Source organism: Trematomus bernacchii, unplaced genomic scaffold (assembly GCF_902827165.1).
Source record: "Trematomus bernacchii unplaced genomic scaffold, fTreBer1.1, whole genome shotgun sequence".
Lineage (NCBI taxonomy): Eukaryota > Metazoa > Chordata > Actinopteri > Perciformes > Nototheniidae > Trematomus > Trematomus bernacchii.
Genome location: NW_022987839.1, coordinates 6,613,690 through 6,667,378, shown reverse-complemented (window position 1 = coordinate 6,667,378; position 53,689 = coordinate 6,613,690). Strand labels below are relative to the sequence as shown.

The 53,689-nt window shown below is 40.2% G+C and overlaps 10 protein-coding genes across 10 annotated transcripts; 5 read left to right on the top strand and 5 right to left on the bottom strand.

Moving 5' to 3' along the window:
- Nucleotides 1–15,606: 15,606 nt before the first annotated feature.
- LOC117500381 (histone H1-like) lies at nucleotides 15,607–16,615 on the top strand. Its single transcript, XM_034153303.1, has one exon. The coding sequence runs from the start codon at nucleotides 15,888–15,890 to the stop codon at nucleotides 16,566–16,568; it is 681 nt and encodes a 226-aa protein (XP_034009194.1). The 5' UTR covers nucleotides 15,607–15,887; the 3' UTR covers nucleotides 16,569–16,615.
- A 3,073-nt stretch (nucleotides 16,616–19,688) lies between these two features.
- On the bottom strand, nucleotides 19,689–20,059 carry LOC117500402 (histone H4). The gene has a single exon (XM_034153327.1). The coding sequence runs from the start codon at nucleotides 20,042–20,044 to the stop codon at nucleotides 19,733–19,735; it is 312 nt and encodes a 103-aa protein (XP_034009218.1). The 5' UTR covers nucleotides 20,045–20,059; the 3' UTR covers nucleotides 19,689–19,732.
- A 645-nt stretch (nucleotides 20,060–20,704) lies between these two features.
- On the bottom strand, nucleotides 20,705–21,696 carry LOC117500399 (histone H2B 1.2-like). The gene has a single exon (XM_034153323.1). It carries the CDS (start codon nucleotides 21,679–21,681, stop codon nucleotides 21,301–21,303), a length of 381 nt encoding a protein of 126 aa, XP_034009214.1. The 5' UTR covers nucleotides 21,682–21,696; the 3' UTR covers nucleotides 20,705–21,300.
- A 1,331-nt stretch (nucleotides 21,697–23,027) lies between these two features.
- LOC117500392 (histone H2A-like) lies at nucleotides 23,028–23,463 on the bottom strand. Its single transcript, XM_034153315.1, has one exon. The coding sequence runs from the start codon at nucleotides 23,447–23,449 to the stop codon at nucleotides 23,066–23,068; it is 384 nt and encodes a 127-aa protein (XP_034009206.1). The 5' UTR covers nucleotides 23,450–23,463; the 3' UTR covers nucleotides 23,028–23,065.
- A 1,905-nt stretch (nucleotides 23,464–25,368) lies between these two features.
- LOC117500396 (histone H2B 1.2-like) lies at nucleotides 25,369–26,027 on the top strand. The gene has a single exon (XM_034153320.1). It carries the CDS (start codon nucleotides 25,389–25,391, stop codon nucleotides 25,767–25,769), a length of 381 nt encoding a protein of 126 aa, XP_034009211.1. The 5' UTR covers nucleotides 25,369–25,388; the 3' UTR covers nucleotides 25,770–26,027.
- Nucleotides 26,028–26,948: 921 nt separating this feature from the next.
- LOC117500386 (histone H3) lies at nucleotides 26,949–27,389 on the top strand. Its single transcript, XM_034153307.1, has one exon. It carries the CDS (start codon nucleotides 26,962–26,964, stop codon nucleotides 27,370–27,372), a length of 411 nt encoding a protein of 136 aa, XP_034009198.1. The 5' UTR covers nucleotides 26,949–26,961; the 3' UTR covers nucleotides 27,373–27,389.
- Nucleotides 27,390–29,737: 2,348 nt separating this feature from the next.
- On the bottom strand, nucleotides 29,738–48,441 carry LOC117500407. Its single transcript, XM_034153332.1, has 3 exons — nucleotides 48,117–48,441; nucleotides 40,857–41,224; nucleotides 29,738–30,116 (listed from the first exon to the last, which is right to left on the bottom strand). Exons 1-3 carry the CDS (start codon nucleotides 48,439–48,441, stop codon nucleotides 29,784–29,786), a joined length of 1,026 nt encoding a protein of 341 aa, XP_034009223.1. The 3' UTR covers nucleotides 29,738–29,783.
- Nucleotides 37,577–38,034, top strand: LOC117500400 (histone H2B 1.2-like). The gene has a single exon (XM_034153324.1). The coding sequence runs from the start codon at nucleotides 37,577–37,579 to the stop codon at nucleotides 37,952–37,954; it is 378 nt and encodes a 125-aa protein (XP_034009215.1). The 3' UTR covers nucleotides 37,955–38,034.
- LOC117500394 (late histone H2A.L3-like) lies at nucleotides 38,964–39,386 on the top strand. The gene has a single exon (XM_034153318.1). It carries the CDS (start codon nucleotides 38,975–38,977, stop codon nucleotides 39,356–39,358), a length of 384 nt encoding a protein of 127 aa, XP_034009209.1. The 5' UTR covers nucleotides 38,964–38,974; the 3' UTR covers nucleotides 39,359–39,386.
- Nucleotides 42,191–42,862, bottom strand: LOC117500382 (histone H1-like). Its single transcript, XM_034153304.1, has one exon. It carries the CDS (start codon nucleotides 42,842–42,844, stop codon nucleotides 42,212–42,214), a length of 633 nt encoding a protein of 210 aa, XP_034009195.1. The 5' UTR covers nucleotides 42,845–42,862; the 3' UTR covers nucleotides 42,191–42,211.
- Nucleotides 48,442–53,689: the final 5,248 nt, after the last annotated feature.

The following is a 53,689-nucleotide window of genomic DNA, read 5'->3' as shown; positions in this document are numbered from 1 at the left end:
GTTGAAATCTTCCGGACAAAATTAGAAAAGTGCCGGTCAAAGGTCTTCTTTGTTATTTATTGAGCTTTAAAACAAATGAATAACGACTCTATATAATAATATAAGAATAAAACACGGAGGACGGAGATCTCTTTTTCTCCCCCTCTTCTGACTTGATCAGAGCACGCTCCCCTCTCCTGCAGGGGGGCGTGGTCAGCTGCAGCTCACAGAATCAGCCCCCTGCAAAAACAGGGCTGGAGAACAGCAAATAGAGTGAAATGAGGCATGGCTAAAATGCATGATCTGTTTGGTATTTTGAAAACAGAAACGTATAAATACACCTTATATAGGTATGGCCCTACAATATATCATTTAAATATAGCATGATAGGTGTCCTTTAAATAAGTACTTTAATTGACGTCAGTGCACCCCACTGCCTGATTGTGCCTGTGCTGTATGTCATTCATTCTCAACATAGATAAAAGTACAATAAGCATTCTTCAGGTGTAGGTAGATTCTCTATTCGTACATTATAGCCTATATGTGCAACTGTCAGTCCGATGTTGTAAAAAAAAAAAAAAAAATCTCAAAATATTTTTTTATTCTCAAAATGACGGGCCAAATATTATTGCTGGCAGGCCAACAATGGCCCGCGGGCCGCCTGTTGCCGACCCATGCTCTATAGTATACTTTATCATATCACTTTTATGATTTTTATTTATACATTTTGCGTCTTTTAATTTCGTATGTTTAACTTTAAAAGACACAGCAGAAACGCATTTACAAAAAACACACAAACAGTTGGAACATTTAAATCGGGGGCTGTTTTTGAGAAACTTGATTACTTGTTATTTGTTACACTCATTAAAGACTATTACAATACAATCACAAAATCTGCTCCAAGAAACACCTTTAATAAACTTTAGAGACTTTAAATAGGCTTCTTAGGTGTTTTGGCTCCACACATGTCTGACTAGGATTTTAACTTAATTTATTATTTAACACAGGTTAAAGGTGCTTGTTTCTTTCTCTCATGTATTGGTATTCTGCATACTCTTAAAATAAAGCATAATCTTCTGACTGTTTATCACATATCCCTGCTGAAAAAACCAGCTAAGACCAACAAGGCTGGTCAATATTAGGCTGGATTAGTTTGCTGGTTAAGAGGGGTTTTGGACACTAGCTGGTCAGGATAGCTGGTTTGGTCACAGTGGTCTAGCTGGTCACCATTAGCTGGTCGGGATAGCTGGTTTAGCTGGTAAAAGCTGGTGGTCACAGTGGTCTAGCTGGTCAGGATAGCTGGTTTGGTCACAGTGGTCTAGCTGGTCACCATTAGCTGGTCGGGATAGCTGGTTTAGCTGGTAAAAGCTGGTGGTCACAGTGGTCTAGCTCAGTGGTTCCCAAACTTTTTGGGCCCAAGGCACACCAAAGGACAAAAAAAAATCTCAAGGCACACCTATTTTGCAAAATAGCCCGTATAACACGTGTTATCACTCATATCATGTAAAATATCTGTAAATGTGCATAATTATTTACTAATGCCAAATAAAATGTGACAAAGACAACTATATTACTCATGAAATATTTATTAACGAAATATTTCAATTAATTTGAAACTTTATGAAATTAGGCTTCATCAAAGCAGCAACACACTCATTTAAACCAGACAGGTCACACAATAAAAAATGAGGCAAAGACTCAGCAGAAATTCAGCACACAGAACTGTCAATGCAAGGAAGCTGCACTGTCCATGGTCCTGAACTACAAATTATAAATATAACATTTCAGCAATCAGCATAGAAACATGTGCTATTGTAAATATTTTTGCCGACTTACAAATTATTGAGATACATGTGCCTGTCGGGGCGCGCAGATTTTTTTAATCCTTGGTGGCACTGAGGAGAGGGCCACTCGCAAGTCCTGTTCAACAGAGAGCCGTGACCTCCTGTTGTTCTTCATGTAAACCAGAGTAGAGAACGCCAACTCACACAGGTAGGTCGTGGGAAAAAGAAGAAGTTGCTCAATCGCGTGGTGGGAGATGCTTGGGTACTCCGATGCAGAAGCCAACCAAAACTGATCCAGTGGGAGCTCACTAAATTTGAGTTTCAGTGTGCGGTCCACACGGAGCTCTGCGCACTCCTCTCTCTCTTTCATAGTGAGCTTTTCTGATGAGAGTTCCGGGTGGAATGGGTCTTGGATCCAGTCATAGTCCTCGATGTCAGCCACATGTGGAAAATAGCGGTCAAACCTCTCTTTTAAGGTCTGAAGGTGTTCGGCATATACAGCGCGCTCCCTTGCTGCCTGCGGCGCAGCTGATGCCAGCGGGAACATGTCCATGGAGCCCTGTTCCAAAGCCTCGCGCCACAGGATAAGTTTGCCCATAAACCCCCGAATCTTGTCTGTGGATGTTAAAATGTTTTCATTCCTGCCCTGAAGCTTGGCGTTTAACTCGTTGAGATGCCCAAATATGTCAGTGAGGTAAGCCAGCCTGGCGCACCACCTCTCATCCGCGAGCTTGTCTTTATGTGGGACAGCGTGTTCACGTGAAAAATCCAAAAGCTCTTCCCGAAGCTCATAAAGACGGGATAGGACTTTCCCCCGTGACAGCCAACGTACCTCTGTGTGGAGGATCAGGTTTTGGTGGTCGGCTCCCATCTCGGCGCATAGCTGGGAGAAGAGGCAAGATTTCAGGGGCCTTGATTTTATGTAATTCACCACCTGCACAGCCTGATTCAGCACCTCAGTCAACTCCAGGGGCATGGTTTTGGCAACTAATGCCTCTCTATGCAAAATGCAGTGGTTTGTGACGATATGTGGGTTTTGTGCTCTCACCTTAGCAATAAATCCTTTCACTCTCCCCGTCATGCTTGCTGCACCATCTGTGCAAATACTGACGCACATATTCCAGGTCAGACTGTTCTCTTTTAAATAGTTATGAGTTACCCTGAATATTTCTTCTCCCGTAGTATGGCTTTCCATTTCTTTGCAGAAGAAAAACATCTCTTTGATAGAGTCAGCATCAACATATCTGACGTTTGCCAGAAGTTGGGCAGCCCCACTTATGTCTGTCGATTCGTCTATTTGTAGGGAAAATCTGCCGCTCGCCTGCAGTTTCTCTGTCAATTGTTGCTCAATGTCCTCTGACATGTCGTCGATTCTTCTTTTGATGGTATTATCAGACGACGGCACTTTGGATAGCTCATTTGCGGCATCTGGACCCAGCATGATACCTACAATTTTTTTGCAAGCGGGGAGGATGAGTGTCTCCGCTATTGTGTGAGGTTTCTTCTGCTTTGCAATGAGCTCCGCTAGCATGTAACTAGCCTCCATTGCCTTTTCAGACACTTTCACACAATCCAACAAACGGTCTTGCTGCCTCTGGTTCAGATCCCGCGCTCTTATGAAGTAGGCCAAGTTTCTCTGAACATGGAAGGGATGTTTGGTTTCCAAGTGCCTCTTCAGCTTGCTTGGAACCATGTTCGCATTAGCTAACTTCTCCCGACAGACGACGCACTCGGGTTGAGGATTGTTGCCATCCCCGGTCCAACTGAAGCCATAAGACAAGTAACTGTCATGATACTGTCTGCTGACAGTTTTTTTCCTCTTTTCTTTCGGTGGTGGGTTTTCGGCAATCTCTGCACTGGTGGTTGGTGGTTTGCTCCGCACAAGAAAGCGCTCCATTTTCCCTCTTGCGTGTTTCTTTGTTTTAATGTTGTCCTTCAGCCTTCGGTGTGTCACGGTCGTATAATTCCCACCTGCAACTGCGTTACCTGCGAAATATGGGGTTCCGTGAGGATTTTTATTAAAATAATTGTTTTTAGGTATAGAGTTTGCCTCTGTATTATGAAATGAGTGCATACAAAGTACTGATATAGTAAATTAAAAAATAATTATTTTTGTGTAGTCGTATATTGCAATAATAACGTATGGTTGTCACAAAATCCCACGGCACACCCGGACTTGCCTCACGGCACACCAGTGTGCCGCGGCACACAGTTTGGGAACCACTGGTCTAGCTGGTCACCAGTAGCTGGTCGGGATAGCTGGCTTAGCTGGTAAAAGCTGGTGGTCACAGTGGTCTAGTAGCTGGTCACCATTAGCTGGTCAGGATAGCTGGTAAAAGCTGGTGGTCACAGTGTTCTAGCTGGTCACCATTAGCTGGTCAGACTTGTATGATCTTGAGTAGAACTTTAGCTGGGATTACTTGATGGTTAAGCTGATCATATATGATGATGAAACTCTCTCCCAATTGCAGTAGCTCAATCTATCATTTCAGATCAGAGCACCTACCTTACCAGAAAGGTACCAGAATGTATAGAATGTATTGTCTGTAAATAAATACTCATACATCAAATGATTAGAAGCAGGAAAATAATTTATAACACACAATGAACATTAACACAAATTTGAAAACATTTTCAAAACACCCATTACTTCATATTTTTAAGCAGTTTCCTTCAACTGTTTCTTTCCGCTTTTCACAAGGTCCTGTAGTTTTTGTGAAATGTAGTAACCGGCCAACTTTTCCCTCTCGGTCTTCTCCACGTTTTGTGAATTCAGCCATCCTCTGAAGCACTCTTGAAAAGAGAAAGGAAAAACAGATTAACTTTTAGCTTTGTGTTATGATTACTTAAAGGGGACCTATCATGCAAAATGCACTTTTGTACGTCTTTTATACATGAATATGTGTCCCCGGTGTTCCAGGGAACTCACCAAGTGTCAGAAACACAACCCTCTCTATTTTCCTCCATACCCAAATCTCTAAAAAAGGGGCTGCAACGGATCTGATTAAAACTGATCCAGATTTGAACACTTTACTGACGTTAGGAAAGTGGCGCTACAGCTATTGGGCTATCAGGGGAATGTGGGGTTGGGCCACGGCCGGCCATTGCCGCTCGAAAGCACTGGAGACGCTGTAGTACATATAACAGGCCTGTAAGTGGCGCTGTAGTCTGCCACAAAAGCAGCGAAGAAGACTTGGTTACCATGGTTACCCTTCTGTTTATTCTCCGCTGTGGCTTTCTTTCTCCCTCCCCGAGGCAAGCGTTTGCTCCTTCTGCTGCTTTAATTCAATGCAATCCCTCCCCGTCGAGGCAAGCACTGTAATTATCTTCGGTTAGTCCACCAGCAGATGACAAACACCCACCTCTCCGCCTCTTCCAGGAACGAGGGGACCGTGCGGCAGAGTTTCAGTTTCAGTTTCTTTCGCCGGTCAAGATGTCCATTAACGTTTAAATCTTCCGGACAAAATTATAAAAGTGCCAGTCAAAGGTCTTCTTTGTTATTTATTGAGCTTTAAAACAAATTAATAACGGCTCTATATAGACGTGGTCAGCTGCAGCTCACAAAATCAGATCCGTAGACAGCAAACAACATAGAGCGAAATGAGGCATGGCTAAAATGCATGATCTGTTTGGTATTTCGAAAACAGAAACGTATAAATATACCTTATATAGGTATGGCCCTACAATATATCATTTAAATATAGCATGATAGGTTTCCTTTAAGTGGATGTGACAAATCTGCTCCCGAGTCCCTCCCCCTCCGCTTCTCCTTTGTGGCTGCAGCCTGGCGTGGCTGCGTAGATTGTTTGGCGTGGCAGCTCGCGCATGCGCATCACACTCTCTACCAGACAGGTAAAGCATCTTGCATTCTGTCATTTATTCATGGGCATTGGGCACAAGCAACACCCGGCTTGACACTAGTATACTCTGTCTTAGCGCAGCTGACGCCCGGTGCTTTTGAGGAGGATTTGCTCCGCCGGAGGCTCCCTGGTCTTGCAGTGTTGCAACTATTGGTGAGTTGCCATTGTCTGCCGTTTTCTCACCTTCAGCTTGGTTCCTCTGGTGTATTGACTGTCATTCATGTCACAGTGGGATTTGGCCGTGGAATTGTTGAGTCTCTCTCTCTCCCTTCCTTGTGGGCTCTGTGGCTGCGACTGGCCGCACTGGCTGGTATGTATGAGTTTCCCCATAGATAACTTTTCATTCAATAAACTTAAGTATTCACAAGTCATTTTAAACCTCTTTCCAGGGGTGCAGTAAACATTCTCCCTTCCTGGTGGGCTCTGTGCCCCCCCCCCGGTGGCGTTGTCAGCAAACCGAGCATTTTAGGCCCAGGCCCCACGGGAACGAAAACGGGTTGTATCCGCATATTTCTCTTGCGTATAGCCCTTTTTGCCACACGACGCCGTAACGGAACGATAGAAACGGACCCTGCAAACGACAACGGGTCCAAAGGTGGATAGATCTGGGAACGGAGTGCTCTGGGGGGTCATACGGCTCCGTGTGGTAGCCTATACGGTCATCATTTTCTGATAATGACGACGCAATAGCCCCGCCTCTCCCCACCTCTGCTGCTCACCCCCGCAAAAGTACACTGCACACTGAATTCAGATTATTTATCTTTATCTCGATATGGACATGGATATAAAAGTAGAAGTACTCAGATCTTGTACTTGAGTAAAAGTAGAAGTACCAGAGTGTAGGAATACTCTGTTACAGTAAAAGTACTGCATTCAAAATGTTCCTCAAGTAAAAGTATAAAAGTATTATCATCAAAATATAGTTAAAGTAGCGACAGTAAAGTAGTCATTGTGCAGATTGGTCCATTTCAGAATAATATATATGATATGTTTTATAATGATTGATCATTGAAGTGTTATCAAAGCTGGTAAAGGTGCAGCTAGTTTGAATGACTTTGTATACTGCAGGGTAGCTTGTGAATTTACTCCAGGTGGAACTAAAGTCTGATTTAACACTTGATTAGATTTCACATCATTCATCCACATCTGTAAAGTTACTAAAGGTATTAATACATGTAGTGGAGTAAAAGTACACCTTTTACCTCTGAACTGTAGAGGAGTAGAAGAACAAAGTAGCAAAACATTGAAATACTTAAGTAAAGTACAAGTATCTCAAAATTGTACCCAAGTATAGTACTTGAGTTTATGAACTTAGTTACTTTACACCACTGGCTATACAGATAGAAAGACTAATGCTGCGTTCACACCGGACGCGATGCGATGTTTGGGGGCGGCGCGATTACATGTAAAGTCAATGCAGAGACGCGGACAGACGCAAATTCGCTCCGACGGCGCGCATGAAGCGGTGGACGCGGCGCGAATCACGCGAATCACGCGATTGAACGGTGCCGCATTAAACGCGAGAGTTCAATTTTTTCAACTCGAGCGTCAAATTCACGTGACGCGTTCTCGCGGAAGCCAATCAGCGGTGAGGATCTCAGCCTGCCGTCACTGACGTTCAACCATACAACATCAGCCGTTAGCTGTTAGCAGTTAGCACACAGAGCTCACAGCTCCTCATATCTGTTCAGAAACTGGACAAAAGTTAAACAAGTACAAACCACAGACTGTCTGTGCCATGGCGAATACAGTCGCTAGTTTATTTATGTCTGTAGGCCATTGTTATGAGTGTGGAATGAGCATATACAACGTTAGCTTAGCCTGGTAGACCCGATCTTCATTCAGAAAACAAGCATTTTAAAAGATTTTTCGCCTGCCGTCTTGTCAAGCATTAATTCATGGTTTTTACTAACCGGTATAGTATGTTGTTACTTCGGCATCATTTAGAAACGTGTATTACAATTTAATCACTGTAAAATATGTTCATTTTGTTGTAGTTGTAGCTCCCGAGCCAGCGCGTCTTGTTTGAATGATGCGAGTTGTTAGAGCATGTATTGGTGGTGGCTGATAGCCCCCCCCCTTCTGCTCTGCGCCGTTCGTTGGATGAGGCTGATCTCTATTTAATAAAGAAAGGAATTGAAAACACCGGAATCAAAAGTTATAACAATTATCTGAGTTTACTCTGGTAGGAAACAAAACACGTATACAAGTTTTACAGAGTACTCCGGACTTCAGGCTTGTGATGCGGTTTACAGGTAGACAGACCAGCCTTCAGAAAACGAGAAGTACGGACTTCAGGTTTGTGATGCGGTTTACACGTCTCTAGACCAGCCTTCAGCAAACCAGAAGCATTTTCATACAAAAACAACAGTATTCATATTCATATTTTGGGGCGGAGATGTGTTGACTTCTCCCTTCCCATTTTACTCCGAAGCGAATTAGAGAGTCCGTGAGGAGGAGCTGTGTGAGCTGCTCACATCCCCCAGGTGTTTTACTGGTTGGATTCACTTCTGGTCGGGTTCAATACAGCGAATCAGAGTTCTGACCAGAACGTGAGATTCTAAGATTCCACAAGGTCAAAGTCAATCTTATCTCTGCCCCGATATCCACTCCCTTACTTTCTCATGGCATCTTTCACATAAACTATTCTTTCTCATACAATTAAACCTTGTACACAGATATAATGATGCCCATAAAGAACCTTGAAAAGAATATGTGTGTGTGTGCTGGTGAAAAGGAGGTGTATGTGTGAAACAGGATCTCTGGGTCAGTGAGTTGTAAGTGAGAATATAATTTCTATATATGTGATTACTTAAAACAGTTCAAACAATACATGTTTACTTCAATACAGTTTAGAATCATATATTTTTACTTCAGAGTAAACACAGCTGGCAGCCGCGGTGAAACTCCAGCGTTTAGAGCGATGCGATAGGAGCGATTAGAGCGATCGCATTGCGTCCGGTGTGAACGCAGCATAAGCCTTAGAGGCATGAAAATACATTTTCAAAATGCTCAACAGTGCTGCCAAAATTATACATGTAAACTGACTGCTACACAATTAAAATAAATGCTTTTATATATTTCTATTAGATGTGACTCTTTGGCGTTTCTGTTATTATTAACTGCTTTAGGCGTTGTGCACACGGGAACGTTTGCGTTTATGCACAGTATGCGTATTCAAAAAAGTCTTCCGTTCACATGCATTCGTTTCATTTAACGTGTCTGTTCAAACGAGACCGCTGGAAACGCTGTAGTACATATGCCGGGACTGTAAGTGGCGCTGTAACTTCCGCCACAAAATACACCAAAAGCGAAGAAGACTCTCGAGCAGCCCCGCAGCAATGTTGCCATGGCTACCCTTCTGTTTATGCCCCGCGGTGGATTTAGCAACATGTAGTTCATGTAATTCTCCATATCCACTTGTTGCTGATGGTTGTGGTAGAGGAGCTGTAGATTTTGCACTAATATCTGTAGCATGGTCAGTAGCAGTAGCACTAGCAGTAGCTACTGACAGGAGGAAGTGTGTGTGGCGATTGCTGGTATTCAGCGGGATATAGTAATTTCCTCAGCATATGGATAAATGCAACGGGGAAGTTAACTGAAAGAAACCGAATCTGTGGATATTGCATCGACCGACCAAGAAGCACGTCTCCGTGGAGAGGACGCGCTCAGAAAGAGAGATATTCTCTACAAACACCGGGTGAGATCGCTCCTCTGGGACACGCCGGTCCTCTGCCTACAAACATTTCTCTTTTTGCCGCCGACGGGCGCAGGAGCAATGAACAATAATGGCCTGGATTAGGCAGTAAAGACAAGTTTGGTGTATCGCAGAGCAGACTGTTTAATTTTGTTTGTGTTGTTTGGCTGGAAAATTGTCAATATAATGGATCAATGCATGAAATCTGACTCTGTTTATTTTGTTTAAGGAGTATATTGGGCGTTAACAATTCTGGTTTGCCTTTTATAATATTATTTCATTCAAGAACCCCTTGTGCGTTTAATTAACACAGCTATTTTTAATAGTTGATCGTTACAGATGGCTAGTGGCCATGCTACAGCAGTGAGCAGGAGAGGTGGGGAGAGGTGGGGCTATCGTTATTTTTTCAGGAAATATTCGTATAGAGGTGATTACACGGACTCGGTTGACCCCCAGAGCGTTTCGTTTGCTAATCTATCCACCTTGGGACCCGTTATCGTTTGTGGGGTCCGTTTCTATCGGCCTTGTGTAAATAATAGGGCTATACGCACGCGAAACTACAGATACAAGCAGTTTTGTCCTCGTGTAAACGGCGCCTTAGTTGTTCTGACTGCTAAAATCCTCTGTTATTCCTCATTTTAAAGCCGATATTCCATGGGGTCGGGGGGCTCGGATCCTTGTCACCTTTTTCATACCTGATGAGTTTGCATCCCTGTAAACAGTTTGCAATACTTTATCATATATTCTTATATATTTGATGTGATCTGTGGCAAGATCTGATTGATTCATTGTCCCTTTTAGGTTTCATTTGTGCATGTTGCAACACCCATTTTGAACATTAAACAAATAATATATTTGTTGTTGGGTTTAGCTTCCACAGTATACTTATCTAAGTTCAGAGATTGCTCTCTTTAAAATAAATTGTCCTTTTTTTCCCGGTGCTCCCAATGTGGGAATACATTTTAGTTTCAGGTCTCCTCCTATTACAGTACATATGTAGTATGGATATGTAGAAGCACAATTGCAACTGGAAGGTTGACCCTCTTTCTCAAATGTATACATGCAAAGAATTGAGGGACAGAAAATCCCCAAAAATGATGCTACACAATACAACCAGATGCAGTACAACATCCTGGTATTCTTTGCCTTCTGCATGTAAAATACCATGTCATCTTCTGCCATAATGTATGATAGTACTGATGCATGCCTTCTTTATCAAGTATTTAAAGTATATCGAGTATATACATTTTTTTTATTCAGACTTAAATTGTATACCTCATATAAGCAGGGTGACTAATGGCGCATTTCCACCACATGGTCGGCCTCGGCCTCGCTCGGTACTGCTAGGCCGCGTTGGGCCTTGTTAGGGCCGGCTCACTTCATGCTGCGCTTCCATTACAGTTTAGGAACTGGGGTAGTTACTATAGTAACGCAGTGTAGGCGGAGCCGTGACGTCATCTTCAATGAGAACCCCAGAAAAACAACACAGCCGTTAGCTGTTAGCACTCAGAGCTCACAGCTCCTTATATATGTTCAGAAACTAGACAAAAGTTAAACAAGTACACACCACAGACTGCCTGTGTCATGGCGAGTACAGTCGCTGCTTTATTTATGTCTGTATAGGCCGTTGTTGTGAGTGTGGACGGTCGGAGCATATATTGAGTTAGCTTAGCCAAACTCCATTCAGAAAACACACATTTTAAAAGGTGTGTTGCCTGCCGTCTGTCTGCAAACTTGCCAAATCATTAATTCATGGTTTTTACTAACCGGTATCAGTATGTTGTTACTTCGGCATCATTTTGAAACGTGTATTACAATTAAATCACGGTCAAATATGTTCATCTTGTTGTAGCCTCCTTGCCAGCGATTCTCTCTCTAGTTTAGCATACTCAGCCCGACTCAGCCCTGTTTGTTGGCCCCGATAGAACCACGATTTTGTCGGGCCAGAAAAGAGGTGAAAAAGTACCCCCGGGCCAGAACTAGGCCTAGTGGAAGCGCAACCAAAAACGGGCCCGGCACGACACGGCACGCTTAAACCGCGCTCCGCGCCATGGTGGAAATGCCCCATAAGACAGCCTTCTTTCACCTAAGAAATATTGCCAAAGTACGCTCATTTTTAAACCGACCAGAGGCTGAAAAGCTCATACATTCATATCAAGTAAGTTGGACTACTGTAATGCACTCTTCGCTGGTCTTCCAAAAAAAATCAATAGAAAAGCTTCAACTTATCCAGAACTCCGCCGCAGGCTTTTAACAAAAAAACAGAAAAAGAGAGCACATTACTCCTGTTTTATCTGAACTACATCGGCTGCCAGTGTCTTTTAGAATTTATTTAAAAAAATATTTAGTGGTTTTTAAAGCTCTTAATGGTTTGGCAGCCACGTATCTCACAGAGTCTCGTTGTATGTCCCTGGACGAGCCCTGAGGTCCACTTCAGCTTTTTAAATATCCCTAAATTCCCCCAAAATAAAATGGGTGAGGCTTTCATCCACTACGCTCCCAAACTGTGGAACACCAGGAAATATCAGAGAGGACTCAGTGGACGTGTTTAAACGACAGCTAAAGACACATCTTTTTAGATTGGCTTTTTATTAGCGACAGCCGCCCTTTAAAGGGCCCATGTCATGGCCATTTCCACTGATCATAATTACATTGTTGAGGTATACTAAAATAGATTTATACTGTGCAATTTTCCAAACTCACATTGGTTTCGCATACAGCATCTCTGTCAAGCATGTGTATTCAGCAGTATTCACTTTCTCCACTAAACGACTCGTTGGAGCTCTTGCCCCCCCCCTCCCTGTGAGCCTAGTGTGCTCCGATTGGTCAGCTCGGCCACTCTGTTCTGATTAGTCAACCACCAGAGAGGCTCCGCCCGCTTTTTTCGGGGAACATCAGTGTAATGGTACAGCTGATATTTTATACTAACTAACCGAACTGAACCTACAACTGTTGTTATAGAAGAGTGTGACGGCCCCAGGGCCTTTGTGCAGGTGTGTTGCAGGGCTTACGGTGGGGTGGAGCTGAAGAGGGTAATCAGCGCGATCACGGACACCTCCGTAGCCGGTGCTATTAATCCCAGCGGCCCGGAGTCTCTCTCCAAAGCGGCTGCAGAAGGACGAACTGAGCGACCCTCTCCCCTCGACCACCTATCTCTGCATTTACCACAATAAATGTGCCGTGGTTTTGTAAACTCGTGTATGTCTCCTTGCCTTTCCGTTGTGGCCTACGAGCCGACATAACAAAGAGTAAGTTATTTTTACCTGTAATAAACTACTACTGTTTGATGAGAAATCAAATCATGGTTTGCTAATATATGAATTCAGGGAAGAAAGGATAGGCCTACTAAGTATTTCCATTAAACTTTATTTTTAGAAATGTACAAAATGAACATAAATATACATATATACACACGGTATATCATCCATTCCTCCTCCTCTTGCCTGCGCACAGCCGGTGCGGTGCGGTGCCTTTTAGCACGAGGCCTCAGTAGTAGTAGAAGTCCCGTCCCCGTCATGGATTGTCCGCCAGGATCTGGCTGGACGAAATCAAATGCAAATCACAAAATATTAGAGAAACTTAGTTGTTTTAGATTCGTTAGTAGTAGTTGTGTAATGAACAGCTTGCCTGCTAATATGCTAACCTAGCTTTGTTTACCTTGGTAGCTAACACGATATGAACGTTAGCTTGGAGGAAAGGCAACTATAATGCAGTGTAATAAAACTACTATGAACAAAAGCTAGTGGTTCATATTAGGCTAGCAATAACGTGTTTATAATTGCAATCGTATACGGGTATTCTGCTACCATACAATGTAACTTGCATGAATACATTGTTTTGCGCTAGCATACAGCTAGCCTCGTTAGCTACATGCAGTATATGTACTGTCACAATGTACGGTAAATCACCCGGACTATACTGTATGAGTATTCCGTGTGTGTGCCTGCAGACATTCTCCTGCCATGACAAACATGTAAGGCCATCTGCTGACATTGTAGTTGATATATTTAAACGCTAGCAACGTAGCATCACACAAATGTTTTTACGACCAAATCTAGCTCTAGCTCCGTGTGTTAGATCGGTTGCATACACGCTACGCCAGCTATAATGTAATTACGTTTTGCGACTGACCGCACGGCAAATCACCCGGGGTATACTGTCAATAGGTATTTTGTGTGTGAATGCAGACATTCTCCTGCTATGAGATACATGTATGCAAGGCCATCTGCTGATATTAGAGTTGATATATGGAAACTCTAGCAACTTAGTTAGCACAGTTAGCACTGTGTCAATGGCTTAGCAGTCCAACACAGTTTACACATTTAAACAGTCTTGTTTGATAAATACACAAATAACAATGCAAACTTACAGGTTGTATACCCGGATCTTCCCCTGCTCCAAACGGTCCAAACAAGCTGTGCATATCCGGCCTCAAACTGGGCAATGTTTTGGAAGCTTTCGTCTGTGAAATGCCGGTTCTTCGAACCTCTGGAGGAGGAACACGCCGCTGCTGGTGTGGCCATAGCTCTTCGGGATTGGTCCATTTCGTTCCGGGTACCGCATGACATCAGGCGGTACCCGGAAGAATCAAATGGGCAGTGACGTATCTCCAACGAGGCGTTTTGGGGAGGTATTTTCTGTGTTAGAGTTTTACTCGCTACAGGGTGTACTTTGAGGGTTTTGACTCTGCACACCGTTTACATGCATAAAAACCTTCATAACACACAAGGGGACGGGTAATAACCGGAAAAGCATGACATGGGAGCTTTAAGGTATTTTAGTCTTTATTATTTACCTACTTTGATATATATATATATATATATTTATTTATCTTAAAAGGTTTTATCTTATATTATTTATTATCTTTCCGAGATAAATCATTATTTACTTGATTGTATTTTATTTGTATTATCATACCTTTTGCCTCCTTGTGTCTCTTAACCTGTTAAAATGTTATATGTTGCTGCATGTATCTGTAAAGGTCTTAACATCTGATCTGAGGGGAATTTCTTGTTGTTTATTTTTTTCTTGTGATGTCTGCCATTTTGTAAAACACTTTGAGCAGCATGTGCTGTATGAAAAGTGCTATATAAATAAAGCTCTATTATTATATAATCTCCCCCTTAAGGTTAAATGTGGTTCTCTTTTTAAGGGAGTAGCTATAAAGAGCACTTCTAATTTAGATATTTTTCTCGTTGTGATTTGGTTATTTTTACCCATTTCATTTTTCAATTTTGTGATATTCTCTGTTTGGATATTATCTGTACCTTATTTTGAGCTTTCCGAACTACTACATAATAGGTATTTCATTACGAATAAAAGTAAGAAGAGCAGAAGCCTACATTAATGACCAAAATAAGATGAAAAAATTGACATGAACATTAACAAGTTCCATGATCAAACTAGTGTTGTCTCTTTACATTTATGAGGTCTATTTCCTTTATTTTGTGTCACATATAACAACAAACCCTGATATATCCTATGGACATTTGATTGTTTGATTTACTGTTTTTTGTATTAAAATATCCTATATTTATTCCTTTAATTTGTAATGTAAAACACCTTCCCTTGTGAGGGATGGAGATAAAGCTAATATTATGAGACGCTTAAGAGGTCATGTTATTTATTTGAAAATGTGGTTAAAACAATGACTTGTTAAACAGGATAAGTTGTATACACCATTATGTTTATATTCAATTTAGTTTGCCTCACATTTAGGAAATTATTTGAGATTCTAATAATCCATTTAGGATAAAATTGAGATTTAACAGTCTAGTGTTAATGAAAAATATTATTTCATAACTAATTCCAAGCCTTTGTGCTGGTGTATGGTTCTAATTCCTTCACTTAAGTGTATGTTTCTCTGATTTTCTACAATTAATAAAGTGATAATACTTGTCTGATGTTGACAGTCAGTGGGAGTTCTGCTACCAAGAGTTAGTGTCTATTTGAGAGCCTTTGTGACCTTACAGGTTTAGATCTATCTGTCCAACACATTTCAGAATGTAAAAATATATGATAATACTCATACTATATAAATATAATTGTATTGTGATACATGAGAAAAGCTGTGCTAAATTAAGGTCTCTCACTGTTGAGTAACAAAGACTGTATTTAGAACACAGCCAGGGCCTGTCCTGAGTGTGTTTGCAGACAGCAGAATTACCTCTGTTTAACAAAAAGGTGGCGACATATTTGGATTTTTTTCACATTGAGTCTTTAATCCAACATTTCATTTCACTATATTACAAGTTTTAGTGGGATATTAATGCATTTTAAATCCTTTAAGAGAGAGATTACAGAGAAAAGTCGCAGATCTGTACCACTCACGGCAGCAGTTTTAGGAGGTTTAAAGCCTTCCCAATGGAAAAACAACAATATTTAAAGCTTTATTTGGCTTCTATATGAAGATAAAGTCATCCGCTATCAATTCGATTAACCTTTGAAATTCAACTCGTTCTCTAAATGTGTATTTTTTACAGTTTTAGCTGAAGAGAAAACACAAAGTGGCACAGTTTTTCGGCAGCTCCTGTGTGAGCCACACTGAGTTGAGTCTCTACGGTTCTCATGGTGTGTTTAAGTTCCTCTCTTCGCTGGGATTTCTCTATTCGTCTCATCAGACCCGAGAATCCTCCTGACAGCATCATGGCAACAGAAGAAGCTCCCATTGAAGTCGCCGCCGCCCCGGCAAAGGCACCAGCCAAGTCCCCGAAGAAAAAGGCAGCCAAGCCGGCCAAGAAGGTTGGTCCCGGAGCCGCTGAGCTCATCTTGAAGGCGGTCACCGCCTCCAAGGACCGTAAAGGGATCTCTTACATCGCTGTGAAGAAGGCGCTGGCCGCTCAGGGCTACGAACACACCTCTCACATTAAACGCGCCGTGAAGAGGTTACTCGAGAATGGATCACTTGTGCAGGTCAAGGGGATCGGAGCCACCGGCTCCTTCAAGGCAGCCGAGAAGCCCAAGAAAGTAGCGAAGAAGCCCGCAGCCAAAGCCAAGAAGCCGGCAGCAGCAGCAGCGAAGAAACCCGTCGCTAAGAAGCCAGCAGCTAAGAAGGCAGCAACACCCAAGAAGGCGAAGAAGCCTGCTACTGCTGCCAAGAAAACCCCCGTGAAGAAGATCACAAAGAGCCCGAAGAAGAAGGTGGTGGCCAAGAAGGCAGCACCCAAGAAGGCAGCTACCCCCAAGAAGGCAGCGACCCCCAAGAAAGCTGTGAAGAAGGCACCAGCCAGGAAAGCAGCGAAGAAGTAAACAGATCATCTACTTCCTCTACAAAAGGCTCTTTTAAGAGCCACCCACATACACCAAAAGAGCACTTCTCCTGTTTTAATATTACATTCGTTTACACCTGCTACATATTTATTCGCAAAACCAGAAGACATTGTGTTTATTTATTATTATCGTATACAATAAGTTAACTTAGTTAATTAGTAGATGACTTCAATCAATACGACATGTATTAACGCTAATAATAATAGTAATAGTAATTGAATGCTATATCATTAATGCTGTCATCGTTTTACATTGTTTTTACAACACATTTTATTATTTTGCTATTTTAGTAGACATCTGCTTCACAGAAGGCTCCTCTTAGAGTCACTCATAAAATACATATTTTCCCAAACACTTGATTGTGTATAAACCCTATATGTTGTATAGGCCTATATAACTTCATATAAATGTACATAGTACATAATTTTATACTTTTCATAATTCATGTATACATTTTAATATGTGTGGATCGAAAATTATTTAATGCTTCATATCATTGTGACTTTATATTATTACACATTAATGCACTTTTACTTGAGGAGATCAGATTAGCTCCTGATTTTGATAATCAATGTTATGTTTAATAATTATATTTGATTGGATATACTTTAATGGCCGCAAATTGTACATTTGTTTTGTCACATCAGCATGCCAAACTATCTTATAGTGTGCTTCACTTTGAGCCTTTAAAGTACACTTTATTTTATAATATTTCTCTAAGAATACACTCTATATTCTATTTCATAGTATTTGATATTCGATGATTTAATGTGAGGTCTATTGTACTTGACACCATATGTATAAACACTAGATGACTCACCCGCGCTGCTGGCCAATGGAGACCGACGTTGCCACATGGCCGCCATCTTGCTACAGGCAGTGCTCTCATTCATAACATTATGGTTTACTATTTAAATAACCATAGCTTGCTCAATTTTCAACCAATTTTCAAACGGTTTGGTTTTTTATAAACATCAAAGATGTAGTTATGATACTGCATACTTATAATCATACACAAGGTATTTATATGAAATATTTGCCGGTGTATTTATTTCCATTTATTTTATTATATTGTTAATATTTAAAATAAATTATCAAATTAGAATATATTTATATTTTATATATAAAAATCGGTCTCATGTTACCACTCTGTAAGCCAAGAGTTGTTCATTTAGCAATGCCTTAGCTTGAAGAACAGGGACACAACTAATGACAATAGCATATGGTGGTATATATTATTTAGATATTCACACCTTTATCAGAAGAACCAAACCAACATAAAATGAGCTCACTGACAGGCCAGTTTATGTCAATTATTTTTGACATGAGATGTTCATATCGTCCTAGTTTAGTATTTAGTTTCTAGATTTGTAAACAAATCCAGAACCTTTGAAATACGTTACCACTTCACAGCACGGTGCGCTGAGTTCTTGTAGTCGAAAAAAGCCCAAGAATAATATAAACTGTACCCTGTGTCCTTTTGTGTCCTTCTGTAGTCCATTTACTGTTTGTCTTGTCTTATCCCGGCTGATATCTCACTAAATCCACTGTTTTAATTGTTCCCTATATGCCCTGTAAGGTGTCCTTGGGTGTTATGAAAGGCGGCCCCCCAAAATAAATGTAGTATTATTATTATTAAGAAGAACAACTTGGTGTGGTGTGGAGGGGATGTAGGAAGCAGGGGCAGGTGGGGAGAGATGGGGCTTCAAGGTTCAAGGTTATGTTGTTTTAAATGTGTCTTGGAGATAAGGACCAGCTGCACACAATAAAATACAGTATAACACAAAACCAATAAGACACACGGCACACCAACAATCAATCATGGTCCAGCCTCAGCTTTGGTATTCTTTCACAACCATTTTATGGGTTTATTAGACAGACTGAGCAAACATAAACATATGTGGGGAACATAGTGCTGCGTATCAGGGCTGCGAAGTGCAGAAAAAGGCAAAGGAGGTAGAGATATACAAAGTTTCATATGTTGAAGCAACAGAAAAGGTTCATTAAAGTAACATTAATGACATATGTTTAGCAGGCATGACATTTGCTATGACAGAAATTATAATTAGGTCCTTCTTTGGGCGATTTTCCTAATGTGGTTAAAGTGCAAAACACAATAAATCATAGACGACAAATGGGTCGAACAGCTGACCAAAGTTTTTAACTACAGGCCTATTTGAAGCTGAGATGCTGCCAAGTCTTTCTTTGGCCGAGCGTGGTAGGCCCAACTGCTTAAGTTATAACACACTTATTTATTGGAGAAGGTTGTAATATATTTGGCTGAATGGCATGGTTTAAACGGGTTATATGAGACAACACCAAACGGACCCTAGAGATACCCGACATTTTAGTCTAAAAAGAAAGGGTCTGGTTTTAGGGTGAGAGACAGAGAGTGTAAGGACAATCGAGGAGCCAGTACCTGTGACTGAAGGTGGTGAGGCCCATCATGGAACATGAAGATTTAATAAATACATTATATACATACAATATATGATACAATACATATACATTATACGACGGCTCTGATGCTGCCCCCCCAGCAGACCGCAGCAAAGAAGAGTGCACTAGCCACAACAGACCGGTAGAAGATCTCCAGCATCTTGCTGCACACGTGGAAGGATCTCAGCCTCCTCAGAAAATAGAGTCTGCTCATCCCCTTCTTGTGCACAGCGTCAGTGTTGATCCTCCAGTTCAGCCCATTGTCTAAATGCACTCCCAGGTATTTGTAGTCCTCCACAACAGCCACATCCTCTCCCAGAATGCACAGGGGTCATAGCTACAAATCATCCAGACGACCTTTTCTTTAAATCTCGGGAATCATTAGATACATAACTGAAATGGCTTCAAAACCACTTTGATTACTGTGGACAATACCCAGTGGCTGACTTGTGACATTGTGGTATTTAGAACAGAATTGATTTGTACATCTTGGATGTCATATAATCAACATTGTTCAATAGGTGACATTTTTAATATCAAGAATCCTAGCAAGAGTTCTGTTGATGGAAGGATTAGGATTTAGGATTGATATAATGTTCATTGACTGAAAACTGTGTGATATTGCCGAAGGAAAGAGTCTTTAAGTAATGTGGGTGGCTCTTAAAAGAGCCGTTGTTTTTTCAGGTATGTCAGGGTGTAGATGTTTAACCTCCGAAGCCGTACAGAGTGCGGCCCTGCCTCTTCAGGGCATACACCACATCCATGGCGGTCACAGTCTTTCTCTTGGCGTGCTCGGTGTAGGTGACGGCATCACGGATCACATTCTCAAGGAAGACCTTCAGCACCCCACGGGTCTCCTCGTAGATCAGACCGGAGATACGCTTCACTCCGCCACGGCGAGCTAGACGGCGAATAGCGGGCTTGGTGATGCCCTGGATGTTATCACGGAGAACTTTACGGTGACGTTTGGCGCCTCCTTTGCCGAGTCCCTTTCCTCCTTTTCCTCTACCACTCATTTTCGGGTATTGATATGTCGGCTCGTACAGAACGAATGGATAGAAGCAGAATGACCGGCAGTATTTAAATATTCACTGCGGACCTAAGAGAAGACGGTGATCGGGAAAGCTGCTAGGCGGGGCCAACGCTGCAGCCTCCACATTATCTTTCAAAACATTTTCTCTTCCTTTAAATATTGCTAATATAAATCAGTCAGGCTTTATACTAAGCGTTTGATGATTAAACGTTTGTTAATATGTAATAAAACCCTCACATGCTTAATAACATTTATAATTGAAATAAGACCCTTTCTGAGATTAACATTACATTTAAAGTTGATCAAAGTATTCAAAAAAGACTCTTTATGAGACATTCATTCTAAACTGTTTCTGATGAGTCAAGACATACATTTGTATAAAACATGTCAACCATTTGACATAAAAGTAAGAATTAGTCCAATAGAAACACCTGAATCTATACACTGTATTTAGGTGTGGTTGTGTGGCCATCATCAAAATGATTAAATAAACAAATCAAGAAATGTACCAAATAGTTAATGGTAAATATAAAATATAAAGTAACAGACAAATAACCTTGGATTTCTTCAACTTATAACATATTTCAGCTCTCACAAAATGTTATAAGTCTGGTCAATTAAAGCTTTAATTTACACATTTAAAAGGTACTTTTGTAGAGAAAATGTACAATTTTACAAGATAATAAAAACAATATAACTACTGTTTAGCTCTGATAATGATATGCTATCGTATCGAGTCTTTAGCAGGGTTTAGATAGAAACAATTGAGAAGGGTCAAACTCTTTTTCTGAGAGTATGATTCCGATTAAAAAAGTATTTATTTATCCAGTTTATACTTCTGACAGAAGCATAAAAACAAAACATATTCATGATTTGTGTCATTTATGAGATTGAAAAATAAGCCAATTTCATTAATCATATAGGGACATTTCTCAATAGGAAATGTTTGTAAGAGGTGTTCAGATGCAGTGGGTGTTGGTATATCATAAGAGGTAGATTCACTTTCAGGTCTACAGTAGAGCCAAATGCAAAGAGGGCGCAGTATTCACCCCCTTGGCCAGAAAGAAGCCATTGCTTCAGGAAAAAAAAACAAGAAAACACGTTTGGAGTTCGCCAAAAGGCATGCGGAAGATTCCCCAAAATGGATCGTGCGTGCACTTATTCAGAGGAACACGTCTATAGATTTAGTGGGTGGCTCTTAAAAGAGCCTTTGTGTTGTTGGTATATCAGCAGCAGAGTTTACTTGGAGCTGGTGTACTTGGTCACGGCCTTGGTGCCTTCGGACACGGCGTGTTTAGCCAGCTCTCCGGGCAGCAGCAGGCGGACAGCGGTCTGGATCTCCCTGGAGGTGATGGTGCGGCGCTTGTTGTAGTGAGCCAGGCGAGAGGCCTCACCGGCGATGCGCTCAAAGATGTCGCTCACGAAGCAGTTCATGATACCCATGGCCTTGGAGGAGATGCCGGTGTCGGGGTGGACCTGCTTCATCACCTTGTAGACGTAGATGGCGTAGCTCTCCTTCCTGGACTTTCTCCTCTTCTTTCCAGTCTTGCTGACGCTCTTAGCGACGGCTTTCTTTGAGCCCTTCTTGGCCGCTTTAACGGGGGGTGCGTCGGCAGGCATGATTAGAGAGTGAGGTTGGTCAGACTCGATGCCTCACAGACACAGCGCGGTCTATTTATATCCCCTCGATGCAAATACTGCTGTGCTGCTGCTCGCACGGGATTGGTTATCGTCTGCGCATGACTGAGCCCTACGATGTACTTTGATCTGCACCCCCCCTCCCCGTTTTATGTCTTATCCCTGTAGTTTGGTAGCCGCTGGAATGAGCATGTTAAACACTCTTGTCTTTGTCTGATTGAATCAAGGGATCTTATTTAGCTGTGATGTAACACAACCAAGGGTCCTTCTATAATTGAATTAATGATATATATATATATAAATATATATATTTAGTAAAATAGCTATTCACATTTATATTCATATGTTTAAATGTTGTTATAAAATCAACAACATATTTATTATGTAGGTATTTTATGTGTTTTTTTCATTTAAATTATTCCAGTGTATTTCCACCTCAAGTAGCACCTCTGCTCAGTGCATTCTTTACATTTTGTAATAGAGCTGAAGTGTCTTTTTTATAATACAAACTTGTTCATCATTTGAATTGAGCACATGTATTTATTCAGACGTGCTTGATTTTTGGACTGAGCTGTGAAAACACTTAGTAAAAATAAGTTTAAATGCCTTTTCAGCGTTTTTGATGCTGAGCACTATTTTTGCTCCAATCAAGTAAAACAAATTATGACTCTTCTCTCCTGACTGTATGATTTACCTTTTTTAAAGATATTTAATTTAAAGACATTTAAATAATAATGCAACGCTGTTGCAGTGCTTTGTGATTAAGTAAAGTGACAAGCTTTTATGGAAATGTCTTCAGTCATTAATTGTCTAATTTTTTGGTAACAATTTTTTATTATTCCCATTTTCATCACTCAGTGTTCATATATTGTCAAAGATAAAACACAAATGAGTGAACTCCAACCCTTTAGCACTGCATTAAATGCATTTATGAAGGTTAATGAATGTTCTTTGGTTCATGTGGTAATATATTGAACAGCGAGAGATTTGAACTATTATATATGTAAGCGCTTTGAGCATCAGGAAAAAGTGCTAGATAAATGACAGGTATTATTATAATATAGCTAATGTATTAAATGTCTATGTGCCAGCAGTGGCTCTACAGACAGTTCAAACATCAGAATAATGTGCATGGTAGCCTACCATATCTGTGTGGGAATTAAATGTGCAGTAGATGTGTTCCTTCAGTTGGCCATCATAAGGTGAATGATGGATAAACAGTGGGATATTTCTAATAATGGAAGGAGAATTCCCCAGGAAACCTTTATAAAAACCATAAATAATAAAAGGAAGGCGATCTTTAGTTAGGGGTGAGTGTGGCTCTTAAAAGAGCCGTTGGTTTGTTTGAGAGGATGGTTCCTGTGGTTTACTTCTTGGCGGCCTTCTCGGTCTTCTTGGGCAGCAGCACAGCCTGGATGTTGGGCAGCACACCGCCCTGAGCGATGGTCACTCCTCCCAGCAGCTTGTTGAGCTCCTCGTCGTTGCGGACAGCCAGCTGCAGGTGACGGGGGATGATACGGGTCTTCTTGTTGTCGCGGGCAGCGTTTCCAGCCAGCTCCAGGATCTCAGCGGTCAGGTACTCCAGCACAGCCGCCAGGTAGACGGGGGCTCCGGCTCCGACGCGATGAGCATAGTTACCCTTCCTCAGATGTCTGTGGACACGGCCGACAGGGAACTGGAGCCCGGCCCGAGAGGAGCGGGTCTTAGCCTTTGCTCTGGCTTTTCCGCCGGTTTTGCCTCTTCCACTCATTTTTAGATGTACTTTCGAATTCGGTACAAAATAAAGTACTAATTCGACCGAAGAAACCCTCCTTTATATGTTCGAGGAGCGCGGGATGGTTCGCAGCAGAGGGCGGCACAATTTGAAAGGATTTTCCTCCAATAAGCGGCGGATTCTGGCAGAGTGTCGCTCCTCTAGGCGGAGCTGAGCTCCAAAACGAGCCTTGACCAATTAGAAGTCGAAGGACTGAAGCTGCGTCACCATTTCACAGCCGGTTCCAAAGCTTAATATAAATAATGAGGCGAAAGTAGCCAGCAAAATAATAGGAGGGTTAAACAAAGCATTTTGGAGCAGTATTGTAAACAATTCACAATACAGAAGCTAATGAGCTGGCTTATGTACAGGGAGGAATGACCACAGGCCATAACACTATTACACACCTAAGCTATGTAAAGAACATCCATAAACATTCATCTGTTTGCATCTTGCAAATTATGTATATATCATATTCCATTTACTTGTATATAGACTCTTCTTGCAATGTTTCTATTTAAAAATAGAAACATTGCAATAAGTTTGTGTTTGTGTGAGTGCCACACTCCTTCAAGAGTGACAAGATTAGAAATATATTAAAAATAAGAGAGAAGACTTACTTTTGGTCTACCCATGGTATATCACATTGCTTGCTGATGTCTTTTCCTTTTTTTTTTTGGAAAACTTTATTTTAAATTATTTGGCAGTACATGATATACAAAAGTTACATTAATAATACACATAACACACAATGCATAAATATATAAATAACATAAAGAGAGCACGTTTATATTCCAATGAGACTCAGTTCGGTCACAGACTCAAAATGCCCCATGGCTGAGTCTGGGGTTTGTCCAGGGTTTTTCTTCTCCTTAGTTCAGTAAGTATTTGTTTCACGATGGTGCCACTGTTTATTATCGTCTGATTTAGTATCATCTTGCACCTTGTTTTCCAGATTTTCATACATGTTATACAAATTACCAGCTGAAAAAGTTCCCTGTGTTTATTGTCCATCCCCTCATCCAGAATACAATACATAATTGAGGCATATTCTACATTGAACTCCAAATCGATGCCCCGTAGGAGCGACCAGACCTCCTCGGCTCTGTAGCAGTCCATGAGGAGGTGCTGTAAAGTTTTGTCTTCCTCGCAGTTAATCATGGGGCATGTTCTAGTTGAAACAGGACTTGTTTCTGAAAAAGAAACCCAGTCTAATCCTCAGCTTTTTAAGCAGATTAATGACTGAAGTTTAAAAGTAAGACAATCATCAAGCCAGATACCTAGGTATTTGTAACAGGTAACCACTTTGAGTACTTGTCCTTGCATAGTAACAATATCCAAAGCAGTCTCTGGAGTCTTTTTTGCTTTTGAAAAAAGCATTACCTTGGTTTTCTCAACATTTAAAAGAAGTTTAAGCTCAGCGAGCTGAGTCTGAATAATGTTAAAAACAGCCTGGGATAGATGTTAAGGACTAACACATTTATAATGAATACATTTGAATTTATGTTAAGATCTTAAAATCATACGTATTGGGATTCATGTGGACTAATACGTGTGGACCAGAGGGTGACACGCATAACTTTCACCTCACTTTTTATTTAAATTCCAACCTTGGTCATGAAAAATATTTGTTTCTCTATTGTCCACGTTATACATAGTTAAAAGGACATTGATCCCAACCGATTTTTTGATTTACTCATATACAACACGTTATAAAACCCCAATAATACAAATACATAATCAATGGGGGGTTCATTTTACATTTTGTCATCCAATCTGTTTTGATTCTAAAACTCGTTAAGCGCATGCTCCGTCCTGCTCAGAAGACAACCAATCCCGTGGGAGCAACAGCACAGTCATATTTGCATTTGGTGAATATAAAGAGACCGCTCTGTGTCAAAGAAACCATCCGACTGTCCAACCTCACTCTCGAATCATGCCTGCCGACGCACCTCCCGTTAAAGCGGCCAAGAAGGGCTCAAAGAAAGCCGTCGCTAAGACCGTCAGCAAGACTGGAAAGAAGAGGAGAAAGTCCAGGAAGGAGAGCTACGCCATCTACGTCTACAAGGTGATGAAGCAGGTCCACCCCGACACCGGCATCTCCTCCAAGGCCATGGGTATCATGAACTGCTTCGTGAGCGACATCTTTGAGCGCATCGCCGGTGAGGCCTCTCGCCTGGCTCACTACAACAAGCGCCGCACCATCACCTCCAGGGAGATCCAGACCGCTGTCCGCCTGCTGCTGCCCGGAGAGCTGGCTAAACACGCCGTGTCTGAGGGCACCAAGGCCGTGACCAAGTACACCAGCTCCAAGTAAACCCAAACCCGACACACTGCAAACAACGGCTCTTTTAAGAGCCACCCAACCAATCCAAAGAGTTCATCCTGTTATACTCTATAACTACTCTACCAGAAATCTAAATAACTTATTACACTTATGTACAAATGTTATTTATACAGAATGCTTGGTAAAGCAAGATAAACCATGATTGTATGTCGTCCATTCTTCTCTTGACTTAAATACCACCTTATTGGTGTTTGTTTTCCAAAATAAAAATAAATACATTTCACAATATGAAGGAAATGTGGTGGTTATTTTACTGCAATCCTGAGAGAAAATGCTAAATGGTAATATTTATCTTAGCAAATCTTTAGAGGGGACAAATGAACACATTTATTATTAAATGTTGTCCCTCTGCCACCACATACTCAAATGTGCTGTAACAACAATCCAAATGATGTTTCTTGCTGACACTTAAAGCCTCCCTTGAATTATTGATACCGGCAATACAAAGTTATGGGGTTTAATAAGAGAAGAGAATAATTTCACCAATCAGTAATGTCAAAAACACAAACGAAAAATGCTTTGCAAATGCTTGTGAAATAAATAATACATATAAACAACATTCATATGGGCACATACATTTAATATGAACAAGTATGCTATATACCTACATCTTTAACACAAATAAACTCAAATACTTTTATAAGGTGATCTCATTTTTACTGCAGAAGATCATGATTCATTTGCTAATAGGTATTCATTTTACGTCTTACACTCACACTAAAAGCTGGTGCCATTTAAAGACTGTTTCTGCACACTAAATTATTAATTCATTCATTCGTTTGGGTTGTAACTGATGTTAATTCTCATATTTAACTTTTGGCAAATGTTTAGTGTTGTTGACTAAATTATTCCTTTATTTCAGGGCGAGTTTTTCACTACAAATTAGATCATAGTTATACATTAGTAAATGACAGGGTTAGGGTTATATTATATTTAATCATATTTAATTATCCCTAAACTAAACAAACGTTCATTTTGAGGAGCCCCCGGATCATCCCCTGTGGAGGAGTGGTTTACATTGTCCAATAGTAAAGCAGCTACAGCGCACGTGTCTCCCGGCCTGCACCAATCAGCGCTGTCCTGCTCCAGCAGCTCCTTTATAAAGCCGCTGCTCACAGATACACAGCACTACTTCTCTCGCTGTGAACACTGAGAAACTACAATGGCCAGAACCAAGCAGACCGCCCGTAAATCCACCGGAGGAAAGGCTCCCAGGAAGCAGCTGGCCACCAAGGCTGCTCGTAAGAGTGCCCCGGCCACCGGAGGAGTGAAGAAACCTCACCGTTACAGGCCCGGTACCGTGGCTCTGAGGGAGATCCGCCGCTACCAGAAGTCCACCGAGCTGCTGATCCGCAAGCTGCCCTTCCAGCGCCTGGTGAGGGAGATCGCTCAGGACTTCAAGACCGACCTGCGCTTCCAGAGCTCCGCCGTCATGGCTCTTCAGGAGTCTAGCGAGGCTTACCTAGTCGGCCTGTTCGAGGACACCAACCTGTGCGCCATCCACGCCAAGAGGGTTACCATCATGCCCAAAGACATCCAGCTGGCCCGCCGCATCCGCGGTGAGAGGGCTTAAACTGACCTGAGACCAGAACACAAACACAACGGCTCTTTTAAGAGCCACCTACACTTTCAAAGAGTTACAATCCTACTCATGATGACACTGGTTCATATTATTGTTGGTTTACTGTACCGTGATGAATGAAACTAGTTGTTTACTGAAGTTACAAAGACGTTAATATGTGAGTAACGGGTCAGTGGAAACACGCTTATGTCAATTATTATAGAAAAATATGGAATAACGTTCTTCAAGAGCCACAAGGAATACGTATATTCCTTAATAATTTTGGGGGAAGGTTGTTTTTAATTTTACTAAAATCTATCGTTACAACTGTTTCACTTAAAAAAACGATGAGAACAGGTGAGTAATAATAATAATAATAAGATGTATTTTGTAAGCGCTTTTACAGGAGCTCAAAGTCGCTTTACAGAGATAGTGACAAGAAAAGAACAAATACATATGGTTTAAGTCAAATTTAAAATCAAGCAATATAACAACAGCCAGATTGAAGAGGTGAGTTCTTTGAAGGTGGTGAGGTCAGTATTGAGTTTTTTATTCTGTCAGTAAATTATCCAAATGAAATGTTTTTCATAATTTTAGTCAACCCTAAACTAATTAATTTTAGTTGAATTGATCTACCACCAAGATGTTTGATGCATCAGTAAAATAAGAAAGCACGTTTTAGATTCATTTCACAACAGATTTCCCTAAAGAATATAACATAAATCTCATAATTGAACAATTGTTATGATGAAGAATATGCTTAAGACTTGATAATAAAAAATGTACAAAACACATGTAAGTATTATTGGTGATTTCTATCATATTGTATTACCTTGAAACAGAACTTGTTCACATATATGATAAGTTTGTATTAAAACTGTGGCTATAAAGTGGTGTATTTTGTTATTATTAATATAAACTTTAGACTATTTCAATTACACCATGTTCGATTTAGTTTTTTTGTTTGTAATTTAAATAATGAGTGTCTCTTATGCTTTCCTATAAAACAGATAAAGCTTAATATTTGGTATCTAGTGATCATCTGTCACATCATAATTCGTTTATTTGTCCCAGACAGGAAAGTTAGAGAATTGTTACAGAAAATGATAGACAAAATACAGCACCATGATAAGTGAGTAGCAGCGGCAGTATTTAAGTAATTAATTAGTGTAACATTTGACAATCTGGAGAAAGCTGGACTGTATCATGGAGAACCCCCCCCCCCCCCCCATGCAGAGATAGTGAAGATGAGGAGTTCAGCTTCAGACTCATCAGGCTGCACACCCAAGGGCTAACCATCTAACCCGTTAACAGTAACCCGTACTCTACAAAATAATGTATAAAATCTGCTCTGTGTGTACAAAGACCTGCACTCACATCTGCACACTAACATGTAAATATATCTAACAATCTGAACCAAATATTTATATATCTTAACAGTTGTTATATTCTTTTATTTTGAATTTTTTTATTGTTTTGTATAATTGTCTTGTGTGAATCTGTTCTGTCCTGTTTTTCACTCTCACTGTGTTTCTGCTTTACCTCCTGATTTCCCCCACAGGGATAAATAAAGGTCCATATTATCTTTTCTTATTTATGAAATAAGTGTAACATGTAGAAGGAAGTGTGGTTGATAACAAGTTAAATGACATATTTCACTTAATTAGATACAGATCCATGTTACAGCAAAAATGGAATAACTAAGAAGCAGGCAGTATTGGTAATAATCTTAAAAAGGAATGTATTGCACAACAATGTGGAAAGAGATTTAAAAAAGGCTAAATATGAAAGTAAACAATAATTAATCAGAAGTAAACACATTCATAACATCCTGCTCTTACATGGATTACAAGTAGTACTAATAAGTGAAATTAGATATAATTATATAACACTCAGTCTGTGACATCCTTATCCACCTTTTCATGATAATGTGAACACTTGAAGGAACATGTTTACTGCACAGCTTTTACTTCTAGTTTATTACTTCATACAGTGTGGTATTAATATATTTCAATCAGGAGACGGTTTTGATGTAATAATACATATTTATTGCGCAGATGCACAAATGAATGCAATGGTAATTTTGGCGATTAGGCCCCGTTGTGCAGGAAGTATCATTCGGGAGGGTAGAACCGATCCGATGAAACCCCCCTGGGGTCTAGACACTGGTGGTGGTGAATGGATAGTTGGGTCGGTCTGAAGAGGAGTGGTTTAGCTTGACCCTGGATTCAGAGGGACAGGAGGTGATAAGGGGGTTTTTAATATCAAGAAACCTAGCAAGAGTTCTGTTGATGGAATTTAGGTTTGATATAATGTTCATTGACAGAAAAATGTGTGATATTGCCGAAGGAAAGAGTCTTTAAGTAATGTGGGTGGCTCTTAAAAGAGCCGTTGTTTTTTCAGGTATGTCAGGGTGTAGATGTTTAACCTCCGAAGCCGTACAGAGTGCGGCCCTGCCTCTTCAGGGCATACACCACATCCATGGCGGTCACGGTCTTTCTCTTAGCGTGCTCTGTGTAGGTGACGGCATCACGGATCACATTCTCAAGGAAGACCTTCAGCACACCACGGGTCTCCTCGTAGATCAGACCGGAGATACGCTTCACTCCGCCACGGCGAGCCAGACGGCGAATAGCGGGCTTGGTGATGCCCTGGATGTTATCACGGAGAACTTTACGGTGACGCTTGGCGCCTCCTTTGCCGAGTCCTTTTCCTCCTTTACCTCTACCACTCATTTTCGGGTATTGATATGTCGGCTCGTACAGAACGAATGGATAGAAGCAGAATGACCGGCAGTATTTAAATATTCACTGCGGACCTAAGAGAAGACGGTGAGCGGGAAAGCTGCTAGGCGGGGCCAACGCTGCAGCCTCCACATAGAGTGGCGAAGTCACGCCCACTTACTTCCGGTCCATGGGACCTTATTTCGGAAAAATTATGCATTGAAGTCAATGGGGAGAGAAAACTTATCTTTCGATCCCGTTTGAATTGTGCCAGGAATTACACATATGATGTTTGTCAATCTTAAAAAATAATTTCCATGTAAAAAAAGTCACAGTTTGTCGTAAAACTGTTGAAATATAAGACTATGAAAAATACGTAACTAGAAAGACTACAAATCCCAGAGTCGCGTAAGTGATGTCACAATTGTTTTCCTCCACCATTCAGATACCTAAGATCAGCGCAATATAGATATAATCTATATATATGGCGCTGGCTAAGATAAGATAACTTTAACAAGATGCCTGTGTGCTTAGTACCAGGTTGTTATTATACCAGCAATGGGTCTTGCTCGTTCTTTTGCTTCCCGTCTGATGAAAGGACCAGGAGTGGCTTGATCAAGTTAGCTACCTAGCTAGTAGCTAGCACGTTAGTTAGCATTACAGCCTTGTCATTTTTATTAGCCTTAACATGAAGTAACATTAAGTAACCCAAAATGTTAAACAGTAAGAGTAGTAGTCATATTTCGTGAACCCTTTGAATAGTACTGTCACCGGTGTGATCATTCTATAATACACCATTTAAGCCCGGGGGAGAAATGCTAACGCTAACGTTAGCATCGGCAATCTTCTCTACTTCATGCTATCTGCACAAATGGTTGACATTAAACATTAAAACGACCAGGCAGTTCAGAGAGAATCAAAGGAAGGCAGGCAGGCAGCTTTGCATGACATTCTTCAGGACGTGTTTCATTGTGGTGATAGTGAGGGTAGTCAATCGTTTTGTTGACAAGACAGTAGTGACGGCCATCTTGGTGACGTGTGTTGTTGACCAGAGATGTAGTTCATTGAGCGTTTCACACAAACAAATGTGTTACTTCACAGTTTTACGACACTTTTTTTTTTTTTTTGACTTGCAAAATTATCTTTTAAATTGACAAACAACATATGTGTAATTCGTGGCACAATTCAAACGGGATCGAAATATAATCTTTCTCTCTCCATTGACTTCAATACATAATTTTTCCGAAATAAGGTCCCATGGAGGTCCACCGGAAGGTCTGTCGCTCACTGAATCCCTTTAGAATGGATTTCACGAGATATGACAAAACAACTAAAACCCGTATAGACAGGATTTATGTATCGAATCACTTCTCTGTAACCAACTACAGAACCATTTTTAGTGACTTTTCGGATCATCTTTTGGCCCAAACGTCGTTGTCCTCCGGAGCCCCTTCCACTAGAGGCTTCTGGAAACTGAACACACAGTGCCTAAAAAATACTTGTGTTTCAACAGAATTAAAACTGGAAATACAAAAAATTATACAATTGAGATGCTTAACAAACTCTGACATCAAATTATGGGAAACATTAAAAAATAGGTTAAAATGTTTTTTCAAATTTAAATGTAGGGAACTCAATAAAGCAAAAAATATTAAATATGAATCATTAATCAAACAATACATTCATTTTAAAGCAGATGAAAGTTAAAACTAAAATGGTAAAAGAAAATATATCTAAATTAAAAACTGAAATTGATCAATTAAACCAGGAATCATATAATATACATACATCTGAAATAGATCAAAGAGGCAACTTGGCTCAAGCCATTAAAACCAACCAAAAGAAAATCCAAAGTAAATTCATCAAATGTATAAAAAATCAAGAAGGTTGTATTGTGTATAATGAAAAACAGAAACGGGAAGCGATAAGAGATTTATGTTCTGAAGCATATAAAAAAATAGACATTGAAACGGACTGTGTTGAAATTCTGTTGGGAATAATCCCTCCGTACAACATCCAAGAATTTGATTTCCTTCTCGGTGAAATTAGAAAAGACGAGGTGATCCAGGCGGTGAAAGAGCTGAATGTCTGTAAGAGCCCCGGTCCTGATGGCCTGCCCACTGAGTTTTATCAATTATTATCTGATGATGTTTTAAACTTACTGACCTCTATGTTTAATGAAGGTCTCAGCAGTGGTTGTATGGGTGACTCATTTTATGAAGGTGTCTTGTCTCTACTATATAAAAAAAACGATGAAACTGATATAGATAATTACAGACATTTAACTATTATGAATACTGATTATAAGATACTAGCAAAAATAATAATAAATAGATTAACAGATATATTAGATAAAATAATAGATAAAGAGCAAACATGTGCTATAAAAGGTCGCCTTATGTGGGACAACTTATCAATTTTAAGAGAAATCATAAATAAACCAAAAGAAGAAAAAGGTTTTTTTATTATTGGACTTGATCAAAAAAAAGCCTTCGACTATTTATCCAGAGATTACTTATGGTCGGTGATGAAGGCCTACGGATTTCCTGAAGCCTTCATAAACATGATTAAGTGTCTGTATTTTAAGTCTTGTGTCTGTGTAAATGTAAACGGTGTGTTAACAAATGCATTTAATGTTGAAAGAAGGGTTAAGCAGGGGTGCCCTCTAAGCGCAGCTCTATACGTGCTAGCCATAAGTCCATTAATTAAAATAATAAACAATGACAGGTTAATATCAGGAACACCAGTTGGCCATGCGCCCAAAATAACTGCCATCGCCTATGCAGACGATGTCACTGTTATTATAAAAAACCAACAAGAAATGGATGTTCTAACAAATCACCTAAACTTATATGAATTGGCATCAGGAGCTAAATTAAACCACAACAAAACTGAAGGTGTTTGGATCGGCACCGACGATGCCAAATGCGACATCAACATTCAAGTGAAAAAATTAATTAAAATACTTGGAATAACTATTTGTAGCGACAACTGTGCTGAACTCAATTGGGAGAACAAACTAAGTGAAGTCAAAGAACAAGTTAAACAATGGGAGAATAAAAATACAAATTATAAATCAAGAATAAACATAATAAAATCATTCATACTTAGCAAGATCCTTTTTCTAGCAAACATTTTCCCCCCACCAGCCCAAATAATTATGCAATTAAACAAACAGTGCGTCAATTTGGTGTGGGGTACAACAAGGGAGGTTACTAAACGTAATTTGTTATTTAAAAGTAGGGAATATGGAGGCCTGGGAGCCATAGACCTGGTCATTAAACTAAAAATTACCTTTGTAAAAAACATCTCGGCTGCAATAAATAGGAAAGCACCTTGGGTCGAGGATGGAAAAATGGGATGGAACAAAAGAAGAGGCAGAGCTAGAAATGGTCCATATTATAAATTAGTTTATGGTGATTTCACAACTGAAGTTCAACATTTAGGGATTGATTGGATCGGACTACAGAATAGAGTGATTTTTAAAATGGTAAATGATTTCAAATATGGAGGTTTTATATACAAAAACCTAAACCCTGACGAAGGTAACGAAGTCCTGAAATTAGTGAAATGTAAACAGATTTCAGAGAGCATGAGAGACGTGAGGTGGCTGATATCTGTCAACAGACTTGCGGTCAGAGCTGTGGTCTCATGGAGCTGCTATGTCAAGACTAAAACATGCCCCATGATTAACTGTGGGGAGGACGAGACCTTGCAGCACCTCCTCATGGACTGCTACAGAGCCGAGGAGGTGTGGTCGCTCCTACGGGGCATCGGTTTGGAGTTCAATGTAGAATATGCCTCAGTCATGTATTGTATTCTGGATGAGGGGATGTTCATAAAACACAGGGAACTTTTTCAGCTGGTAATTTGTATAACATGTATGAAAATCTGGAAAACAAGGTGCAAGATGATACTAAATCAGACGATAATAAACAGTGGCACCATCGTGAAACAAATAATTACTGAACTAAGGAGAAGAAAAACCATGGACAAATCCCAGACTCTGCCATGGGGCATTCTGAGGCTGTGACCGAACTGAGTCTCATTGGAATATAAACGTGCTCTCTTTATGTTATTTATATATTTATCCATTGTGTGTATTGTTAATGTGACTTTTGTATATCATGTACTGCCGAATAATTTAAAATAAAGTTTTCTAAAAAAAAAAAAAAAAGATAAGGGGGTGGAGGAGGGTTGCGCCGATTCACCTGGAATGAGAGCTGTCAGAGGGGAGAGCAGATTTAAAAAGTTTGACGGAGCGCTATGATAGGCTCTTGGGAATAGAGCGAAGTGATTGGTTAAGCTGAAGAGTGACGCCCCCGGTCACTTATTGAGAGGAGAGAGAGTAATAACATGGGAATAGAAATACATGAATGAGTAGAGACGGTCTTCCTGGTTGAACTTGCGCTGAGCTTCATTTCTTCCATCATTTATTCTGATTATCTCCATCATTCACTGACTCATGTTTGGATTTTAGTTGGAGAAGACTCCTGAATGTGTTTGAGATTCAAGTTTCAAGGCTTTATCATCATGTGCAAGTCACAGGCTCCTCCAACAGAGCAACATGAATATATAGGACATAAAACAGAATAAATAGTGCAAGAGAATGTTTTGATATGTGCAATGTACAAAATGAAATAAAAATAGTTCCAGAAGAGTCTATAAACAAGTAAAAGGAATATGATGTATAAATAATAGTGGCATTTATTAATTGACATATAAAAGGCAAGCAACAATTCTGAATGAAAAATACACCATGATTTCAATCAGGAGAGACTTCATTTTGTTTAAATAACATTTATTGAAACATGCCATATGATAAATGTTAAGTCTTTGGCGATAAGACCCCGATCCTGAAATCGTATATCTAAAGGGGGAAATGCAGCCGTGAGCATATAGGGAACCCCCAAAAAGGAAGAAAGTGGATGGGAGATTAAGATCGGACCACTAGACGAAGGATCTTACCTTACCAGGTGGCATGGATTCTGTTGAGACATGATTGAGAATTAGACAGAGAATAGAAGACGGTGCGAACAAGTGAATAATACATGCGTCCAAGTGAGGCCGAGAAAGTAGTCGCATAGAGCTCGATACGGAGAAGCTGAGAGCTTGACCGGTGTCTGAAAGTAATTGTTTAGACAGTACTAAAGCTCCGGCCCGCCGATCCTTCAGCTCTCTCCTCCGGAGTATTAACTTTTCTTAATATTTTAAGGAGGAGATGGATAAGAAAGGTGAACCCCTTTGAAATAGTAAATGTTGATAATATGATGATACGAGAAAATACATTATTAGAGCTGAGCGAGTTGCTTTACCGGGAGTGGAACAAGCCTTCTAAAATGAACGTAGGACCTACGTGATGGCAAAGAAATATGATGAAAGAATTAATCGAGAGTTAGACAGAGACTTATGCAGTGAGAGGCAAAAAGGATATACATAATATAGATAAGGAGCCTGAACTGCGGCCGGGTATGAAGGTAGCTGCTGGACATTAGCTGAGGAAGAAGTTCCCAACTTCTATAATTATTCATGTTTGTGTGAAGTGTAGGCTACTCCTGTTCGCTTGTGTTGTCTGACGACGGCTGACATGGGAGACATTTGTGAATGAGAGTGTAAGAGACGTACTTCCTGAAGAGCTTGCGCTGATTTCATTAATCAGCGAACTTAAAAACGTACAGTAGAAAAGATAAAGATCGATAGAGTATCCAAGGAATACACAATAGAATATATAAAGAATAAAGGAAAAACCTACAAAAGCATTTTTAGCTACCTAGCGTCACCTGTTTTGATGCAGTAATCTGTTAGCATTTTTCGCTCGTTGCTAATTCAGAGGCTCAGTGTTAGCATTGTGTTTTTTTTTTTTTTAAATAAATTAAAATGATCAGTTTGATGAGTTTCTTCCCGTTACATGGATATAAAACATTCATAGTTTATTAAATGAACATGCCCTCAGACACTGTTTCCTGCAAGATGTTGCGGCAGTGCCCCGGTACCGGGGTCTCTCGGGCTTAACAGGTTAAAGACTGGACTTTTTAATTCAGTCAAGAGAAGAGAAAAGAGAATAAAGGAAAGAAAATTGTTATAAGGGGTGATGCAAACAGATAATGCCTTTATCTAGAGAGCCAATGACACCCATGAAGAATTGCAAATCTTTTCATCTGCTGTATTAATAAAATTGCCATTTGTTTTCAAATTGAAAATAAGGCACTATCAGCCCAGAACATTATATAAAATATATATATATTTTAAAAGGTCTATAATGTTATATATAGATCTTTATATGATATCAATATTATAATAAACTTCAACCAAAGTCAATTTCAGGAGTGGTGTTTTACATAGTTTACGTTCAATTTCAACTATTTTAGTCTTATATTGACTCAACCTTTTTAAATAATTTACTTTAATTTAGAAAAGGTTTTTCTGAGAAAAATGTACTAAAAAATTGAAAAATATAAGTTTAATAGGACGATGTGGATCTATTTCTCTCACCTTGTAATTACACAATCAAAGAATCTATAATACGGCTTTGGACTACACTCACCAAAAAACATTTGTTTTAATGTTTTGCATTTGTACTATTTTGTTGAAGGATATCTAATTTCTCTAAATGCACACGGGATATATCCAGTCTCTGATTGTGTTACGTTATCATACTTGTTTGATTCTGAAATTGTACATATCTATATAAATATACGTTATTATGAGAGTGCTCTCATACTTGTTTGATTCTGAAATTGTATATATTTATATAAATATATGTGTGTGTATATGTCCGCATCTGTAGCCTGTTATTGTCTAATTATACCGCACTGTGAATGAATTAAAAGTAAATATATAATTCGTCATGAACACATCTGTCCATCAGACAGAGTGCTGCTGTGCCTCCTGTCATCATTAACAGACGTCTCTTTAAAATGACCCCTCAGAGGAGAGGATTTCTCATTTCTCTAAACGCCTGCTGCTTCCACTCCTCTCTCCTCGGTTCCCCTCCTCGGTTCCCCTCCTCGACTCCTCCGCTCGCATCTCCTGTGGGCGGGACTAAGACACGAGGATAGGAGTCGAGGAGGGGAAATTAGATAATTGAGAAGCCTTCAATGAGTGGTGTACTTGTTTTAACAGTAAGAACAGAAAAACTAAAAAACGACCCGTTTCTGTTTTTTTGGTTTTTTAAACAAGAACTAAAAAACGGTTAAAACGTACCTTCGTCGTTCTTCAACCGTTTTATATGTTATCTTAATCTGAACAAACAATATACTGTAATGTATCAAGTCTTTTTTGGTTCATTTCATTATTTAGATTTCAATTAAGAAAAATGTTTCTCTTCTATTCTCAAAAACTATGCTCAAAGGGTGATTTGTTTAGCGCATGCTCAGTACCCAATCAATTCCGTGAGAGCAACAGCACAGTGTCATTTGCATTGGATGAATATAAATAGACCACGCTGTGACTCGGTAATATTATTCTACTTTGTCAACCCTCAACCGTTGATCATGCCTGAAGCAGCCAGCGTCAAAGCGCCCAAGAAGGGCTCAAAGAAAGCCGTCTCCAAGACCGCCACCAAGACCGGAAAGAAGAGGAGGAAGTCCAGGAAGGAAAGCTACGCCATCTATGTTTACAAGGTGATGAAGCAGGTCCACCCCGACACCGGCATCTCCTCCAAGGCCATGGGCATCATGAACTGCTTCGTGAGCGACATCTTTGAGCGCATCGCCGGTGAGGCCTCTCGCCTGGCTCACTACAACAAGCGCTCCACCATCACCTCCAGGGAGATCCAGACCGCTGTCCGCCTGCTGCTGCCCGGAGAGCTGGCTAAACACGCAGTGTCTGAGGGCACCAAGGCCGTGACCAAGTACACCAGCTCCAAGTAAACTGCTGCCGCTACTGCTACAAACCAACGGCTCTTTTAAGAGCCACCCACTTCATCTACTGCTGCTTTCCTCTTACAAAGTGTCTATACGTCAACATAATTGCCATTTTAATACAACTAAAATAATACATTGTGCAAGTGAAGACCCTTCTTTTTTTTTTTAAAAAGCTGGTTTTTAAATTATTTATTGGTGGTAATGACATTAAACTGCCATGCTCACTTGGATCATCTTCCTGTGATCTGGCTTTTACTATTTACATTTTGTTTGACTTATTTGGCAGTATTTTTACATATTTTTGTTTGTGTTGTACATCACTTCTACCTGGAGGTTTTAAAATGCTTTACAAATAAAGCTATATTAAGTGCTGCAAATATAATAATGTATGTAGAGTGATGCGAATGAGAATAGGTTTTATTACCAAGTAGGTTAACACAAAAAGGTATTTGCTTTGGTATATTTGGTGCATACAAAGACACATAATGAATAATACATAGCAAAACAATTAAAATCAAAATATGAAATAAGAGATGTCCTCAAAATATTAAAGATAAAAAAAATAGACATTACACAAATTACAATCTACACAAATAAGTTACAACTGATGATCATTTTTTCCCTTTAAATATTTAGCCCAAACGTTACATGTACATGCATGTATTTAGATGGGTGTGCAATTTGAGTTATAATACGAAATATATTATTTAATAAGTAAATTACACACTGTAAATAATCATTAAGTATGACAGCTTTTTGAATGTCTTAATGTTATCTGCACATTGAGACTTTCGCTTCTTACATTACAGGAGTTTATATTCATCTGTGAACGGGTGAAAACAATTTCAGAAAATTCAGTCTCATTCTGAAAAGAATTCAGGCGGCAGACCGACCTGTTTTCTGATTGGACGATCACAGTTACGGATCAATCTGACCAATGAGCGTACAGCTGCGCTCCTATATAAACTGGTGAGAACTGTGATCGAGTTACTTTCTTCTTAACGTCGAAGAATAATCACATAGAAAATGTCAGGCCGAGGCAAAGGTGCAGGAAAGGTTAGGGCGAAGGCCAAGACTCGCTCATCCCGTGCCGGGCTCCAGTTCCCCGTCGGCCGTGTCCACAGGCATCTGAGGAAGGGTAACTACGCCCATCGTGTCGGTGCCGGAGCCCCTGTGTACCTGGCCGCTGTGCTGGAGTACCTGACCGCTGAGATCCTGGAGCTGGCTGGAAACGCCGCCCGGGACAACAAGAAGAGCCGTATCATCCCCCGTCACCTGCAGCTCGCCGTCCGCAACGACGAGGAGCTCAACAAGCTGCTGGGAGGAGTGACCATCGCTCAGGGAGGTGTGCTGCCCAACATCCAGGCTGTGCTGCTGCCCAAGAAGACCGAGAAGGCTGCCAAGAAGTGAACACCCTGATCCCGCTTCAACAAACAACAAAGGCTCTTTTAAGAGCCACCCACTTCTAACTAAAGCACATTCCCCTCTTCACTACACAACTACTTAATGGCCCAGAACAGTAATCTCCCCCCTTGCCCTATATGTATTGAGGTGTACAACATACACAACATGTCGTATATTACACCAAGTCACTCGACTAAAAACACCCACATTATAGAGCAATATAAATTTGAAACAACCCCAAATTACTACTAATGATATCATCTGCATTTCAGGTTGTAGCCTCTATACAGTAAAGTCTAATTTCAACTAAAGCAAACTCCTTTTAACACTTTCCTTCGTACATCCAGCAGGTTCATCACATTCTCAAATGAATAGCGGTGTGGTTTCTACATCCGTCTGTCCACATGCATAAAGCCACAACGTTTGTTGGACCCATCATTAATGTTTAATGTTTTATGTAGTTTACACTACACTATATCAGTATTACTTATTGGCAGGTGTCTGCAGAATAGCGTACCGTAACATTTAAGCACTCGATTGTATCTTTTGCCCACACGCACATTGAAATGAATACAACTGGTTATATTTAGTTCCAGCCTCTATCCACCAGATGTCAGTGTTCACCAACAAATGTTTGGAGCAGAACGAAAACAGTGGCTCTATTGTAGTGGAATAAATATGAACACATTTGTCTTTCTAACAGTTCTTTATTTATTTTGTATTAGCATTTTAAGAAATAAGGTACATCTAGGTACATATATTAATGATGTTATTATCTCTTAGCCAATTAGCAGTTCTTTAATGTGACCATTGTATATTATACCGTTAGGAGTTAGTTTAGTAGCTCTAAAACATACATGGCACAAACTATTATACAGCACTATTTCAAGATTAGATAAGCATGTAAATAGTAACATCTTGAAGAACATTGTTTAAACTAAACTGTATTTTAGACATCCCACAGTTAGATGCAAGTGTCTTATGAAATGACACACTGAAAGTGTCCACTCGAGGTATACACCATTATCGACTATAATGTTCAAACACGAATACGACAGTGTACACCTGATATGTTGCTTTACATACATATACCCATAAATGGGTACATTTCAAGACTTGTTCATATATCTCAGAACTAATAATTATAAACAAGTTTAAAGACCAAAATTATATATTAAATTAGTTGTTTGTATGGGCTTTATCTCAACAAACCACTAGATCTAGCTATAAATGAGAGCGTGCATTACAACCCAGTGGTAGTAGCAATATGGATCAACATTGTAGGCGTTTATCATAATGTGTTACTTTGGACCATGCTTTAAAGGGGACAATCAGTTTATTAAGTATATCCACACATGTATTTCGGACGTTCTGCTCTGTAAGTGTGTGTTTGTGTGGCTCTTAAAAGAGCCGTTGTGTTTCGGTGTTCTGGTCACAGGTCAGTTTAAGCCCTCTCTCCGCGGATGCGGCGGGCCAGCTGGATGTCTTTGGGCATGATGGTGACCCTCTTGGCGTGGATGGCGCACAGGTTGGTGTCCTCGAACAGGCCGACCAGGTAGGCCTCGCTGGACTCCTGCAGAGCCATGACGGCGGAGCTCTGGAAGCGCAGGTCGGTCTTGAAGTCCTGAGCGATCTCCCTCACCAGGCGCTGGAAGGGCAGCTTGCGGATCAGCAGCTCGGTGGACTTCTGGTAGCGGCGGATCTCTCTCAGAGCCACGGTACCGGGCCTGTAACGGTGAGGTTTCTTCACGCCGCCGGTGGCCGGGGCGCTCTTACGGGCAGCCTTGGTGGCCAGCTGCTTCCTGGGAGCCTTTCCGCCGGTGGATTTACGAGCGGTCTGCTTGGTTCTTGCCATGGTTAGCAAGTAAACTCCTCGGAAAGAAAAGTCGAGATGATGTCGACTGGTCTCCGTCGCCTTTATATAGTGAGAGCTGGGGCGGCAACAACACTGATTGGTTCACTGATTATCACGTGATACAGCAGCGCGCCAAGAAAAACTCAAAGTACAAGCGTCAAATAATTTAAGTCATATAACAATAAACAAGGAGTTTTCTTTGCATTAAATAAAAACGATATAATTAGGATTAAACACTCGATTAGTATATTATGAATAACATCAGTCATCATATATCAATTATATTTTTTAAATACTGTTTATGGCTTTACTATTTTCTGCTTGACTAAATGATTGTTATAAATATACACATCCATTATCTATTATTGGTTGACTTTATTTTAATAAAAATACATTTGTATTAAAAAGATAATATTGAATGTATTATTTATTAATTTTATTAAATGAATCCCTACAATAACACATTGACATTGGTCCTGCTTTTCTACTGGCCATACTCACATTTATAATATTTTAAAATGACCATATTTTGTAGCTACAGTGATTGTGAGGAATACATTACTTAGAACTAGTAATCCAGTATAATAACCCATGTATATGTAAATGTCTAATGTATAATAATTATTATAATATATTTTCTATAAAACACGTTAGTATTGTATGCTAAGCAAACTTTTATCAAGGTAGGGTACTTTAGATATGTTTCAGTTATGTGATTATTATTTTTGATATAACTGATATATGGGTACGAATTTAGCTGTTGCGGGTGTGGCATGAGATCATAATATTAAAATATATGATCATGGAACGTGTTCAATAACACATTGGAGCAGTATGTTGTTTCATTCAATCATGTGAAGTTCGAAATACCAAATATGTGAGAAATGTTTCCTTCATATAGTTGCATTTGTACAAAAATACAATATTACAACAGGAGAAGTGCTCTTTTGGTGTATGTGGGTGGCTCTTAAAAGAGCCTTTTGTAGATGAAGTAGATGATCTGTTTACTTCTTCGCTGCTTTCCTGGCTGGTGCCTTCTTCGCTGCTTTGGCAGCTGGTTTAACCACCTTCTTCACAGCTTTCTTGGGGGTCGCTGCCTTCTTGGGGGTCGCTGCCTTCTTGGGTGCTGCCTTCTTGGCCACCTTCTTCGGGCTCTTTGTGATCTTCTTAACGGGGGTTTTCTTGGCAGGAGTAGCAGGCTTCTTCGCCTTCTTGGCTGTTACTGCCTTCTTGGGTGATACTGCCTTCTTAGCGGCTGGCTTCTTAGCGGCGGGTTTCTTCGCTGCTGCTGCTGCCGGCTTCTTGGCTTTGACTGCGGGCTTCTTAGCTACCTTCTTGGGCTTCTCGGCGGGCTTGGCTGCCTTGAAGGAGCCGCTGGCTCCGGATCCCTTGACCTGCACCAGGGCTCCATTCTCCACCAACTTCTTCACGGCGCGTTTCACCTGGTTGGCGTTGTCGATGCCTTTAACGGCCAGCTCCTTCTTCAGGGCGACATAGGAAATCCCTTTACGCTCCTTGGAGGCGGTGACGGCATTCAGCACGAGATCAGCGGCGCTGGGGCCCGCCTTCTTCGGCTTTGTGGCTCTCTTCTTCGGGGACTTGGCGGGTGCGGCGGCGACGGGAGCGGATTCTGCCATGTTGCTTTCAAAGTGGATTCTCTGGTCTTGGTGAGACTGATAGAGAAATCCCAGCAAAGAGCGGAACTTAAACACACCATGAGAACCGTAGAGACTCAATCTCAGCCTGTCTCACAGGAGCAGCAGGCATACTGTGCCACTTTGTGTTTTCTCTTCACGAACAAATGTAATAAAATCACACCTGGAAGGAACCATATATTGTAAACTTCACCTTAAACGATAGCAAAGGAGTTTATGTTCTTGTAAATGGGAAATAAACCATTATATATTTGTATATTATTACTGGGAAGACCTGAACCTTCCCAAACGACTGCCGTGTGAGTCGCTAATCTGTGACTTTCCTCTCTAAATGTCTTCCTAAATACTTTAAAATACTTTGTAATCTCATTCAACCTAGATATATGTTGAGAGTATATGTTTGTTTATAGATTTAAGGTAAAAAACATTAATAGTTTTGATTGAATCTGTATGAAACAGAGGTTCATTTGTACTCTGCAAACACACTCAAAAGAGGCTTAGGTATGTCCTCCTGCTCTGATGGAGAGTCTGTGCGTTTTGTTTATTTCTGCTTTAGAAATCTCGAAATGTAAGATTGTATACAAGTATTTCTTACACATTCAAGTGAATGCACATACAACTCATGTTTATTTATACAACTTATTCTTTACTTTGAAAAGACCTTGAACTTTTCTTATGCAGTAAACCATGTAAGCCTGTTGCATTGTTTTTTAAATATATATTGTGTCTTATACATCATTGATTGTTTATCGCTTTAATAATCCTCACACTTGTATAATCACAATATTATAATTATGTAATATGGTAGCATTTATTACTGTTTGCTGTCATGTTTAAATTGTATTATAATTGGAGCTGGCTCTGAAAAAGTGGTTAATCAATGCTTTAATCTTTAGATTTTCACCACGATGATACTAAAATATTATTATTTAATCACTTAATTTGCTCACAGTTAAAACATCTGAAAAATGTTTAAACACTCTTGCCAATCACATGTATGTATTGGATTTAAATAATACTGTAATTGTGCTTTTAGTAAATTACTTTTGTTTTTATTTACACTGAACAAAAAAATAAACACAACATTTTAATTTTTGCTCCCATTTTTCATGATCTGAAATGAAAGGCAAGGCAAGTTTATTTATATAGCACCTTTCAACACAAAACAATTCAAAGTGCTTTACAAAAATGAAAGGCAGTAAGAGCATTAAGAAATAGTGCAGCAGAAACAAATTATAAAATGACATTTTAAAACACTAATTTAAAAGCAAAGATAATAAAACACGAATAACAAAGGTACATGAATAAAAGTTACAGTGCAGTGTGAGATATGAATATATCAATTGAAAGCAGGGGCACAAATAAAAGTCTTCAGTCTGGATTTAAAAGAAGTAAGAGGACCTGCATGTTTCTGGTAGTTTGTTCCAGATATTTGGAGCATAATTAAAGATCTTTTTCAGTCTGACTTTTTCTATGAACACAAAAGGCATATTTATCTCAAATATTGTTTACAAATGTGTCTAAATCTGTGTTAGTGAGCACTCCTTACCAATATATTCCATCCACCTCACAGGTGGCACATCAACATGATGTCAGTGTCAGCCTTTGAAAAGGAGTGGACCAACATTCCACAATCCACAACCTGTTCAACTCTATATGCAAAGGAGATGTGTTGCACTGCGTGAGGCAAATGGTGGTCTCACCAGAAACTGACTGGTTTTCTGACACCCTACAGTAATACATGTCTCTTTTCAAGATAAAACTGCACATTTTAACCTGTTAAGCCCTGAGCCTGTTTTTCAGGTCTCAGGCTCGAAAATGACATTCCCAGAACAAATGACCATATCTTCCCTTCTAAAAGGGTTAAATTAATAATCTTTTTTCTCAAAGTAATGATAAACCTGTGAGTTGGATGTAGAAAAGTCAGAATCAATATAGATGTTTTTTATTTTAAAGAAAATTCAGATTGAACATAGTAAAAAACTGTAAATTATAATGTCCGTCCAAAAAATATTTGTTACTTATAGTGAAAACTACACTTGGATGATGGTAAGGTAGACTAAAAGCTTTAGGAATCCATAGTACAACATATAATACGTACCCTGTATCAAGATTGATGCAAAACAAGTGACATTTGACCTTTTTAGAGAGGTTTAGCAAAAGAAACCCACTTCTGGGGTCATTTGGGTGGATTTTCCATATCTCTGGCCCCCCTCCGTCGATTTTGCTGATTGACATCTCTTTCTAACCGTCAGAGCCCACTCAAAGAAATGAAATGTTAGATTTACTTAATCTAGTTATGTCAACCGGCTTCACGTAACAAGGCTAAGTAAATAGGAAACAGACTAGTAAACTAATATTTACTTCTTGCATTTAAGTCAATCTTACCTAAGCATCTTAATTAAATGATACATCATACAGTTATGTTGTATTTGCTTAACACAGTTATGTTGAATTTACTTAAATTGTTGTTTTTACTAAACACAATTATGTTGTATTTACTTAACGTTTGCACTCATTTCATTTCATTTCAAACCTTTATTTATCCAGGTGTATCCCATTGAGATCATTGATCTCTTTTTCAAGGGAGACCTGCTCAAGTAGGTTCCACATGAAACATAAAAACATAAACAGAACAACAAAAAGGACATCATACAGCATCATTACAGGGATTACAATTTACATAACTATCCACATGAACAGGTACCAACAGCTTCCGATTGAGTAGCATCCAACCGAGCTTTAAAAACATTTAGTGGCACCAGATTGCTCAGTTTCCATTTCAATTGCAGACTATTCCAAGACAGTGGAGCTGCGCATCTAAATGCTATCTTCCCTAAGACAGTCCTAGCAGTTGGCACATTTAATAAAACCACAGCATGCGATCTCAGGCAGTAGCCACTTACAATTTGCCGTGAGATCAGGGAGCAGATGTAGGATGGAAGTTTCCCTAACATGGCTTTGTATATAAAAATGTACCAGTGACTGAGCCTCCGTACAGTTAGTGAAGGCAGACCAGCCCTTGCATACAGGGTACAGTGATGAGTTAATGCTTTACAGTTTGTCACAAATCTCAGTGCACTGTGATACGCAGCATCTAACTTGACCAGGCAATTGGCAGGTGCATTCATATAAATCAAATCACCATAGTCCAGCACAGGTAAAAAGGTCACAGTGACTAGCCTTTTCCTGGCCTCAAGCGAGAAACAGAACTTGTTCCTGTAGAAGAAACCTAGCCTAACCCTCAGTTTTTTAAGCAGGTTATTTACATGACGTTTAAAAGTGAGGCAATCATCAAGCCAGATACCAAGGTATTTGTAACATGTAACCACTTGAAGTTTTATTCCTTGCGTAGTTACAATATCTAAAACAGGCTCTGGTGTCTTTTTAGCTTTTGAAAAGAGCATTACCTTGGTTTTTATCAACATTTAAAAGAAGCTTTAGTTCAGAGAGCTGAGTCTGAATAATGTTAAAAACAGCTTGCAATTCAACAACAGCCTCCTTAATGGAGAGACCTGCACAGTACATAACGGTATCGTCCGCATCAAAATGTAAGGTTGCTCCATCGACATTTTCACCTAAACTATTGATGTAGATGGAGAATAAAAGTGGACCTAAAACAGAACCTTGAGGAACACCATTAGTAATGTTTAACCACTCAGAAGACAGCCCATCAAAATGAACACATTGGGACCTTTCAGAGAGGTAGTTCACAAACCACCCCACTGCATGACTGGATATGCCAATACTGACCAGCCTCGGCTTCAAAATGCGATGATCGACGGTATCAAACGCTTGCACTGATTTTCCTAACACAGTTAGGTTGTAATTACTTAACACAAATTAGTTCCATTTATGTTGTAGGATTGTGTTATTTGCACTTAACATAATTTAATCCAAATTGCTCTATCAATATAAGTAATTCAAATGACTACAACTCAGTAATTTGTATTCCCCTCACTTTATTTAAAAATGTTCATTTTAGACAAAGTGCAGTAGTGTACACTTATAACATTGCATTTTGCAAACAACCATCTGAATTGCCACAACAATTCAACAACAAAAAAACACTTAACTCCGAGAGCCCATTGGTGTTAGGTGCACATATTAGAATTTTAAAGCTCTCTGCGTAAAAAACCCACAGCTTCTGAATTTGACAGTGATGAGAAACACGAGTGACTCAAGAAGTTAACATGTGGGCTGAAAGGCTACAACAATGACTTATTATATGAACATTTTATAAAATGCAACTTTACTATGAAGTATGGTGTTTTTATGTCTTTCCAAAGGATGAAACGCATCACATAATATTGCTCAAGCACATCATGTGTTACAGTAGATCTTTGCCTCTGTTATACACATGCAGGGTTGGGAGGGTTACTTTGTAAATGTAATCAGTTACTGATTACTGAATACATGGCTCTGAAAGTAATCCGAATACAGTTACAGTTACGTGTCTTAAAAAAGTAATCAGATTACTTTTAGATTACTTTTGGATTACTTTCTTTTTCCATCACAGATGGGTATGTTTTGGTGCACAGGAGACACAAAAAGCAAAAGGAAACTGAATGTGTTTTTACTGTTTTAATGGCTTATCAAGAGCACAACTGAAACATAACATCTGAAACTATGTAACAACATAATACACTTTTTGGGGATGCAGCTTGGGATGTGAGGTGATCAACTAGTCATGGCTTGTTTTTATACAACACTGGATTTAACAAAAGACTTCTGGCAGATTCCCCTGTCTCACAGCCCGAGGGAAAAAACTGCCTTCCTAGCTCTATATGGTTTTACCAATTTGTCACACTTCCTTTTGGGTTGTTTGGATTCCCATCTACTTTCCAGGAGCTCATGGACCTGCGTGCCCACTCTGCATATGCAGCTACTTATTTCGACAGGCAGGGGCGATGCTCAAGTCACTGAGGCTGGCCGGGCTCACAGCCAACACGAAGAGCTGTAGAGTTGGGCTTTTTTTTTAATAGTCTAATAAATATAAAATCATTGCCAGTGTGATCAGTAGCAAGTGTGTATTTGAACAAAACGAAACAGCTCTATAATGGCAGGCAAAACAACGTTACTTTACTTCTTTTCTAAAAACAATATCATTCACGAGAAGAAAGACAACCTGTACAACCTGTACCTGTACGGCCAACACACTCTCACTCCCTAAGCGTCCAGGAGTGACGCTTGGTCAGGGTCCCGTGGCGTGCAGTTGTGACGCGCCGAGGCTCCTTCAGCTTCATAAACGGACGCAAAGAGCTTTCAACTGGATCTAAGCCGTACAGTGTGCGGCCCTGCCTCTTCAGGGCGTACACCACATCCATGGCGGTCACAGTCTTCCTCTTGGCGTGCTCGGTGTAGGTGACGGCATCACGGATCACGTTCTCAAGGAACACCTTCAGCACACCGCGGGTCTCCTCGTAGATCAAACCGGAGATACGCTTCACTCCGCCACGGCGAGCCAGACGGCGGATAGCGGGCTTGGTGATGCCCTGGATGTTATCACGGAGAACTTTACGGTGACGCTTGGCGCCTCCTTTGCCGAGTCCTTTTCCTCCTTTTCCTCTTCCACTCATTTTCGAGTCTTGGTAGATCGGGTCGTTCTAAACGAATGAGTAGAAACAGTATGACCGGCAGTATTTAAATAATAACTGCGGACCTAAGAGAAGACGGAGAGCGGGAAAGCTGCTAGGCGGGGCCAATGCTGCAGCCTCCACATTATCTTTCAAAACATTTTGTCTTCTTTTAAATATTGTTTATATAATTCGCGGCTTTATAGTAAGCGTTTGATGATTAAACGTTCGTTAATATGTAATAAAACCCCCGATTAACATTTATAATTGAAAAAATACAAGAAGACAGAACATATATAATTGTTAAATGCTGTATAGCCTATACAGTTAATGTAAATAGTTTATAATGGATCAGGAAACTGAATTTTGTATGCATTTAACATGTCAATAGTTATTGACACGGTATACACAGACCCTGAGTTAAGTTGCGCTGCCATCGCAACAATGATTACATTAATAATCAAGAAATGTACCACATATTTAATGATACATTTAATATGCTAAGTAACAGACAAATAAGCATAACACTTGTTGTAAGGTCATACAAATATATATTGCATGTTAGTTCACCAGTCCACTAGGTGGCACTGCGACATAGAAGTTGTTGCCGTTCAATAAGCATAGAAGAATAACTGTGGGCTATGTTACGTTATGCTAAACTAAGTATGTGGTGAACCTGAGTCACAGTTCTGTTCTGCCAGAAACTAATAAACTCCTCCATGCTCACAAGAAGCCTCCCGTGAGTTACTACACACTGCTTCGATTCATATATTAATACTGTATATATTTGAGCTCTTGACGTTGGTCCATTAATTACAATTTTGTTTCAGTAATGGAAACATTCTTCTTTTGTTGATAGTGATTTTTGACACATTGTATTTTATTTAGAGCATAAATAATAGATATACGGTATATTTATTCTGTAGCTCAGAAAGTCAGATCCACCGGAAACTGTATAAAAAATATATAATTTGTCTCACATAAGACAGTTAATTACTTAACTAGGGGGATCTAAATCAAACTAGACAATTATTAGTTAAAGTGGACCTATCATGCTATATTTAAATGATATATTGTAGGGCCATACCTATATAAGGTATATTTATACGTTTCTGTTTTCAAAATACCAAACAGATCATGCATTTTAGCCATGCCTCATTTCGCTCTATGTGCTGTTTGTTGTCTACGGGTCTGATTCTGCTGACCACGCCCCCCTGCAGGAGAGGGGAGACGTGCTCTGATCAGCTGCTGGGCTGTCAGAAGAGGGGGAGAAAAAGAGATCTCCGTCCTCCGTGTTTTATTATATAGAGTCGTTATTCATTTGTTTTAAAGCTCAATAAATAACAAAGAAGACCTTTGACCGGCACTTTTCTAATTTTGTCCGGAAGATTTAAACTTTAACGGACATCTTGACCGGCGAAAGAAACTGAAACTGAAACTCTGCCGCACGGTCCCCTCGTTCCTTGGAAGAGGCGGAGAGGTGGGTGTTTGTCATCTGCTGGTGGACTAACCGGAGAGAATTACAGTGCTTGCCTCGACGGGGAGGGATTGCATTGAATTAAAGCAGCGGGAGCAAACGCTTGCCTCGGGGAGGGAGAAAAAACGACACAGCGGAGAATAAACAGAAGGGTAACCATGGTAACTATGGGCGGGAAGTCTTCTTCGCTGCTTTTGTGGCAGACTACAGCGCCACTTACAGGCCTGGCATATGTACTACAGCGTCTCCAGCGCTTTCAAGCGGCAATGGCCGGCCGTGGCCCAACCCCACATTCCCCTGATAGGTGGAGAGTATGGAGGAAAATAGAAGTGACATAACAGATTAAGCAACCTGGTTGGTAGTAATGAATTTAAAACCAAGTAGATGTAGAAATATTTTTAAGAAATGTAGTGATATTTACAATTTAAATTCTTTAGCCCCTTTATAGACGGTCTGTTGAGTGATGGGTTATAATAGTCACTTATATCAGAGAGAAGAGTTAACTGATAATTTGTTGCCAGCATCTAGGAAAGGTCTCTCACTTAGACTCCGCAGTAATGCGAGGGAACCTCCTCGCTGGTATATTACAGAACATTTAGAAAATTATTTTGACATTAGTCTTAGGGAGCTGGAGGAAAGGTCTACCTCTCCTCCTCCGGATAAGAAGTCTAGGACTTCTGTGCCTCCAAACTGATCTTTTGCAGCAGCTGACCAGACGGGCCACCATGAGAGAGGGCCCCAGGAATGCTGAGGACCTGACCTGCCTACATTGCACCGTTAAAAGTGCAGAGTATCTTGATTTATTTTGAACATCATTCTTTAGATATTTAAAGAAATGTTAAAATCCTTTTATTTTGCTTTTTGACTACTTATGCTCATGCTGTTGAGCCATTGGCTTTGTGTTGTGAAAACCCACTTATATACACAGTGGTGCATATCCATGTTAAGAAGAAAAAGAATGAATAAAATGTGGTTTCTGATATACAGGATAGTTATTCATTATATTCTTTTAATTTTTGGTTGACGGTATGATAATATTCATTTATTTTGAGATAAGTTTGTTTTTGCTTTTGTTTCTTACTTTTAAAATAAGATTTTATAGCTTGTGTGTATTACCCTGAAGTAAAATGTTAATTGCTTTTGTCTTCTGCTTGACTGTTTCAGGTAAGCGTTTTCAAGGAGTCAAACACCATGCTGAGCCTAACACATAGTGAAAAACGTTTTTGTAGGAGGTGCAGATGGTAAAGGTAAAGAAGTAGTGTGTCACCCTCCCCAGTGATGGTAGCAGAGAGGGGGCCGCCAGCCTGAGGGGCCAGGCGGTGGACGGAGGATTTTGACTGCCCTATAAGGGTACCTGATAGTTCAAAGTTCCTGGCACTAATAAATGTGTATTGTCCTTAACCCTAATCAGCGCCATCCAAACCTGGTCAGTATGCCACGGCCAAGAGAGGGTGTTGACAGTTCTGCTGTGTAAGTGGCCGTGTCATACCTGACCTTTACCTCACCTACCTCTATTAAGCTTACCATTGATAAAAAGATGCTAAATTGGCTGTGAATGGAAAGGATGTATGTTTCCTTCTTTGTTGTTTCAGGCATATGAAACCAGGCATGTGAAGCGAGACAGAACATCCTGAACTTTTGACCTATACACACACACATTCTAGATCAGGGGTGGGCAATTATTTTTTACAAGGGGCCACTTCAGAAACTCGAGCTGTGTTGGGGGGCCGAATCAAAAATAAGTTGAACTTAATTCTGCTCAATATACCAATACTGAAAAGGTGTTTTACAGTATGTTAAAGATAAGAAATGAATCAGCTTTATACAAAAAGAAATTAGTGCTTTTGATTTTTGTTTTTCAGTTAATTTTACTTGTTCAGTGAGAAAAATCCAGTCTGTCTTGGGCTTGAACAAGTGCACGGAAATCTGGTTCAATGTCTGAGGTGGATATGCGAAGGACAGCTGAGAGGTGATCATCAGTGATAGAGGATCTGTATCTGGATTTGTTGAACTTCATCACTAAGAATGTCTGTTCACATATGTAGGTAGATCCAAAGAGGACCATCATCTTCTGAGCACGTCTCCTGATGTGTGGAAAGTTCTCCTCTTTCAGGGAAGAGTAAAACTCAGGCAGTGAGACTGACCTAAAGTGCTCTGACAGAAGTGTGTCAGACTGCAGGTTAATGAGTTCAAGCTGAACATCACTGGGTGCATCATCCACATGGCATGTAAATGGGGAAAAGATCATGTTCATTTCATTCTCAACTGTTTTGAAGTCTTTAAATCGCCTTGAAAACTCACCATGCAGTGCTTCTAACATGGATGAGTACCTCTGGAGGTGATCAGCTGATGGTGTGGCTTCCTTCAGTGTTGGCAAGTGCGTGAGAATGTTGTCCTCCATCTGGCTTGAGAGAAGCTGCAGCTTTCTCATGAAAGCCTTCACTGCACTGTACATGTCATGCACAAAAAGGCCCTTGCCTTGCAGTTTGACATTTAGTTCACTCATTAGTGCAGTCACATCTACAGCAAAACCAAGGTCTGCCATCCAGTCTGCATCTGAAAGCTGTGGGATGTCGTTTCCTTTCTTCACACAGAAGTCTTGAATCTCTTCTCTCAGGTCCCATACTCTTTTCAGCACTTTGCCCAGGCTGAGCCACCTGACAGCTGCATGGTAGGGTATGTCACGATGTTCAGTCTCACTTTCCTCCAAAAGTGCAACAAACTGTCTGTGATTCAATGCTCTTGCCCTGATGAAGTTAACTATTTTAGTTACAACATCAACAACATGGTTAATTTTTAACACTGACTTACACAACACTTCCTGATGTATAATACAATGCAAAAATACCTATTTCTGCTCAGGGTTAATTTCTGTCACTTTATCCTGCATTCTCTTCAATAGTCCAACATTTTTCCCTGTCAGATTTGGACAACCATCCGTTGTCACGCCTGCCAGCTTGTCCCATTTCAGTCCCAACTTTTCCACACATGCATTTACCTCCGTGAACAAATCACTCCCTGTTGTTGTACCTTTCATTGACTGCATGGCTGCCAGCTCCTCCGTGATTTTGAAGTCTGTAGTTATCCCACGTAGGAAGATGAGTAGCTGGGCAGTGTCACGTACATCGCAGCTCTCATCCAAAGCCAAGGAAAAAAAGTCAAAGTTGACCGCTCTGTTCTGCAGCTGAAGCTCCAGATTTCCCGCGATGTCCTCAATTCTCCTCGTAACAGTGCGTCGGGAGAGCGGCACTTTCTCAAATGCCTCCTTTTTCTCCGGGCATATTAGTGTCCAACAAACACTCCTTAATGAACTCTCCGTCCGAAAACGGTTTACTTTTAAGACATAACTCGTCTTGACAGCTGCATCTCTGGATGTGGAATGTTTTGTGAAAATGTGTTGTTGGCTTTGCAGCTTAGCTAGCAAAGCATCCGACCCCTTTGCCCACTCTTCCTCAGACAGGTTCTTGTATTTATCTGCGTGTTTGGTAGCATAGTGGCGACTCAAATTGTACTCCTTGAACACAGCGACCTGCGCACCACAAACTAAACACACAGCTTTACCTTTCACTTCTGTAAATAAATACTTAGCGGTCCATGTCTTGTTGAAAACGCGGCATTCAGTATCGATCTTTCTTTTTTTGCCCTTAGCGGACATTTCGAGGACTAGCCGGCCAGCATCACTCGTAGCTGTTACGGCATGCGCGTTTACGTAAATAAATTAAAAAAACAGCAACCTTTTCAAAATAAAAGCAACACAGTTAGAAAAGTATTTAC

Coding starts and splice junctions, on each gene's coding strand:
- LOC117500381 (XM_034153303.1), top strand. CDS start 15,888: ATGGTGTGTTTAAGTTCCTCTCTTCGCTGGGATTTCTCTATTCGTCTC.
- LOC117500402 (XM_034153327.1), bottom strand. CDS start 20,044: ATGAGTGGTAGAGGAAAAGGAGGAAAGGGACTCGGCAAAGGAGGCGCC.
- LOC117500399 (XM_034153323.1), bottom strand. CDS start 21,681: ATGCCTGCCGACGCACCCCCCGTTAAAGCGGCCAAGAAGGGCTCAAAG.
- LOC117500392 (XM_034153315.1), bottom strand. CDS start 23,449: ATGAGTGGAAGAGGCAAAACCGGCGGAAAAGCCAGAGCAAAGGCTAAG.
- LOC117500396 (XM_034153320.1), top strand. CDS start 25,389: ATGCCTGCCGACGCACCTCCCGTTAAAGCGGCCAAGAAGGGCTCAAAG.
- LOC117500386 (XM_034153307.1), top strand. CDS start 26,962: ATGGCCAGAACCAAGCAGACCGCCCGTAAATCCACCGGAGGAAAGGCT.
- LOC117500400 (XM_034153324.1), top strand. CDS start 37,577: ATGCCTGAAGCAGCCAGCGTCAAAGCGCCCAAGAAGGGCTCAAAGAAA.
- LOC117500394 (XM_034153318.1), top strand. CDS start 38,975: ATGTCAGGCCGAGGCAAAGGTGCAGGAAAGGTTAGGGCGAAGGCCAAG.
- LOC117500382 (XM_034153304.1), bottom strand. CDS start 42,844: ATGGCAGAATCCGCTCCCGTCGCCGCCGCACCCGCCAAGTCCCCGAAG.
- LOC117500407 (XM_034153332.1), bottom strand. CDS start 48,441: ATGAGTGGAAGAGGAAAAGGAGGAAAAGGACTCGGCAAAGGAGGCGCC. Junction 41,225..48,116: donor TCCAGTTGAAAGCTCTTTGC/GTCCGTTTATGA, acceptor TTTCTTTCCGAG/GAGTTTACTTGCTAACCATG. Junction 30,117..40,856: donor GCGCCATCCACGCCAAGAGG/GTCACCATCATG, acceptor GTTCTGTACGAG/CCGACATATCAATACCCGAA.